The sequence below is a fragment of the Diabrotica undecimpunctata genome, chromosome 4, assembly GCF_040954645.1.
Source record: "Diabrotica undecimpunctata isolate CICGRU chromosome 4, icDiaUnde3, whole genome shotgun sequence".
Lineage (NCBI taxonomy): Eukaryota > Metazoa > Arthropoda > Insecta > Coleoptera > Chrysomelidae > Diabrotica > Diabrotica undecimpunctata.
The window spans coordinates 96,065,069-96,137,157 of record NC_092806.1 but is presented as its reverse complement, the minus strand read 5'-3'; the positions used below and the strand labels follow the sequence as shown (position 1 = coordinate 96,137,157).

Sequence of the window (72,089 nt, the reverse complement as noted above, 5' to 3'; positions counted from 1 at the left end):
ATGCCATTAACTTTTTAATTTCTGTTTGTCTGGTATATTCAGGACACTTTTTATTAACTGAGTTATGCTCAGGACTCTTACAATATATACACATCTTTAGGCATTTTGCCTCTAGATGTGACTCTAATTCACCCTCTTCCACCTGTTTTCCACAATTATGACATTTTGGTTTAGTTCTGCAAAGAGTCCTGATATGACCATATATCAAACATTTATAACATTGTGTGACTCTCGACACATATGGAATAATGTTGAATTTATGATAACTAATTTTTATTTCTCTTGGTAATATCTTACCATCAAAAGTTATAAGTATTGTGCCTGTAGGAGCATATTCAACCGAGTTATCATCTTTAATAATTTTCCTGTTTAGTCTTTTGATGTCTATAACATCGAAGGGTGACATTATTGATTTTTTGATTTGATCTTCGGTTAGTGACGGGTTAACATCTCTGATGATGCCCTTACATGTTATTTGATTATATGGAATATATATTTTATATTTATCTTTAAGATTGATAGGGTTATTAATAAAATTGTTAGCCGCTTCGCTGTTTGCGAAAGAAACACCAATTTTATTTATACCTTTGACTTTAACCTCCAAGATATCTTTTAAATTTAAATTGAAGAGGTCATTTGCTATTTGCAAGTGATTATACTTGCCTATTTTGGATTTTTTCTCGATTCCTTCTACTACAACTAAGTATGGCCCTACAGCATTATTCTTGTATCTGTTGTCGCTTTGATTGCATTTATTTTTTTTTTCTCATTATCAGACTTATCATTTATTATCGTATTATTTTCATTATTCGAAATATCCATATTATCGTTTTCATTATTATTATGGATCGCTTGGAGATCAGGTGGTTTTTTCTTGCCGCCATGCGGTGACATATCAATAGCTGATCAAAATTTTACTAATATAGAAAAAAATATGTAATGGAAAAGACTTACCAATGCTCTAGAAGTTATTTTATATATAAAGAGTTATATACAAAAGTAGATTAATTATATCTATCTCTTAAGACTCTTGTCTGAAATTTCGTTAACCCAGCCAGTAAAAATTGTAGTATATTACGTTGTATATCGAAACTGTTGTTTTTACGCTGTAATTGTGAATTGTTATATTTTTAATTTTGCGATATACTCTCGTAAGTATAAAGATAAACAATATTTAAATTTACCTTTGACGGTAATAAGTTTTTTTTTAGGTTAATTGGCTCATTCTGAACAAAAATATTGTTAGTAGCTTTTTTCTTAAATGCATAGTGTTCGAGTTATAAACAATTTAAGGTCTTATTTCAAGTACAAACAAACAATCTAATATTGTTAATAAATATAATATTTTTTTATCGGTACCCCATTCTGCATGTTTAAAGTAGCCTCAGTTTGTTTAAATTCAACTTTAAAAAATGCGCGTATTTTAAAGGTACCATGACAACATCGACAGTTTTAAATATTGATATGACCTGACAGGAGTACATACCTGGTAACGTCAAATAAATAAAATATGACTTAAATGTTTCAAAAGCTTTATTCAAATATTTGAAAATCTTAATCTTTTAAATGAATGTGAAAAGTACAGTTGGTATTGTTTTAAATATTTATACTTCCGTTTTTTTTATATACCAAAGGAAATGCAGTTCAAATCAATACTACCGACATTCTCAAAAGTCAATGGGGTAGTACTTTCATTAATGGCATTCCTAATAATGATTGAAACATTCTTCTCATTCTTAATACTCTCTTTAACGTAACATGGTGAACCTCATCCTACGTTTTGTTGGATTTGATCTATTGTTATGCTACTGTTCGCCATAATTATAGCATACGTACGTCGAAACACATGTCCAGTCTATTTCTCATGATCGTTCAATTTTAGATAACATCCAGTTTGCAAGGGAAATGATCCAAATGTCTTTACAGCAACTACTTAATTAGTGGATCTCTACTCATCATACTGTAAGCAAACTCGATCTGTACTTACATTTTTGGGACGCAAGAATAAATACTTCTTCACCAAACGCATATAATTAAGTGCATGGCTCTTTGGCTATGGCTCCACGAGCGACAGATTGTCGCTAGCAGTAGCAGTTACGGCGGCAGTAAAGTAGTAAAATCATGGCTCCACGAGCGATAGTTTACAGCGGGCATATCGCCGCGTTTTGGTCTTGTAGTGGCTCCATGAGCGTTAATATCACGCAGCTACAATCAGTGGCATCTTGTCCGTTTATATAGTGTCCGTGTATATAGCAGATAAAATAAATAAATAAATAAGTAAAATAAATTCAGACCAATAATACAATAATATAGTATCGATAATCTATCATTTCAACAAAAAGTTGCTTTAATATTGGCATTGAGCCGTCGACGTAGAATTAAAAAAAAAAGGAAATGGTGGATTCACCCTGTTCTAGTGCCTAGACAGACAGAGGGAAAATTGTTTCTTTTACACAACAAATTAAAAGAATATCCTGACAAGTTTTTTAAATATAAAAGGATGTCAGTTTCTTCTTTTAATTTTTTATTAAGTGAAATAGAAGATATACGAAAACAGGATACATCAATGCGTGATAGCCTAAGCCCAGAAGAAAAATTAGCAATAACCTTACAGTAAGATTTCAAATTACATATTTTATAATCCTATACATGTATCTACCTAAAAATAAAAAAGAAATAAAATAATTAAATATTTAACTTTCATTAGAATAAAAAGGGGCCGCCACCATTTCTTACCTCTGCGTATTCTGTAATTCGCTACTGAATTATTAAGTAGATCGACGGCTCCCATATGTCAAATATATTAATTTATCATATTGGGTTGATGTAATGAATCTTCGTTACATTATTATTCGTTACGTTATCGAATATCGTTATTTTATTACGAATCATGCCAAGCTATCGAAAACGAAACATTAGTACTGAAGGATAATAAAATTTTACTATAAACAATAATTATTAAAATTTTATTTATATGATATAATTAGACAACCACTTATATAGAAATTAATCACCAGTTCGAAAAAGGAAATCAAAAAATAGATTTTCGGGAAATCAATAAAAACTGTTTATTCCCTCTATTAAACTTTTTCTTGTTTAATAATGGCATCTATTATAAAGTACAGTTTGATACGGTTAATTGGGATTAAAAAAAAACCATCAATTGATTTTTGTTATCTAGAATACCGATAAAGAAACTTGGATTAGATTTATTTCTTTCTTAGAACTTATAATTTTTTGTTACGATTTGAGACAAAAAATTGTATGAAAAAACTGTAAAGTAATTTATAAAAACGAAGAAACAACTTAACAAACACAGAGAAATAAAAAAACAGGAACAAAAATATGAGATTAAATGACCATTACTGCTACAAGCGACAAATTACTGCTAGTGGAGCCACAAACGCGCTGCAAATTACTGCTAAAAAATAGGCCCGGATCTATTCGAACGCGACACGACCTTGACGACGCGTCTCGGTCTCGAAACGAAGTGACAATCTACAGCGCGTGGAGCGTGGAGCCACTCAGTATCATTGCTGTTGTTTTCATTTATCAAGCTACATTTTACTGCTACTGCTAGCGATAATCTGTCGCTCGTGGAGCCATAGCCTTAGCAACTATAAAACGTCGAGCCGTCACAGTCTTAGATAGTCGAATAGTAATGTCCTTCTTGGTTGGTATCATTTAAGCGTAAATCGTACAATTCACATCTTCTGCAAGAGCCAAAGATGCAAAGACTGCAAATCGATAACACCTTCAAAAATAAATACGTTATTTCCAGAGCACCTGTGAAAAACTTCCGCAAATCGTCTTCCTTGAATACATACGCTTTATTGGCAACGTCGTTCTTGCTAATTGCCATCATGAATGCATGCACTTTCACAAATGATTTTAAATCAACCCCTTTGTTTTTCCTAACATACTTTTGAATATATAGCCCACCTAGTCCACAGCCACTGTTCCGACATTTTCTGAAGGTAAGCAAGCACAATTCGTTCATTTGTATTTGTCATCTTTTGCTCTTCCATCCATTTAATGAACTTGTAGTATTATTTTAGGGAATGGGAACTGGAATGGGATTGATTAGAAAATTTAGCCGGTTTCATTGCATTTAAGTTAAAAAAAAAGAAATACTTAAATATATTCCGGACGCTAATAATAAATCGTTTACTTGGGTAAACCACGTTTCTGAGGGTGGTTTACTCAAACCAACACTGGAATTTGTAATAATGACAACAAATCAAAAATAACTGAAAATTATTTTAAAAAAAACCTAATAGAAGCTGCAAAATATGTAAATGTTAGCGAAGATGTAAAATTACTTTTTTTATACGTAAAATGTGTTTTAAAATACTAATTCTAAATAAAAATATTAAAGATAACCTATTACAATATTAGCAAGAAAAAAATCACAAAGATTGTAAAATAAATGTCCAAATGATATTCATAAAGTCTGAAGTATGACCTGCTTTTACTTATGTTTCAAATTCTTTACATTTAACCGGCCTTTTATATTTATTTTTTGTTTTGTAGCAATATCTCATTTGTTTGTAATACACACAATCAAATCAAAGATTCATATATTTCTCAATTTTACAAATTACTTAATTGTTTTCAAACCACGTTTTTACAGAAAGTAGCTAGTTATGACTTCTTAGTGCACGATATGGCATCGAGGTATACTTACCGTTAACAGTTTAAGTTTCGAACTTGTCCATTACAGTAATGGAACAACGTTGACACGTTGTACATATGATGTGTCGTTAAAATAAGATAATATAGATAATAAGATAAGATAAGTCCCCTGGCTTTGTCTCGCTATGACATCATGCGCAAAATCGATTAAAATTAGAACAACAAGTGAGCATAACTTGTTTGTTATAGTGTCATGTACATAGTACATATGTAAGGTCCATTCGCTTAGCTTGAGCATATTTTGACAAATTCATAGTCGGAAACCTACAGCACAAAAGTTCCTACTTCTCAGTATTAATAGCTCAAATATAGTACTATTGTAGACTTCTTCCTTTGAAAAAAGAAGAATTATTCTAAATATTGGAAGTGTATACTAAACTCATTCAGTCAGGAAAGGTGATACCATGTCACCAAAACTGTTCATTACCGTTCTTGAGTATGCATTTAAAAGACTAACATGGCAACAGAAAGGAATATCCATCGATGGAGAAAGATTAAACCGTCTACGTTTTGCGGACGATATCGTGCTTCTGTCAGATAATCTGGAAGAGATCAAAGACATGCTCCAAGAACTGAATGACATACTACAAGAAACTGGGCTGGAGATAAATTTCGAGAAAACCAAAATGATGACAAATCTCTCAATGTATTTTCTCTCTCTTTTTCTCTCGAGAATAAAAATGTTTCTTTTGTAAATGTATTTAATATTTATTAATATTATTATTATTTTTCCATTCTGTTCAGATTTGTCCTGAGCCTCGTTAGGCATCAATTAAAACTTGTAAATATCTCAAGAAAGTTCAAATGTGTACTTATATACACAACAAACAACATTTAAATTTTGTATCTGTCAATGTCAGACAAATTGGCAGTTGTATCCTGAAACAATGTTTTTATTTTATTAATATAATTATCAAGGTAAATTAAGCATATGCGTAAGTAAGTTATGTATATTGTCACTTTTAAATACTTATGAATATTGCATTTTAATTTGTATTGTATTATTATATTGAATTATATTGCAGTGTATTTATTTGTACCGTTTTATTTTATCAGTGTAAAAATTTTTTTGCATTCAACTTCTTTCATACATAATGTAAATAAACATATACATTTTCATCAAAATATTGATTTAATCCTTTATTTACTATACTCCTATTACAGGTCAAATGTTTTTTATATACAGCAAATGATGCACCCATATATCCATTTACCTAATTCTGTTTCTGTTTCTGCACTCTTTTACCCATAGCATTACATATGTAATGATTGTGCAGATTGACTCCCATATAAATTTGTAACGACGAACGCGTGTATAGAAGTATACCTTCTACCGGCACTGGACCGCCACACCCGTTTTTTTTAAATAAAATACGCTGCTCATGACGTATAGACATATTTTTTAAATCAAATTAATGCTGATTTTTTAAAATATGACGATATAAGGTTGCCCGAGAAAAAAAGTTGAAAATTATGGGGTTGCCAGGTGTTAGAAACGCGAGGTATCAAATATAAAGTAAAAGAGAGCTAGCGCATAACGCCACTGGTTTGACATGACTAGTGTTAGTTCTGTGAGATTTTCAAGCATGGGTCGATATATAGTGGTATTAATATACATACAATATTTTTCATATAAAAATGCGTGCACGGCATTCAAGATTTACAAATACACTTGGTTTTCAGATTACTGCAACACACTAAAATACATAAGAGAATTTTAAACTTTCCTCTTTTAGAGCATTAATAGTTAAAAAGTTCCGCCATTATTTTTTGTTTAAAATAATCCATCTTATATGAAAGCTTATCAGCTTTCTACAGACTATTTAGTTGTTTTGGCATAGCACAATTACAACACACAACAATAATTAGTTTTTAAAGCTATTAGTCTAAATTTAATATGTATTTATAAATACAATTTATTAAAATATAATATATTATGATCAAGTTGTGTAAGAAATCAAAAAATAAACAAAATTCTTACTCTAAAAAAGTGGCAACACTTTAAACTATTTTACCACACGCTGAACTGTCACAAAATTTGAAGTATTCCCATGTCAGTTGCGTACAATTGTCTAATATATTTAATTAAAATTATTATTTTATGAAATATTAGACTTAAAGAGTTATTTCATACAATTTATATTATTAATAATAACAGATGTTTTTGGTTATTTAATCAATATAATTCTAAAATTCCCAATATAATGATGAGTACATTTTTGTACTTTGTTTTGTACAATGTTGACGCCCATAAAAGATCGAGTAGTTCCGTATGGGAAAATTTGAGTTCTAAAGTTGACGTTCTGGAAATTTTAAATATAAGTGACGTCACTTTATCTAAAAGTGTGTACGCATTTTTATATGAAAAATACTATATTATCACTTGTCAAACCAGTGTTGTGCCCTAACTCTATTTTAATTTATCTTTGATACTTCGCGTTTTTAACAGGTGGCAACCCCAATTTACAATTAAAAAAAAAGCTTTAATTTAATTTAAAAAATGTGCATATTCTTCATGATTAGCGTATTTTATTTAAAAAATAAATGAACGAAATAAAAATTTTTGTTCTAAAATGAATTACCATTAATTGAATTAACAATATTTTCGGCCACTTTTTGACTGGCAACCTGTTATCCATTTTCTCCTATTCTTAAATGTATGTAAAAATGTGAGTTTGATTAACTATATTATGAACATAGTGATCTTGCAGTGGTATCTTAGACTATATGGGAATGGTTTAATGGTTTAATATGAGTTCAACTCTTATAACTCATTATGAACCGCCTAAATGATTTTCAAACGCCGATAGGAGAAGGAACTTCAAGAAGAAACTTTACGCAATATTTAAAAGTAAAGTTTCTGCACTGATATATTTAATTGTAATATACAGTCAATAAAATGTAACACTACGCATTACTGTAGTAATGCATTGGCTAGTAATCAGTATAGTAGTGTCTGGGGACTTGGGAGACTGAAACCTCGGAAGCTCTGAAAAAGACAATCGAAAAACACAGATCGATAAACATAAAATAGAAAACCCCCGGAAGTATATATTTATATAGATAAATATATAGTATATATTTATATACAAAAAAATAACACTTCTAATTACAGCAAAATTTATAAATATCTAAAAAATTACCATTTATTACATACGAAAGACAAAAAATGTAAATATCTTGTGTCTTGAACTACGTACATTGTAATTATCGTACATATTTTTACAAATAGTTTTGATTAAATAATGGGTTGGAATTTAGAGAATGAAGACAAAAGAATATGTTCACATAAAACTAAGGTATTGTAAGTTTATGTGAAAAATTAATAACCCTTTATTTTTAATTATTCATCGTAAATTTAAATTTCGAGAAACCTTGTAATGCGTAATATTTTTCATAAACAATAACAAATTACTTAATACACATTTACATAAATAAATGAAATATTAATTTATGTGAAAGGTACAAATTCATTTGCAATGTAAATCAACGCAAACGTTACTAAAAAATCGTATTATGTATCTGATAAAGATAGGCAGAAGTAAGTATTGGTCTTACAAAATGTCATGAAAACCACACACAGTCATTTGGTGACGTAAATCTACCAACGAATCTATGAAGTCCGACATTACTGAAAACATTTAATTGTCTACAATGCGTTTTCATAGCAAAACAGAGTCAAGCTAGTTTTTTAAACAGACTTATATGTTTTTATACATACTTATGACAAATGAAAAAATAAAAAAGAAAAATGTTTTTGAAGTATGTAAAAAATTTAATTCCTAGCGGTGTCCTAGAAGTGTTTTCGGCTTGCAAAGACATCTTCAGAGTTATAGTCGAGTTTATCAAGCACCACTTCTAAAAAGCGACCCCATTGGGAAAAAATTAAAAAATGTTACTTTAAAAGTTTAAAAACTAAGAAAGTACTTAAAAAAATCTATAGGTAGAACATTAGACTCCACAGAAAAACAAATTAAAAAATTTGTTTATGGTACGGGTGTACGAACCTGACCATTTGGATGGAGTTAAATCAGCCGAAAGCTGTCAGCTAGGAATTGAATTTTTTTACACTTCGAAAATACTTTTCTTTTCCAGTCTTTCAAATCAGTTTTTGCATTAGTAAAGTAGTTTATGTATTTATTGTTGTTCTTCTAACAGTCGATTTTAATATTTTGATGTATTAGATACTATTTTATTGGGACTAAGCATTTTTTCGGGCATGCGTATTTACACGGTTCATGAAGTTTTGAAACATTCATAATTGACTAATTTATGTTATCTAAGTAATGCTCAAGAGTACTAGTTACTACGGAACTTGTAATAAATTAATTATTTTAGAACAAATGTGCCAAATAAAAATATTTATTATAAACAATAGTCAGCATTTCTGCGAAAGAGTGATCACTTAGTCAGTAAACCGAGCATATGTGTGGATTATGTAAAAAAATGCATATAATATATGTAATATGTGTGCAGAAGAAAAGTACTAACATAAAAACATGAAATTATCTACTTGTCGTGGATAAAATAACGTATGCAATTCTGGATCTTGTCTTGTTTCTACGTACTTAAACCATCAAGTCAGATATTTGATTTGTTTTTATGTAGTTATAGAGGTTAGAGGAAAGAAGAGTAAGGGAACAAAATTCCTTAAATGGAAATCCTATCTGGATGAAATAATCGATCGCTGATTTGAAGTGATACTGTAAGAATGGGCTAGGTTCATTGGTTAATCCACAAAATTATATTGTACGTTTCCCAAAGTCCATTCGCTAGAATTTTGCACAAGTTTGACATTATGCACGAATTATTTTTTATATGACGTCTCTTTCGTACTCACAGAAACCGAGAAAATAACACGATGAACTCAAGCCATCTGTCTATATACTACAGCATACATCGAATAAAGCCATTTGACGATAGTCGGTGATTGATTCAGCTACTGACAATTATTGTAAATTTTGTTTTGAAGTGTATTTATAAATTATTTTCGTGATATATCTATATATATATATATATATATATATATATATATATATATATATATATATATATATATATTATGCAACAGGCTCAAACTAAATATTGTCCGAAAATCAAAAAAGATGAAAAATTAAGTCAACCTACGAAAACCCTTATAGAATTAAGGCGACAAATGAAAGGAGATAACACTACAAGCAAAGAAGCGATAAATCAAGTACGATCACAAAGGCAATAAAAAAAGACATAAGAAACTACAATGTAGAAAAAACAAAACAGGCAATAGAGCAAAATAAGAAGATGAAAGTTTTGAAGAGGAGCGTACAAAAGGGGAAAATAGAAATTAACAAACTGAGAAACAGCACTGGAGAAGAAACAACGAACAGAGATGAAATATTAAGAATAGTCGAAGAGTTCTACACAGAGTTATATAGATCAAGAAAAAAAGATAACAATACGGAACCTCCAATTACACTAAAAACTGGGGTATTAAACCAAGGATCAGATTTAATGCCCGATATAACAAAATCAGAAATCAAAGAAGCCCTGAAGAAAATGAAAAATCATCGAACCCCGGGTGAAGATGGAATAGTATCAGAAGCACTAAAAATTGGAGGGGATGTATTGCTTGAAAAAATTAAACAACTTTTCAGTATCTGCCTTCACAGCGCCAATATTCCAACAGACTGGAACAACGCTACTATGATTCTATTACACAAAGCAGGAGCCAAAGCAAATTTAGAGCATTACAGACCGATTAGCCTCCTCAGCCATATATATATATATATATATATATATATATATATATATATATATATATATATATATATATATATATATATATATATATATATATATATATATATATATATATATATATATATATATATATATATATATATATATATATATATATATATATATATATATATATATATATATATATATATATATATATATATATGTTCGGATAAGTTTCCGCGGTCAGATGAATGAAAATTACTGAGTTCTCGGGAAGAACCGCGTTGAGAATTTAAAACTATTTTAAATTCTCAACGCGGTTCTTCCCAAGAACTCAGTAATTTTCATATATATATATATATATATATATATATATATATATATATATATATATAAAGTCATTTACGCGAATACTAGTTAAGAGAATGGAAAGAAAATTAGAGACTTATCAATCAAGGGAACAGGCAGGATTCCGAAAAAGTTACGGAACAAATGGCCATCTACAAAGTATAAAAACCCTAATAGAGAAAGCAGTGATATACAATAAACCTCTAGTTCTAATATTTATTGATTTTCACAAAGCCTTTGATACAGTTGAGCTAAGCAAAATATTACAGGCGCTTAAAGAATGCAGGCTAGATTATAGATATACTAAATTATTATACAAAATATACCTGCAGGCAACAACCACTGTCAGATTACATACTAACAGTAATCGCATAAAAATAGAACGGGGGGTTAGACAAGGAGACCCAATGTCACCTAAACTTTTTAATACGGTGCTAGAACATGCTTTTAAGAATTTGGATTGGATGACAAAGGGAATAAAAATAGATGGAGAATATCTAAACAACTTACGTTTCGCCGATGATATACTTATAATAGCTGAAGATCTAGGTATGGCAAGAGAGATGGTACAGGAACTCGTTGTGGCTACAGAAAGTGTAGATTTAAATATAAATATCTCGAAAACAAAAATCATGACCAATTTGGTACCCAACCAGAACATCAGTATTAGTGGGAAAGAAATAGAACTCGTAGATAGATATAAATACCTGGGATATGAAATTATATGATTAGCAGGGGTAACCAGACTCATGAACTGAAGAGAAGAATTGACCTTGGGTGGGCAGCATTTGTAAAACTGAGAGAAACTTTTAAAAGTGAGCTGCCCAGATGCCTAAAGAGAAAGGTATTTGATCAGTGCGTCCTCCCAGTCTTGACGTACGGAGCTGAAACACTTACCTTAACAAAAGCAGCAGCTACCAAACTGAGAGTCACGCAGAGAAGAATAGAGCGGTCCATGTTAGGAATAACTTTGCGAGACAGAATAACCAACGAAGACATCAGGAGAAGAACCGGAGTGACTGACATCATCGAGAAGATAGCCAGACTAAAATGGAGATGGGCAGGACACATACCCAGAATGACAGATGGGCGATGGACAAAGAGGTTATTGGAATGGAGGCCAAGGGAAGATAAGAGAAGCGTCGGTCGACCACCTACAAGATGGACTGACGATTTAAGAAGACTCAATAAAAACTGGATGAGAGCGGCGCAAGATAGACGGGGTTGGAAATATGAGGAAGAGGCCTATGTTCAGCAGTTGACTCTTTAGGCTGGATGATGATGATGATATATATATATATATATATATATATATATATATATATATATATATGTATATATATATATATATACATATACATATACATATACATATACATATACATATACATATACATATACATATACATATACATATACATATACATATACATATACATATACATATACATATACATATACATATACATATACATATACATATACATATACATATACATATACATATACATATACATATACATATACATATACATATACATATACATATACATATACATATACATATACATATACATATACATATACATATACATATACATATACATATACATATACATATACATATACATATACATATACATATACATATACATATACATATACATATACATATACATATACATATACATATACATATACATATACATATACATATACATATACATATACATATACATATACATATACATATACATATACATATACATATACATATACATATACATATACATATACATATACATATACATATACATATACATATACATATACATATACATATATAAATGGCCAAATATATGGCCTAAGAGACCAAATTGGTTAAATATCCCGTGCTGGAATATCAATGAAGTGTGATAAACTATTTCGGCCTATCCCAGCCTCATCACATACTTGGGCTGATCCAAATTCAAACTCGGAAATTCCAACGAATATCTCCTAAATCTTCACCACCACAGTGGTTAGCGTACAGAAGCGCCATCTGCTTTGGCGGCCATGAACGAAAACGATATAATAATATCTTTTCCTGTCCTCAGGACTACGCGAAATGTGTAAAAGATTAAATCTTCTGGCAAAAGCTGCTATCGCTCTGTTGAATTAAATGGCCAAATATGTGACCTTACAGGACAAATTCGTTAAAATTCCTGTGCTAGAATCGGTATTAATAAAGTGTTAGAAATCATTTTGGCCTATCCCAGTCTCATCAGACATTTGGGCTGATACAAATTCAAATTCAATTAATTCAACAAAGTTTTTAAATTTGTTTTTTTTTTGAAGAGTTTGAATTTGTCATCAGCCCAAGTGTCTGATGAGGCTGGGATAGGCCGAAATGATTTATAACACCTTATTGATACCTATTCTAGCATGGGAAGTTTACCGATATTGTCCTCCTAGGATATATATTTGGCCATTTAATTCAACAAAGCGATAGCAGCTTTTGCTAGAAGATTTAATCTTTTACACATTTCGCATAGCCCAGAGGACAGGAAAGGATATTATTATATCGTTTTCGTTTATACCCGCTAAAGATTTAGGAGACAGTCGTTGGCCTTTCCGAGTTTGAATTTGTACCAGCCCAAGTGTCTGATGAGGCTGGAATAGGCCGAAATGATTCATAACACTGGAAAAAATATATAAATATGTTTTTTATGGGTTGGAGTCAATAAATTATATATAATAGTTTTATTGACTCCAACCCATAAAAAACATATATATATATATATATATATATATATATATATATATATATATATATAAACAAACAACACAGTTTATTAGGGCTGTAGTCAGTAGGTTTGGCCAGGATGTTATAGAAACACTCTTTTAACTTTTGGTCGAGCTTTCGGAATTCTTGTATCTTCTTCAAGACACTGTAATTAGAAGAATGTGTAAATATTTACAACATATCACAAACTGTCATTGCAACTTACTAGTCGTTGAGATTATTTGTGTAAAGCTGACACTCAACATTAAAAACACACATATAAAATATAACATGTAAAATATAGGGTTACCCTATATATAAATATATATATATATATATATATATATATATATATATATATATATATATATATATATATATATATATATATATATATATATATATATATATATATATAGGGTAACGGGAACAGTGATTGGCCACTTAAGGAATTGTCAATTGAATTAAATTGTAAGTTGGTATCTTTTAAAGTGAAATATTTTGTAAGGGTTTTTAATAGTAATGAAACATCAGATTCTATAAAAACTCAGGTTATTTTAATCAGAAATAATAATGTATATTAAAAAAATTAACACAAATTTGAAAACTTACAGAACTATACAGTTATTAGACATACAAACGTAGTTATTGGCATATAGAATTACAGTCTTTGGCCATTCATAAAATTCCTAATTTTTTTTTGTTTGTACAGGTAAGACACACAAAACTATTTAAGTTTTCATTTTCTTGTTGTTTCTTTGCCAGGACGAATATGGTAGTCTCTAACACAAAATAGAGATTTTATTCCAACTTTTCATTTAGATATATTATGGGAACAATAATAACACAATCCTGCATACAAAAGGTTATTTACAGGTGGGTTGGTGTCGTCTAATTGTTTCACCGTTATATCTGTGAGAATTTGTATTTTTTCATGTTCTGGATATCCCTTAGTTTCAAAAAATAACTTTTTTTTAGCCGACTCACCAGCACATTTTTCTTTGCTGGTTTCCAAATTTGTATATTTGCTTTGGAATGTATTTTTAAATTTGTTGAATTTATATTGTTGCAGACATCAAAAAATATTTTATCAATTGTGGACAGAATAACGTTTTCCTGTACAAAGTCAGGAAATTGGCTCCGTAACATTTCATGTTTTTCTTTGAGGACAATAACATCTGGTATATGTACTCTAACTCCATTTTTTAAAGTAGTGCTTTTAATTGTATGATCAATAAAAGTGTCTGCTTTTAAAATATTTGTATCTGCAATATCAACTGTATTTACTGTAACATTTTCTTTATTCTTCAGTCTGAGATTTTGTTTGACATTTTTTGACGGAATTGACTCTTGTGGCAATTTTTTTTATTACTTTCATCTTGGTTTCCTTGGTTTTTTATTGTTTGCTTTTGCGTCAATTTGCTTTTGTTTTCTTTCTTATTTTATTTTTTCTTGTTCTGCTTTTTCTTCAATTTTACGCCTCTTTGATTTTGACGATCTGAAGAAGTGATCACGAATGGCAACCTTTCTGTTTGCCTTTTGCCCTTTCTTTCTAGGGTTTTTGGCCAAAAAAAGAATTTATCGATTGAGTTGTCAATTTCTTCAGATAATGAGTTGTCTTGATTACCTAAAGGCAGACTATTGGATGTCAATTTAATAACTTCTGTCATTGTATCTTCTGTAACATCTTTTATATTATATGTAATATCAACGTTCTCTGAAAGTTGAACTCGAAAATCCGAAAGTAGATTTTCTTCTGTAATAAGAGGAATATCTTGTAAGTTGCATATGGTTTCATTGCCACCTACAGGGTTAAGTGTAATATCTAAAGATATATGGGTTTCTGTGATGATAGAGGTAGAACTGAAGATCTTCTTCTGTATATTGTATGTCATATGTTTTATTTTTCCGGATATGTGGCATTTTTGATTCTAAAAATAAAAATCATTTAATAGTAATAATGTTAGCTACAATAAGGACGTTTCAAATTTGATTCAATATACCCACATTAACACTAATTTTATAACAACTAAAAGAATTGTAATTTTATAAATACGAATCCGGACAAAAACTATATTCTTATTACACATTACAGTTATTGGCCAGCCTGTAGTTTAGTAATTGGAAGTCGGCCAACCACTGGTTAGTGCCTTAAAAAATAAGAAGAAATATTTGAAATATCTTATCTTGGACCAAATTAGGCTGGAAAATCTTAAATTTTAATAAATATTTTAATTCAAAGTAGGTACAGCAATTGGCCAGTGGGCCAATCATTATAACACTAACCTATTTAAGATACAGTGCTTGGCCACTCAAATTTACCGCCAAAAATTCATAACTTTACTATTAAAACCACTGATAATGGAAGATGTACCCCACTAAATCGCCATAAAACATTAACATACCCAGATACATAATACTATTAGCCAAGATAACTCACCTCGTGAATAGCCTTCCTTAACAAATTCTTTAAAAAACTCTTAAAACTGGATGCACCTTTTAAGCTTCAAACAACGCACGCCGTAACAACCAGATAATATTAACTGAGAGAGATGATAGCTAGACCAGATATACAGCAATGTTGCCAAATTTAAATGCAAATAAATTTATTTACTTATAGTTTTTGAAAATCTTAATATTTCGGATTTTTACAAGAGATAAAGGAAGAGAACAGAAAATAAAAAACAACGTGAAACAATTACAAGACAGAATAAGACAACTGGAGAAGACAAGTAAAAAGAAAAGTTTGATTATATCGGGTATACAAATAAATACAAATGATGATAAGAAACTAATTGAAAACATTGGATGGAAACATTCACATCACAAGAACTGCCGGCGAAAATAAAACTGAGGAACGCAACAAAAATAGGAGAAAAGTATTTGTTTATATTGTGACGACAAGAGAAATTTTACTGCGTAGTAAAATAATTAATATTACGTTTTAACTTCTGCAATTTTAAGGTTCAATTTCCCGTGAAAAACGTCGTTGCAAAGAATTCCGATTGGCCAATCCCTTTTACTGATCGGAGGGGTGCGAAGGCCAGAGAGTGAAGCAAGGTCAAGTCAAGTTGGATTTGAGATCTTCAGGGGATAAACCACGGGTGTGTAATCTTCAAAAAGTCGGCAAATTTTTTATTGTTTAGAGATGAATTTAAATTTAAATACATATGTGGCAGTTTTTTTTAGTTGATCACCGTTATGTTGTATTGTGTCCTATTTGAGAGATTTGAAAAACCGTCACAACAATTTAAGGTCCACATGATTTCAAGCAAGAACGTGAGAAGCCGAGCTTAGAAAATCACAGTTTCTTTTCATCTAAAATAATCCGAAGCCATAATCCAGTGCCTCAATTCCAAAGAATGGTCACTTCAGACCAATCTGCAGCTTGAGTGAGACCTATTTGTGTTTGTTTGCAGTGTTTTGGATCCAGTTCCAGCTCCAAAAATTTTTAAAGGAGATATATCAGCCAGTGATATCAGGTACATTTTGTTAAAATTTTTCAAAGTAAAAATAGACATTTTTCATTAATAATTGTTTTCAAGTTGGAAAATTGTAATCAATAAAATTATAAGTTTTGCGGATTGGTTAATTGTCATATTATCCTTTTCTTAAATGCAAATAATTTTACAATTTAATTAATATTTGAAAAAGTTAAAAGTTTTAATATTTAATTTCGACATATGACAGTTAGCATTATCTTCTTTAGACATTTGATACATAACCCTAAATTTTAAATTATTTTGTTTGTATTTTGAAGGTTGAGCTCAATGTAAGCTCTTGAAAAATTTAGATATTTTCAATTTAACAATAATTTAAATTCCTATAGTGTCCCTAACATCTAGAGTTTGTTGTAAACCGATAGCACCATCATTGTAAGTTGTTTTAAATTCCAAATAAACCAAGTCTAGTGTTATTTCCTTAAAGATTTTAACTCGTTTATATTGTTTAGGAAAGAAAAGCTTATCTTTCCATCCAGCAGGCAGATTCTTGTAAACGGCGTACAAATTTAAATAGTTTAGCGCCTTCTTGTGTTGTGTTGTTCAGGAAATCCATGTAAGTACGTTTTGATTTTCTTCCTTTGTAGTTAGCCCTTTCCAGTCTGTTATTCACTTACTTACGACCCAGCACACCAACCAAAACAAGAATAGCCCTCCGTAAACGTTCGATTTGTTTGAATACCTTATCTCCAGCCCAGTAATATCTGTCCCCCGTTTTCAACCCGCTATAAGTGATACCCAATGTGGTAGGCAAATATAACCGCTACAACGTATGGAGACGGCGCTGGATGTGGCAGCATGAGGAATGTCGGTGGCAGGGTGTTGAGGAGGCGGGCCCTTGTTATACAATCAGCTACAGCCCAACAACACGAAGAACCACAAATAGCCAAACGACAATATGAGCTCCACTCGCTGAAGGTGCTACGCTGGAACATCAGCCGGTAGATGCTGAAAACTGTAGAAACTTTCTCAAATGATATTAGTATTCACTTTAGACTAGACAAGTGCCGTATACTAAATATAGTCAGAGGAAAGGAGGTTTTAATATGCAAGATGGTCAAAACGTCAAGGCAATGGATGAAAATGATATGTACAAATATCTGGGAGTACAGTAAGCGCGAAAAATTGATCATAAAACACCATCCACTAAGTGCAGTAGAGATAACAACAGTACCTAGATATTAAGGAAGAAGAGAACTTATGAACATAGAGCAACTCGATAAACAGATTGCTAATTTAAGAACTTATTTTTAGGTACAGGCTCAGACATCTACTTTACATCGCGCAATTTGCGCAGTAGACGATACAACGCCGCTTAAACTAAGAAAACAAGAAATGCGCATAAATGCGTGTTTAAGAAATTTATTTTACTTGAAATATTTTACTTACTCTCTGTCGTTCTTTCCTAAAAGTAATTGTTCTTGATTTAGTTCTTTTTTAGATAATATATTCATAAAATGGAAAAGGTAAAATTGAATAAAATATATAAAATACAATAAATATACTTTTAATCATAACAATAAATACATACATTTATAACTAATATATTTATTAATTGACTAATTATATTTTACAGTCTTTTATAAGTGGATTTAATGAGATCAGCTCCCTTCTCAGCAACCATAAAACATATGGCGTTAATGTGCCCTGAGGTAGAAAGAGGTATTACACTTGCATCAGCAACTCGTAAACGTCTAATTCCATGTACTCTTAAATTATTATCAACTACGTCTCCCGCTTTTGGATTTGGACCCATTTTACAAGTACCTACAGAATGGTTATTGTTGGCAACGACGTATTTACTTGCACATCGCCAGTATTCTCTACTCAGAAATGTATAGTTTTTACATTGCGGTACTGGTTTCAATTGCAAAGTAGCATTTATTTTTTTAAATGGTTCCTGTTGGGTTACATTAAATACTAATTGTATTCCTAAATATATACTCTCTATATCATGCCCTTCGGGATCGGATAAAATGTTTGGATTTATAGCGGGATATTCTAGAGGATTATCACTATTTAGTCGGATAGTACCCACCGATTTGGTATGCAAGGGTGCAACGGAAATTTGAAAAGAGCTGTCCGCGTTAACACCACTCATTGCAGCAGATACCTCTGGTCGCCACCTCATAAAAGTGAACTTTGCATCAAGTGTTAGATTCGTATCTGATAGACCTAGTTCTACATCTGGATAATCTTTAACAGGTTCTAGCTTGGTTTGATAAAATCCTAGGACTGAAGATGGGACAGCAGAAGATAGATAACCGGTACCGTTTTCTAAATACTCTGCAATAGCTTCTCGAATTGTACTTATAGGTTCTGATAGATTGCTGGAAAATGTTAGGCCATAAGCTTGTATGTGATCCAAATAGTTGCTGCCAACTTCCAAATCTTTAACTACCGGTATTTCTAGAAAAAGATTATATATATTTAATTAAGAAAATTAAATTAAAAAGTTTATAACTTAGTAAATAAAAAAAATTAATTATAAAGGGAATTATAAAGCTAAACAAAAAATGCACTGAAACAATAACACAATGGTCAATAAAGTATTTCTTCTTCGTTATTGATTATAAAATATATTAAAATACAATGTAAAACGTGTTTAGATAGAATATTTTAAAAATTCCACGTAAATAAAAACTAAAACTTTGTTTCCACGTAAAAGTTTGTTTAGTGTTTACTGTTTACTGATTTTATTTAAAAAACTCTTGTCGTACTCGTTCAAATGTGTCGAGGGAAATTGCTCTACATTTTTTAACAATTTGTTGTTTCAAAATGTCAATGCTGTCGGGTACTGCAGCGACACACACACACACACGCAGTGATCAACCCTGCCCCTAGGAACATGTGTATACCAATGTAAGAATGGGATCCACATGTCCGAAGATCAAACCGGTCACACCTCGCTAGTCGAAGTGGTACCTATCTGACCCCCAGGCTTTTCCACCACCCCTCCTCATCGTGTGACTTACGTGAGGAGGCTTATGATCTGAAATTTACTTAAGATGCCCTGGGTAATAGGACATCCTCGGTTTTTAGTGAATGTGGTTATGCCACCTAACTGTAGGGGTAGCCACATCTAGGCTTTTCTCCCTATTTACTTTACTGACTCAATTGATTTTACTCTAGCTTTACATCGGGACTTGAGTCCCTAAAAAAAGAAAAAAGAGCGTGTGTTCCGACCATAGAGCCATCAGCCTGAGCTGATGACTCTATGTCCGGAAAAGAGTGTGTGCTCGGTCACTCAGCCGCCGATTTGGCAAAATAAATTTTGTTCTCCTCGCCGGCTGAGCACCCGAGAGGGGTCCGGCCACCAAGCCCATGCATGCCGCACATGACCTCAGTGCTCGGATGTCGCGAGTAGATCTTTCATTTCGATCTGCCTTAAGGGCCTAGTCCGCGGAGCGGTATATAGAAGGCCTGGCGGGCCCCTTCTATATTTTCTATATAAGGTAAATTTACGTTAAACGGTTTAATGAAAAGTATGAATGTGAATTTACGTTATTTAATCAGAAAACACTTTTTTTGTTTTGTTTTTTTTTGTTTTTTTTTTGTTTTTTTTTTTTTTTGTGGACTTCCTTGTGGCGTCGGGACTATAAAATGCCTGGGCAACAATTCTTTCCTTTTTTCCTTAATCCTATTTGTGTGCGTGTATTGGGGTGTGCATTCCCAAGTGTATATTGCTCTCACACACCCCGGTGTATGTTGGACTTATAATTACCTAAAAACCTAAAAACCTAAAAAAGAAAACCGTACCCTCTCGCCAGAGTTTTTTTTGGTGTGTTTTCTGATTGACTGCATTTCTTTGTTCGTTCTTCTTGCAACCATCTCATTCTTTATTTATTCGTTCGGGTTCTCCCTATATCGAGCTATCTGTTGTTTTGGTCTTCTGTGTACCGTCCTTGTGTTTTCATTGTAGTTAGTCAGCTCTCTTAACATTCTGCTGGGGTGGTTTCTTAGTCCGTTAAAAATTTCATATGCTCTCTCGTCTAGCGTGCGTAGGATTCTTGTTTGTCCTGAGTCTCTATATACATATCTCAAGGGTACGTACCTTGGTATCTTAAGGGCATCTCTGACTATTTGATTTTGAGTAGTCTGTATCTTTTTCCTGTTTGTTTTACAGGTGTGTCCCCACGCAGCGGATGCATATGTTAGGACTGGCAGGATAATACTATTCGCAACCCTGATTTTGGTTTTAAATCGTAGTTTACTTTTCCTTCCAATAAGTGTTGAGAGCTGACTTTTCAACGCTTTGGCTTTGCGTATTTGCTGATTGATGTGCTCAGTGAACGTTAGCTTCTTATCTAGATGTACCCCTAGGTATTTAGCCTGGTTGGTCTAGTCTACTGGGGTGTTTTCGATTGTAATTTCGCGATTTGGTACACTTCTTCTGTGACTAAACATTACAGCCTGTGTTTTATCTGGATTTAGGGCTATTTTCCATTTTATGCACCATCTTTGGAATCTGTTTAGTGCTCTTTGCAGATGATTAGCTGCATGATCCGGGTTTCTCCAGCTAACAGCTATTGCTGTGTCGTCAGCGTAAAGACTCAACAGAGAGCCTGGCTCTTTTGGCGTGTCGGCCATATAGATGGTGTACAGGTACGGCGACAGCACCGCTCCCTGAGGCACACCCGCCTCCAGGGTCCCGACTTCGGATAGGGTTGCCCCTACTCGAACTCTGAACCTTCTGTTGGCAAGATATGACGCAAGGAGGCATGTCATCGCCTCACTGTAACCAAATTCATTCATTTTATAGATGAGTCCATGGTGCCAGACTCTGTCGAAGGCTTTGCTGACGTCCAGAAAAGCTGTAGCTGTGTACATTTTTTCATTAAATCCTTTGGTTATGAATTCTGTAAGTCGTAGTACCTGTAATTCACAGGAGTGTTCGCTTCTGAACCCGAATTGAGCCTCTGGTATGGTTCCTAGCATTTGTGATTCTTCATTAAGTCTTTTTAGTATAACTCTTTCCGCTATCTTGCTTATAGATGATAATAAGCTGATAGGTCTGTAATTTTGCGGAAATGTGCCGTTTTTACCAGGTTTTGCAATCATTATTACGTGTGCCTCTTTCCACCTATCTGGGAAATATCGTAGTTTTAGCATGTTGTTTATTATGTTAGTGATATAAACAATAGCTTTTGTTGGTAGATTTTTCAGCCCCCTATTTGTGATGTTGTCGGGTCCTGGGGCTTTTTTGGCATTTGTCATTTTTATAAGTTCCTTTATTTCTTCGGGAGATGTATGTGTAATACCTATTCTGCCCTTTTTCCTTCTAAGTCTTCTCGCTGTTCTTTCTACCTCTTCTTCAAAGTCTATGTCATCGTCGGGGTCTTCGTTGTTTCTACACGCCCTTTCTAGTTCGTCCTTCATGACTTCGGCTTTGTCGATTTCCGTATGGACAATCCCGTTTACTCCGTGTAGGGGAGGTATGGGTTTCTTGTCCTTTCGAAGGATTTTAGATAACTTCCAGAAGGCGGATTTGTTAGGATTTAGCTCATCGATATAGGAGTCCCAGCTTTCATTTCTATGATTTTGAAGTTGTTTTTTCACTTCCCTGTCTAGCTCATTTGCAATCCTTTTGTCTTCTACCATTCTTGTGCGGTAGGCTCTTCTTCTTTTCCGGTTTTTCTCTTTGATTAGGTTTTGAAGTTCTATACTTATATCCCTGAATCTTCCTTTTTGTCTTGTGATTGTTTCGGTTTTGGAGCTGGCATCGATAGCATTGTTTATTGCTTGTTCTAGTTTTATTACACTGTCTTCTAGTTCTGTAATATTATTAATTGTTGGGATGTTACCGATGTTCTCGCTCACAATTCTTCTAAAGTTTGGCCAACTTGTTTTCTTTCTGTTGTGGGGCTGCAAATAGTTCAATTCTGTTGCGCCCAGGGTCAGGACGATTAGGTTATGTGTCGAATCGCCTTCATTTAGAGAGTGTATCTCGTATTGTTGACCCACGTTGTGTAGGATTGCAATGTCGAGATACGTAGGGAGTTCTCCGTGGAAACATGTCGGTTCTGTTGGTCCGATGACATATGTGTTCGGTCTGTTCTCGAGATGGTTGCAGAGATATCTTCCGTTTCGGTTGGTCGTCCTGTCAAACCAATTGGGAGATCTAGCATTTAGGTCTCCAATAATTATAGTTGGCTCTTCTGAGTTCAGTATTAGGCTCAAATCTTCGTTGAAAATCGGATCATGTGGTCTAACGTAAGCTGACACTATTTTTAGTTTTTCGTTGTTGGCCTTAAGTCGAATAATTGTGGCTTCCATTGTCACCAGTCCGTCTGGTGTTGGGATGTGCTCGTGTTCGAGTCCCCTTTTGACTAATATAGCTGTTCCTCCTGATAATGCTCTATGATCCGTTCTATAGATATCGTAGCCTGGAAATTTTGTTTTTTTCCTTTCCACTAGTTTGGTTTCTTGAAGGGCTACGATATCGAGCTCTAATCTGTTTATTATTTCATCCAGAAGGTTGATCTTTTTGAATATTCCGCCGGAATTCCATGACCCAATGCGTAGATCTTCGTTTTGGTTTGCTAACATTTTCGGACGGCTTCTCCAAATGCAGTCATCATTTTTGTTGCTTCGTCCATCATGGACATCATTTCCATCATTTTGTTATTATACTCTGTATGGAAGTTTGCGATGAGGGTAGCTGCGTCCTGTACCGACACTTCTTGTGGTTGTGCTGGAGATTCTGAGGTGGTTTCAGCGGATTTTTTCGCTGCCTGTGCGTAGCTGACTCCTTTGTTGATTGGAGCGCTGTTTATGGGTCTTCCTACCGGTCTTGTTGGGACAGGTGTTTTCTTTTTGGGGGCCTTAGAGCATCCTCTATAATTTGCTGTGTGCGCTTCACCACAGTTTGCACATTTGGGGTCGGTTTCCCGGCTTTTCTCACAGTCGTTACTGATGTGGTTTTCTCCGCATTTTACACATCTGGATCCGCAATGGCAAGCCTTTGAGCTGTGATAGAACCCTTGACAGTTATAACACTGTAGGGTGTCTTTTGTGATTTTGAATTCATCCTCCACATAGATGCGCATGTAGCATATATCAGATATTTTTTTAATTTTTGCAACGTCTTCCTCTTTGAGGGTGACGATGAAATGTGGCAGTACTTTTTTATCAGCTTTTTTGGAGATCATATTGATCACCCTTGTTGCTTCTATTCCTTTATTGTATAGTTCGTCTTTAATTGCTACTGTGCTAGTAGTAGCAGATAGCCCTTTTATAATGACTCTTTTTAGTTTATCGCTATCTATGGGATATGCGATGAATTCTACTTTTGGACTGTGTTCTTCTAGGATGTGTACCATTCCTAGGTAATCTTTTCTGGTTTTTGTGTTAATAACAATCGATCTGCCTGATCGTGCAAACTTATTGACTGATATTATGCCTTGGTTGGCTGCTCTCTGCAGGATTTTTTGGTGTTCTCCTACAGTTTTTAGGATTATCGCCGGTGGTTTCGGCTCTTTTACTATAGGCTCCTCGCTTGTTTGCGGTGAGTCTTTTGGTACGTCGTTTTCTTTTTCAACTTGGCTATTTTTGCTCAAGTTATTTTGGGCAGTTTTCTTTTTCTGGCTTCTTTCATGAGCCTCTTTCGCAGCCTTGTTAAATTCGATTTCTTTGCGCTGATTTATTATCTGCGTCTGCTTTTCGGCGACGCTTATTTTTGTTTTCACACCACTGTCTGATTTCTCAGTAGTGGTGCCTGTCTTTTTTCCTTTTTTGTTTTGGACTTGTGTCCAACCTGCAGGTTCTTTGGTTGTTATGATTCTTTCCGGCTCTTTAGGCTTGCCTTTGCTACCGGATGGCTTTACGGGGGGAGGTGAACCGATTCCTAGTTCCACTAGCTTTACAACGTCATTATCGAGGGAGGCTTTCCACGGGTCGATTTCCATTATTGACTCTTCTTTCTCCTTGGCTGCTGTTAATGCCATTATATGTTGTACAAGTTTTTGTATCTCCTTGTCCTTTTCTTTGTTTTCGTTTCTCAGCTCAGTCATCTGAGCGAGAAGGTCTTGGATTTGTTTATTTGCCTTTTCCTCGCGGATACGGCTTTCTTCTTTAAGGGATTTGATCTGTTCCGTCAGTACATTGACCGACCTTAAAAGCTCATTGGCCTTTTCCCTTTCCGCCATTTCTCTGGCCTTTTTCTTTACTTCTTCGTCTTCCGAAGAGTCTTCTTTGGGCCTTAGCCTTTTCATTTTCTTGCCGATTTCGGGCTCGGCTTCATTTTTGGAGACGTTGTCCACGGCGGGTTGTGTCTCTACTACAGTTGGGGGTGGGGCTTCGCGCGATTCTGCAGCTGGGCTCGGCTCTTCGTCGATGGCGTCCATCGTATTGATATCGTCATCGGTGTCGATTTCGCTTTTTTCTTCCTCCGACTCGGGCAGATAGGAGTCATCGTCAGATATTACGATTTCTATGTCGTCGATCGCGGGATTAGTCGATTTAATAAATTTATTATATAGCTCGATCGAGCTGTCAACAGAGGGGTTTGATGATTCGGCTAAATCATTCTCTTCTTCTTCTTGTGTTGTCACCTGCGTGACAACACTTTCTGGGGGGGGAATATCACTCATATTGCCGTAAGGCAGTGAACAAATAGTTCATAAGATATAAGAAAATTCTACTTAGACGACTCTGTTTTTTTTCCACCGACTGACCGCTGTCAGTACGGCTTACTGGGTGCCGTCCCAGGTACCTCGCGGTAGTTCACTCCCTGTATTCACAGTGAGGGATCCTCTTCCTGTTTCTCACACCTCAGGAGCAGGGGCCGTTTCTGTCCGACCTTGTCAAATGTCAAGGCCTTACAGTGTCATCCCTGACGACACACTGAGGTGATCCCGAATTCTTCGCAAACGCGAAGCTATTATAGCCTCCGCGAGGAGCCTATAAAAACAGCTCCTCTACGGTTTAACTAGTAACAACCTCACATCCGCTTTTCGCTAATATGTAGGACAAGTGCCTATGCCACACTCGGTGTCTTACCCACCGGGAGCTGAAAAGCTCCGTTGACAATAGGTCAGTCGCCCCCACCTAAGCACGCTTCTCTCTCACGTCCGTACTGTTCGGCTGCTCGAGTCGAACTATACTGCAGCGATAAGCACCATCTTGCTATTTACAAGTTCTCGAATTCATCTATATTATCTTTCAGAATTTCAATAACTAACGGCCCAATTGCGTTTGGTAATATCTGCAGATACACTTCACCGGTTAAGTTAGCATTGAGAAAAACAAGATCAACTATTTTGATTCCCAAAATACCTGCCGAACATTTACTTTTCTAGAAATTGAGTTTGTTTTTTACGAAAGACGTGAGTATTTGTATCACTCCACTACCTCACATTGTGTGTGTAAATATTTTTATTAAGGGAAATAGCTTCCGTCACTAAACCAAATTGTTTTAAAGTAGTGTGGCTGTTGGTTTATTTCAAGCACTACAAACTTTTGATAGTTTAAAGTACACATTATTGACAAGGCTGCATTGCTCAGACTTGAAAGAGATGTGGGCGTGGTTCTTTAAATATTTCCTTTGATACACAAAATAAAGTAGATTCGGAGAGAAAGAAAAGAAAATAATATAAGATAGTAGCTGCTAGAGCTAAACCAGAAATATTAAGTGAACAGAACAAAGAAACAAATAATAATCCTATTGTCGAAAGGGCGGCATCAATTTATTTTCTTTATAGCTTCTAAAAATTGGAAAAAAGACAAGACCAGAAGAAAATAAAATTTTACCGAAATAATAATAAAGTTTTAGTTTCAATCAAATGAAAACAAACAACTAAATTCTATGAATACTTTCATTCTGCAGTAATATTTTCTGATCTACTTTTATCAAGATATGATGTAATAAGTTAAGTAACTTAATAATATATAGTATAGTTAAGTTCATCTTTATGATCCAGCATCTTACAATAATCTTTGCGTATTTTCATAAAATAATAAGAATTTAATAAGAAAAGATTAAATTATTAAAATGAATATATTTTGGCTTTGAAAACCTTCTCTTATGGATGCTGGGGTTTTTTAACAAAATAAAAAGGAAACGAGAGAATTATCTGGATGATACATTATTACATCGGTCAGGAAAAACAAGAATACCTCTGTGGTCTTTGCGTCCAAAATTCTAACAATAGGTGACATGAAGTATAAAATAAATGTATAGATCTATACGTGTATACATTCAATAATGATAAATACAAAAATCCATAATTTCTAAACATTAAAAAATTCCAAAATTCTTAAAATTACCAAAATTCAAACTAAAGGAATATTAGCGAAAATTGAAAAAGGTTTTATACAAAGGTTTAAATGTTGGTTGTTGCAAGTTAGGGCGTAAGGTACCTTTTTCGAGCTGGGAAATTGTACGTTACCTTAAAAAAATGTAATCCCTTATCATTGACCCAGTGTCTTAATAATTATAAGGTTTGTTACTCTAATTATATAATCTAAGAATCATCTGACCTCATTATGTGGCCAGTTCCAATTACTTTATAGCAATTTTTCACTGATAATAATCTGATAGAATTAGGAACGTTCTGAAAAGTTATAAATCCATTTTAGATAATTTTAAAATTTTATTAAAAATTTTATACCATTTTACAAACGAAGTTTTTGGCCTCCATGACAGGATGCGCACATGGATTGAGCGCATTTTATTAAACAATATTACCTCAAAATATAATTTTTTATGGAAATAGAGAATTAGTTATTTCAGTTATGATTATTTCTTGTATTCACTCAATATTTATTAAAATATTTATTTCAAATAGATAAATTATGAAACATATTGCTTATTTTTGTCTGATTTTTTTTTTATTTTGTACTTGGCTTTAGTTGCCATGCATTATTTGACAAGTCTTATTTATTTCGAAAAGAGAGAATTTGTTAGTTAAAAATAAATATTGTTTATTAAGTATTTAGGTTGGGTTAGACTAATTTTATTTAATTTTATTTAATTTCACTTAATTTATTTAATTTTATTTAATTATGTTTAATTCTATTTAATTCTATTTAATTCTATTTACCTTTATTTAATTTTACTTAATAGGGTCTGCGTAGCGCAAGCGGTAGGATGTTTGCCTCGCAAGCTGGTGGTCCGGAGTTCGAATCCCACCGCCGGCAAGAACATCTAGACATTTTAAAAATGTCTATAGGCCCCAGGTCGACTCAGCCTGAATAAAAATGAGTACCTTGGGTAAAACCAGGGGTAATAATAGACGGTTGAAGCGTAGCACTGGCCATGTTACCTTCCTTGTATACCGTAGGCCCTAGATATAGCAGACTACCCTGCTATACTCCCAAAGCCGCGACAGCGGTATAAAACGGGAGACTATTATTATATAATTTTACTTAATTATGTTTAATGTTATTTAATTTTATTTAGTTTCATTTACCTTTATTTATTATTTAATTTTACTTCATTTTACTTAATTTGATTTAATTTTATTTTGTTTTAATTCAATTTACTTAATTTTATTTTTATTTGTTAAAACATTACGTTTGTTAAACGGCATTTTATTTTTTTGTTAAGTGTGTATGTAAATCAATCAATCATCAATTTATATAACAAATTAATATTAAGTGTAATAAATTAAGATTATAAAATACTAGTTCTTACTTTTGGCAAGCCTCGTAGAAAAATAAAAGTCTGGTAGCGCTATCGAAAAAAATTAAATGTAAGCATGTACGTGCTTTAGACCATTGTGTCGGTGTCATGATTGCATGTGGTCGTCAAGCAGACGCATTTTCAGAACTATAAGAAAACAAGGAACCGTTGAGTGGCTCTCACGGTCACGTGACCTAACACCCTGTGAATTTGAAAATCTTCGCGGACAACTTGAGCCGGAACTGCCTCTCTGTTGCAAAACGTTGCAGTAAATGCATTGATCAAGATATGCATTAATTTGAACTCTTACAGTAATCCTTTTTCGAATCCCTTTTGTAATTTCTTTGAATAAATTCATTTTGACGCTGAATTTTTTCTCTTAATGCAAATTTGTTGCCTGACTTATGCCGACCTCTGTATAAGTTAAAAAAGTAGAAGCACATTTTAAATTATAAGCCGTATTAGAAATATTAAGCATTGTTAAGCACATAGCAAATTACGCATTTATATATTTAAGATATTCATCATTTTTCAAAAAAAATTACAGACGAAGACATGATTTTGAATACTGATTATAATTTTAATTTATCCCTGTAGTAACATATCTTAAAAACTTCTAACGACAGCGAGTATCGTTTTTTTTAATACACCGACAGGTTGGTTTTTAAATTTTAAAACACATTTCATAATAACAATGTATCCATAATTATAAATAAATCATGTATGTTTTTATCAAAATAAGAATTTAGTTGTCTCCCAAATAGTATTAGAGTTCCTTACACATAAAGTTAATACTTTTCGAGTTAATTGTGGTTCAATATTGACAGTAAGCCTCATTATTGTTAAAATCACTAACAAAGGTTGTCAGTCATAATAAACATGCACATATAAACTGTCTCACTTTTATTACTGTTAATCGTGTTATTTGTATTGTTGTTTGTTTAGTTTAAATACATGGTAAATTACTCTTTTTAATTTAATTTATTTCAATATACTTAATTTTTGCTACTATAAAATGCTCATGTTTGATTATTATTAGACTGATATAAATTTTAATTGATTACTTAATTATATCGAGTTCAGTAAAAATATTATCAAACCATTCAAATATTTTTAACTAGATTTCCTAAAACACCTAAATAGCATACATTAATAATTTTATTAAAGAATTTTCTAACTTACATTTCATTTAATACATAAATTTTAAAAATCGTTCTATAAAACACAAAGAATTTGAAAAGAATTCTTATAAAGCATAAACAAAGGTTGTAAAACCTTTTATTACAATTAAGTACTATTTAACAATACAGCAGGTCAGGGTCATAAGCAGTATTTTAGACTTATTTAGGTCAAAGTAATATACTCGTATCGTTTATATTGTTTGTCTTGACAAATAATGTAAAGTTTAATGTATGTAGCATACATTATAGCTAGAGTTTTGCAAATTTCGTCTTTTGTACTGGCAACAAAAAAATTAATTCAAAATATGTAGATTAGTTCTGCGAAAGCCAAATTTAAAAAAAATGGTGTATTTTACAAATTACCTACTCAAAAATTCTTGGTACTTTAACCTTTACTGGGCAGTAAAAAATAAACGCATTTTATGTCTTTTTATTTGTGGCAAATTTTTAAGAGGATAAACGTATTTTAATATCTGAACGAGAAAGTAATAAACCCATTATACTACCAAGATGATATTAGCAGGATGAACTGTTAGCCCATCATGTAGTTTATTTTTAGAAACAACATTTGAAGGGTAGTTTGTTGCTCGTGGTAAGTCACCTCAGGATACAGAGGGTAAAGTCGTTATAGATAAAATCGACTATACACATGTCAAACGTTCTATCAAATATTGCAAAGCTTTAATATCCCTCAAAAATACATCCGACTTGTAAAAGCAACAATGGACTCTTCGACATCAACTATCATGTATGAAAATACAACATATTTTTTGCAATAGACCTTTGAGCGTTAATGTAAAAATGTGCATGCTTAGATGTTACATATTTAGTATTCTCCTGTAGAGGCAGTCATTCTGACTAAAGCGACGATGAGCAAATTGAAAGTTTTTGAGATGTCACTTTACAGAAAAATCAAAAGAATTTATTAGAGTCGCAAATGAAGGTACTGCGAAGACTTTCAAAAGAACAGAACTAAGTACTGAAATAAAGATACGAAAATTCCAATACTTTGCCAACGTTATGAGAGGAAGAAAATACCGGCTTCTGCAGAATATAATATAGGAAAAGATTTTAGGAAAGCCTAGCATTGTGTGGAGACGATTGTGTGTCATGGCTTCGCAATGTCAGAGAGTGGTTTAATTGCTCGTCTAACAGCAGCTTAATTGCAGTTTAAATAATCATGATGATCTCCCAACCTTCGAAAGACGAGGGAATGTAGAATGTAGAAAATGGGGCGGCCAATAGAGCCTGATACACTGCGACCTTTGCAGATCTATTGTGTTTCCCCCTTATTTTAAAGCACTTCATCTAGCTTGGTCCTCTTAATGAGACTCAACAGCCTTGATAGTGGCCTTTTCATGTAGCCTAGTGCTTCCGGTTTTTCCTCTCCGAGTTCTAGAAACCGCATTCGTGCGAGACCTTCGCAATGGCACAGAACGTGTAGAGCGGTTTCCTCTTCTTCCAGACAGAAACGACAGGTGCCCTCTTCTGTCAGGCCTATGAGACTCAAGTGTCTATTGAGTCTACAGTGCCCAGTGAGCAGACCCACTATCATTCTGACAGTCCTGCGTCTGTGCGAAAGTAAGTCTGCTGTAAATTTAGCCGAATGTCCTTTGATGAACTGTTTGGCCTGCCTCTGGTATCTGCTATCTTTTATGGTACCGATTCCTCCCTCAAGAGACTTCTCGAGTGAGCCTCTATAGCCTTCCCAATCCGTCTCTCTTGGGTTCCTGAACCATTCGAGTCGAAGTAATTAAATCAAATCGAATGTGCCTATGGTCGGAACATGAAGGTTCCTCTGACACATGCCAATTCTTTATAGTATCGTACGTTTTTTCACTGCAAAGTGTTACATCTAAGACTTCTTTGCGCGTGGCCGTAACGAAGGTAGGTTTATTTCCTATATTGGCTATTTCTAAACCCATGCTTAAGATGAACTGTAGTAAAGACTCACCTCGACTGTTGATGTTCGTACTCCCCCATGCCAGATGGTGGGCATTGGCATCACATCCCAGTATTAGATGAAGGTTCTCCCTTCGGCTGTAGGTTATAACGTCCTCTACTATGCCTGGGCGAAAGACCTTCTCTTCAGCGAAGTAGGCAGAACAGACCAACCATCTTTTACTACCTTCCTCGGTGGAAGCGGTTAAAATACCTGTAACAAAGTCTCTGGAGCAAAGATCCGGAATCAGTGTACAGTTTACTTCGTTACCATATACAATGCATGCTCGAGGTGTCTCTCCTTTCGCATCGTATAGTAACTTACCTTGTTGCGGCTTCAAGTATGCAATCTTCCCTCCGTGGAGCCATGGTTCCTGCAGTAGGGCCAAGTCCAGGCCTTCCATGTCAAACCTTCTGCACAAAACCGCCGACGCAGCTTTAGCATGATGAAGGTTGACCTGCAGGACCTTTACTCTGCCTTCCTCTAAACTGAAGGCTAACTTTCGGGTTTTCTCGTGTCCTCTACCCCTTCCATGGGAGCGGCCACCCGCTCAGTGGCTTCTAGCCTTCTGGGCGGGTTTGTAGCACTCCCCTGCAAGTCGGTACGGACTTCTTTCGGGATTATTCCTTCTTTAGCTCCTTCCCTCGACTTATCATCCTTAGGGCGAGCCATGTGTTTGGTCGAAGTGTTAACCTTCTTTGGCGCTACTTTAGAGCTTTGCCCCTCTGAAGGTTTTACTTCTTTTCTTTTTTGCTTAGCCTTGACTGCCGAGGTTGCGGCAGTTACGCCTTGCAACCCCGATGGTCCGGCCTCTGCAACCTTCTTAATGTACCCATCATTCTTGACACGGAATTTAATTCTTCCGATGCCAAAGTAAGGACACATTTGAAGTTTGTTGAGTTCCTCAAAGGACTCTTTGTCCATTGAGAGGACCCATACCTGCCCTTTTTCTGCAGGTGTTTTGCCCAAAACGGTCCATATAAGAGTGTTGAGCTTTTGGTTGCTGACCCTTAATCGAGTCAGCACACTTTCCGCCTCCAACCTCTTTCCGTCCTCGTCTGGGATGTAGACAGTGCAAAAACACGGCCTCTCGACTTCACTCTCGTCCTTAGCCTGGAGGCTTGCACCTTCCCAAGGCTTCAGAGTGGGAGTAGTGTCCCTGAGCCATTGTGCGCTTGCACTATCCGCGCACGTCATAACCAGGTAACCGGGCTTGAACGTGCTCTTTAGCAGCCTGATTTGCGGCCCTTCTTCTGGCGTTCTCTCCAGAGCCTCCAAGATGGATGTTTGCACTGCCTTAAGCTTTGTGGGTTCCATCCTGACTCCAGGGAAGCCATCACATACTACAGCCACCTTTGCCGAGCAAAGGGCTTGTGTAAAAGTCATTTCTGACTTCCTCGGCCTCTTTTTGGCTTCCGCTTACTGCGTACTGTGGTCCGACCTTTGTCGCTCCTTTGTAGACTTTTGCGTAGCCATTTCCAGCTTTTGCTCCGCCTTCTCTTTAGACTTAGGGGGATTTTCCTTTTGTCGTCCAAGCACCTTGGTGAGGTTGGCCTTGATCACCGAGTGCTTGGCTTCAATGTAATCCTGGCCTTTTCCCACCAGATCCCTTACTTTCTTCTTGGAGGCCCCGGCCAGCCTGGCCTTAATAACCTTCTCGTCTGTCATTAGATCCACCTCCTCTAGGGAGGTGACTCTGACCGCCTTCCTTTTGGTCGGCTTCGCTATCTGTATAGTAGTGCCTTCAGGGCTTTCTACGCTTGGTCGCCTGGTTCCTTACAGGAATCGCTCTCGACCAACTACGCATGGCCTTCGCCGCGATGTCTTCCAGCTTGAATTGCGGATTTTTTAAAAGCTGGTTTTCTCCATCTGGACTCGTCTGTCTGGGTTATCATTCCATAGCCAAAATGTCCCCGTTTTTTGGCGCCGGGAATTCGCCATTCATCCTTCCGTGAGGATAAGGACTAGTCGGTGATGCATGCTGAGATGCAGTTGGGCTGGTCTTCTCTTCTACTGGTATTTATTGGTGTCACCTATTTGGCGTCAGTGACCCCACCAGTGCCTCTCCGACAATTTCCGAGCTACGAGCTTCCTGTTGGGGTGTGAGGGGGCGGGAAGTTGGATAGGGTGAGTCGGCTACTCCTAGATAGTCTGTCGAGGAAGGCTCGAAAAGTGTGTGTGTGTGTGTGTCAGGATCGAGGGCGGGGTCCCCGCACCGGCAGACGCGTCTAATGCGTAGGACCCCACCGCCGCCGGGTTTTGGAGTTTGGCGACTGAGATTAGAGAAATTTGGAGTAGCCGTAGGGAAGTTGGAAGGGTAAACTAAAAGCTGAAGGCGAAGGCGCCGCAACTGTTCGCCTCAATTGCCACGCCTTTCTTGCGTCCAGCGGCGGTGTCCGGCGGCCACCCGGTGCACAGGCGCTGGAAGACGAGGGATACTTTTTTATATTCAGATTTTTCGCATATATCATATATAGCAGAAATAAAAACAGTCCAGCAGTATACAAAGCACGTCTAAAATTTTCACTTTACATAACAGACACCTTAGTTTTGTATTTCAAAAAGTTAATAATTTATTTACTAAATAATTTAATTGGGAATAAGCCACAATTTAAGTTTAAAATAAGTTTATTTACGTTTCAATTTTCACGACGGAAATCATTCTCAAAATACAAAACATTAATAAATTAAACAATTTTTGATTTTTTTACTCGGTGAAAAAATTTTTCTAATAATTTAATTTTATCTAACTCATTCATATTAACAATTCAAACATATATTACACATTTTAAAGTAGAAGACTGTAAAATTATATTGACAATATTGCCAATATTGCTGAGTGTGTATTCCTGGGACGACTTTATTGTAAGATAGTTCATTAGATTACATGAAATCAACTTCCAACTTAAGAAGATCCATAAAAAAAACATAGCAAGTGATTCGTCTTTAAAGAGGCAACCACATGCCATGATAACAGTAAAATTCTCCTGTTAGTGATTCCATAGTAAATCATGAGAAAAAACACGAAAGAAAAGGTAATAATACTATCCTGGCATGGTAAATATTTGGTCTTACATTTAGTTTACTCTCAATAAACACCAAACTCTGTTTTTATATGTATTTTATTTACTGACTTACTAACTAATAGTGGTATTTTCTTTTTATTAACTTTCTCTTTTAATATGGGTTACCAGATAATACTGCATTCTGCTGAGGTATTTGAGATACAATTGGTCTCATGTAGCTTAATTAGAGCCATTTCTTTGATTTTTTTCTTTTTACCATCTGTTTCTTTTAGGACTACATTTAAATCGTTTGATTGCATGATCAAACCTTGTGAATGATCGCATACCATTTTTGTTAGAACAAGTAGTTTTGGCTATATCGTAGAAGGATATAATGAATTCTATTTTAATATTGATGTTGAGATTTGATTTGTAATTTAGATATCGTTCTTAGAGATTAAAACGTCCAGAAAAGGTAGTGGGTTGTTATATTCTCTTTTCATGAGATAAACTAGAGGCCATTGCTAGACCAAAATGTTGTTTATATACTTTATGATTTAGTTAATAATAGGTATTGTGAATATATAATGTTAATAACTCCATTATAGCTGATACATTTAGTATTGTTCTAGTTGCCAATGTATCATTATTTTCTAATTTTGTTTTAAATATTGTTAAGTCTTATCTAATGGCACATTTGTAAATAAACTATTTATGTCAAAACTTATCAAAACATTATTTACAAGAAAACAGCTTCAGAACAATATTAAGTTTAATTGTTTAGAAAATATATAGTGGTAGGAGGGCACACTTTGAATTCACACTGCATATTGACAAACGCTGTTCTTTTTTCTACTTAATATCCCATAAATACTAGGTTATAGTTGATGCGAAAGTAAAAAAAATTATGTACTCTTCGTAAGACGTTTTTATATGAAATACGAAATTAGTATATTTAGAAGTTATCAGAGCACATAGACTTAATACTAATCACTTAAAACAAAAAGAAAAATCAAACGATCTCTACCTGGCGAAACCGAATTTAAATTTTTCCCACTGTGCTTCCTAAAACTTGCAAAGCAAACAGCTTGATAAATTACTCGGCAAGGGAATCTAAAATTGCATTCCACATGCCGTTCATGATGGTTAAAATTCAGAGCGAATTCAGTTTCTGGTACTCAAACCGAAGGAAAGTAATAAAACATAATGACGGTATTAGATTTTTGTTCTGATACAGGGCAGCGACAGCCTCTTATACGTATTTCGACCTCTTTAGGTCTCCTCAGAATGGTATAGCCACTACTCTGAATCAAAACAAAAATCTTTCCCTTCCTAGACAATAGTTATCAAAATAATTATATACAAACGTTACTATGCCATCTAAAAACAAAAAGAGAAACGATTCTAACATCATTAAAACATCAAACGATTTCTACCTGGCGGCACCGAATTTAAATTTTTCTAATAACAAAAATCTAATACCGTCATTATGTTTTATTACTTTACTTCGGTTGGAGTACCAGAAACTGAATTCACTACGAATTTTAACCATGATGAACGGCAATAATATAATAATGTGAAATGCAATTTTAGATTCCCTTGCTGAGTAATTTATCAAGCTGTTTGCTTCGCAAGTTTTAGGAGGCGCAGTGGGAAAAATGTGAATTCGGTTTCGCCAGGCAGAAATCGTTTGATTTCTCCTTTTGTTTTTAGATTGCGTAGTAACGTCCGTATCTAGTTATTTTAATAACTATTGTCTAGGACAAGAAAAATTTTTGTTTTGGTTCAGAGTAGTGGCTATACCGCTCTGAGGAGACCTAAAAAGGTCGAAATACGTATAAGAGGCTGTTACTACCCTGTATGAAAACAAAAATCTAATACCGTCATTATGTAATATTTACTTAGTTTTTAAATCTATCGCATTTGACATTTTTAAAATCAGAAAGATATCAGGTACTTACTATGTGCCTGTAAATGTTGTCTTGGTCCAATTCCTGATAGCATAAGAATCTGAGGACTGTTGATTGCTCCAGCACTTACTATAACCTCTCTTTTTGCTCTGGCTTTGTATAGTACTCCATTGCGCAGATATAGTACTCCTGTAGCTGTTTTATTATTAATAATAATCTTAGTGACATAGCTTTGCGTTAACACCCTCAAATTGTGTCTGTATCGAAATGGTTTAATAAACGCAGTGCCTCCATCTTGACGTCTTCCTTTGTAAGTATTTATCTGAAAACTGCTGACGCCAATTTGTCCTCTACCATTTACATCTCGGTTTCTATAGCCCATTTCTTCATTGGCTTTTAAAAATATCTAAAATAAAATGTCGTAAATAGTAAGATTGTAGTTAAAAAAGTTTAAACAAGTTATTATGCGAAATAAACAAATATTTAAAAATGAAACTCAAGCATATAATTCGGTCAGCAAAATAATTAAAACTAAATCATGGCCTTTATAATTTGTAGAAATTACGATAACATCAAATGTAAAAAGATGGCCCATTTTGGACACGTAGTAAGGGGAGACAGATATAATATTCTTCAAGTTATTATGATGGGTAAAATCGAAGGACGCAGAGGAATTGGTAGAAAGCAGGCCTCTTGGTTGAAGAATATCAGGGAGTGGACAGGAATGAGGAAAGCTGAGCAACTCTTTAGAATAGCTCAAGACAGAGACAGTTTCGCCATGTTAATCGCCAAAGTCAAGGGGACTTTATAGGGCACGTTAAGAAGAAGAAATTACGAATGGGAGTCATATAATACCCTTTATGTTGTTTATGTAATACCATTCTACATTAAACTCCGCATTTTGACCACAGCTCAAGCTCAAAGCTTGTCACAATTATTGTCAGTTTTGATATTTTAAGCTTATTTCTTTTACAAATTCTCAGACTCACTAATTCAAAACGTTAGAAAACTGACGCAAAGCAGTCTCTGTATCTCTCTCCAATTCGCCAGGTTTATCGACCACGTGATCAATGAGAAGATCAAGTGGTCGATAAACCCGGCCTATTTCACAGAGATGCAGAAACTTCTTTGCGTCAGTTTTATCTGTGGCATTGGGGGAAGGCGACTGTATTGCAGCAGTCAGTTTCTGTATTATATGTCTATGCATACGATACCATAAGAGGTTAAATTTTGTAACAACATTAGATCGTGCAGTTGAGTTGCTACCCTATTATACAATATGCTGTGATAACTGGTGGTAGTAAAAGCAGAGTATGTAAAGTGCAAATGGGACTCCCTCAAGGATCGGTGCTTGTCCCTATTTTCTTTAATCTGTATATATCTTAAATTGGTGCAAAGATAGCAAACAAATATGCGTATGATAATGATGAACATATTAAAAATTGCAAGCAATATACTGATAGAAAATTTGGAAGTCAGGTAGGTAAATACTAGGTAAATACTTCAGTGACTGTTGTTTACTGCCGTTTAAAAATAATACGCAGAAAATACTGATGCTAAAACAAATACTAGTAATAATATCATTCGCAAATTATACAAAACATTCTGAGGAGCAAATACCACTGCGCTCAGAACATAAGCCTTTAGTCTGGTCTATTTGGCAGCCAAATACTGGCCTACATTATGGTTTTATGGAACATCAGCATTATGATAACCCACCGATCGACTCAAACTGAATTAAACCGTAAGAATCACCATTGGATGTATAAAAAATACTCCTACTACCTGGCTCTTATAAAAAGCCAGGGAGAGCCTCTTAAGGTAATAAAGAAAAATAAATACGAACCCCCCAACTAACGATACCTATACATCATGTTGCAATAAGCAAATATACTGTACAAATTAAAAAAAAGTATACATTCAAACCTTGCTGTGTGCTGATCTAGGCATCGGTTGTTCTACTGATAATAATCCTGTAGAATTAAAATTATGATAGTCAATATCAACGGGAGAATTAGGATCGGTCCAGCGAAATCTTTCTGTTTTTAAAAAATAAGGTAAAACATCTTTGTAACACCATCCCTTATTGCCCATAGAGCACCATTTGTCATAATCCTCTCTATTTCCTCTTGTGTAAACAAGAGCATTTAGTAATGATGAACCCCCAACACCTCTTCCGCGAATATGAGGACATCTATTTTCTTTAAATCCTAAAAAGAGATACTATTTACAGTAAAATTATAAATACATAACACAGGTTTGCAAACAAATCTTTTTAAAAAGCTATTTTGATAGTTTTAACTGATTTGTATGATTTTTAATGCGCTGAATTCAAGCATGCGTTTTTTTTTACAAATTGTATACCTATTTTTCCAATGGTATTACCCTAAAGAGACAAAAGTGATGTATATCAAAATTTACAGTTGTTGTAATTAATATTTTAATTAATTTTGAATTCAAAGGAGCTTTTAATTTACCTAAAATCATTTTATTTCTTCTTCTTAACGTGCCCCATCTCTAAGGACATTGACGATCATCATGGCCCATTTCCGTGCCATTCCATACCTTTCATGGCCCATTTTTACATATTAAAAAGTAAAGGGGAGAGCACACATCCTTGTCTTACTCCACGATTTATAGGTATTTCTTTCGATTTTTGTTGGTCTATTGGTATTATGGCTTTCTGATATCGGTATAGATTGGCAATGATTCTCACGTCTTCGTGATCTAATTCTGCGTTCTGCAGTATTTTTGCCATTCTTCGGTGTTGTACTTTGTCGAAAGCTTTTTCTGAGTCGACTAGACATATGAATACGTCGCAATTGACATCTCGACATCGTTAAATTAGTGTTTGTACAGTAAATAATGTTTCTCTGGTGCCAAAGTCTTTTCTGAATCCCAATTGGTTTTCAGCTATTCTGCCATCTTGCTATTTATAGATACGTTCATGTATCACTCGTAAGAACACTTTTAGAATATGGTTCATCAAGCTAATTGTCCTGCGCTCTTCACACTTCACTGCGTTTGATTTTTTGGGTATTGGAATGAATATTGATATTAACCATTCTTTCGGAATCTCTCCCGTATAATAAAATGTCATTAAATAATTCTATTAGTGTGCCCATATGATTTTTTGTTAATATTCTTAAGATTTCTGTAGGTATTTCATCTGGTACTATGATCTTCTCATTTTTTATACGTTTTAGCGCTTTCTCAATTTCGTCTTTGGTGATTGGTGGCCCATTTCTTCCTCTTGGTTTAATGACCTCAATTTTCTCGTCGTCTTCAAATAGCTCTTCTATGGATTCTTTCCATCTGTTTATTTTATCTGTACATTCCGTTATTATCTTGTTATTTTTGTCCATGATATTTCCGATACCCTTCTTCGTGTATATGCCAGCTGTCTCTTTGATTTTCTGGTGTATGTTAAAACTGTCATGTTGTTTATCTAACCTTTTTATTTCTTCACACTTTTCTGATAGCCACAGTTTCTTAGCTTTTTTGATTTTCTGTTTGTTTATTTTATTAATTTTTTTGTACTGTTGTTCGTTTTTATTCTTGTGTGTCCATCTTTCGGTCATCAGTTCTTTTATCTCTTGTGTGATCCGTTGTTTATTTTTAGATAATGTGTCTTCTTGAAGTTTTTGTTTTGTAATATTTCTCAAGATCTCGTCTACTTTCCTTCAGTTATCTGTTGTTGTCAATTGCTTTTGCCTTTCTACGTCATCTTTGATTTGTTGGTATATATCGGTTTTAGTTTTCTCAGATTGATTCTCGGTGTTTTGGCATTTGTTTTTAACTTTTTTAACTTGTGTTTGCTAGAACTAGCTTGTGGTCACTTGTTCTGCTACTGGGTACGCTTTAGCCGATATTATGGCATTTCGGAATTTTTGATTTATTATTATTTAATCTATTTGGTTTCTTATTATAATTTCACAATCATCTCTAAGTGCTTTCCATGTATATATTCTTCGATTTGGAAGTTTATACCACGTGTTTTTGATAATGAGTTCGTTATCTTTGCAAAACTGAACTAGTCTTTCACCTTTTTCATTACGTGTACCCAGTCCTTGTTTTCCTACTACTTCTCAACCTCTTCCTTTCCGTACCTTCGAGTTGAAGTCACCTAAAGTCAAATTCATTCAAAAAATCATTTCTTTATTGTGAGGCTACTTTAAGTACATTTTCACTTTAATAATATCTGAAATGTCCCTTTGTAGCATTTATCAGTTATCTACTCATTAGTCATTAGTTATCGACTATCAGTCATTTTTGTGCTTTATTTTCCTTGATATCGTATTTCCATCTCCTTGAACAAATTCTCAGGAATATAGGTCAGATAGGAGTGGAGAAAATAGAGGCTCACGAGACAACGTAAGTCTTAAAAAGACTTTAGCATGCTTTTGAGAATATGTGTCTTTGTAATCAGAATCTCTACTGTTTCTTAAATATTTTTCCACAATATTCTTAAATACGAACTATCATTCTTTCTGGAGTTGGCACGGTGTTGGCAAACTCTTGATTCGCTGGAGGTCTTTTGATATCTAGTCCAACAAATACACCTGCGTTTAATTTCGTCTAGAGACCTGGAATCTTTTAACCGAGGCTGTCACGTGAAATATTCTTTGTCATGTGTAAGAGATTTGACAAAGTATTTCAAAAGATTCACCTTTATATGAAGGGGAGAAAGGAGATTTTTTCTTGTGGTATCAAGTTTTTCTGCAGAACATTATTTTGTCTAACTTTAAGCATTCTGGCTTTCAAATTGCCGTTGGCCATTGATTTTTCCGGTCACAAGTGTCTCATAAACATAAAATAAAAAAATTGGTTATAACCAGTTTTCCGCCCAAGAAACATTTTGAAAAACTTAGGGTTCTGGGGCGAAAAACTGGATACAACAAATTGTCTTGTTTTATGTTTAACCGTCACATATTTGCCTATCGTGATGTTTATGTTCGACTTTTGGAAGTTTAAGTTAGACACATAGACACCACCGTTATGGAGTAAAAGTTCTTTTAAGCTGCGTTTCGATGAGTCGATAAACAGACGCCATTGATTAGATTTAGAATGGATTTTAAAACCTTTAATGTCACTACATAAGCTAGATTTCCTTTTTGGGTGAATTAAGGTACAAAATTGCTTTCAATATATCTGAAGCTACTACTTCTAGAAGACGCATTTCCTGGCTTCAAAATTTACGAAAGTGGTATAACACGACTACCACTTAACTGTTCCGCGCTGCAATAAACAAAGTAAAGATAGCCGTGATGATCGCCAACATCCGGAACGGATAGGCACTTTAAGAAGAAGAATATCTGAACCAAGAAATTCTTGATAGCAATATTGATTTGGAACTTAGCAGATCTTTGGAAATATTCAGATATATCACAAAATTATTTATATTTTCCTAGAAGAACAATTTTGGTTTAGTGTTATCCTCAATGTCAGAGCTTGAAACCTGATCGTTCTCAGGTTGTTTTCCATCTTCATCTGAGTCTGGTATCACTACTAATATAGCAGGGGGCTTTGGACGTATTCTTTTTGCTTATTGAGGAAGACAACGAATGGCTGAGGTAAGAATTGGATACGAAATAAAATGATTTGATTTTTGAACTCTTTGATATCACAAGAGCAGAAGTAGTAGACGTCACTGTTTCCTTGGCTCTTGTTATACTATATGTACCTTAAAGTGACAACTTTCGTTTTACCCTTGAATCAGTCTCGAAGCTCCTATTCACATCTTTTGCAAACTTTACGAGGAGCTCAAACTTTGTCTTGATCCCCAAGTTTTAGTCCAAAGTATGCTAAATACATTTTCTTTACAAAGTTTGTTATGTAGTTGTTATGATATAAGTTACGAAATTATTATGTAAATAAGATTAAAATACTATCAACTTGGTAAGTCACATTATACAAACTAGAATAAATTGTATAAAAGAAAGCAAGTTGACATTATTTCATTAAGGTTAGTAACAAAACTAAATAGACAAAGTACATATAGTATACCTTGTATCATCTACCGAGGCACACTTGGCATTCTTCGATGCAAGTTCGCGCATCGTATGTAAGATATAGGAAGGTTAAAAATACCTCCTCATCTGTGATGCAATTTGCAGTGTACATTTTGTTTGGCTTCTGAAACAGAAACTAAATATTTTGAAGCTTCAGCTTTAAGGAACCAGCACACATAATATTGGATAGTGATACGAGTGATAAATTTATTGCTTTTTGTAAAAAATTGGAAATCTGGAGCAAGAATTTAAAGCAGAAAAACCTAGAAATGTTTAAAAATGTGGGTAAATGTATGAAAATGGTTAAATTATGAGTTTTCTGCACTGAAAACCAGAGCGTTCCGTACACTATTACTGTTTTCAACATCCTATCTTTGCAAAACAGTAGTTTCCGCGAAGGCTGCTTTGTAGACCAAATATAGATGGCAGCTAAATATAGAAAAAGAACTAAAAACGCCTATTTCTAATAATATACCCTTTTTTGATAAACATTGCTTGGCAAAACAGTTTCAAGGAAGTCACTAATATATATTAAACTTGTTTATAATTTAGTATTCATGCTCTTTATAAGGTTACGTATAATATCAGTGCTGGTGTGTATTTTATTTTTTATTTTGTCACAAAATTTGTATTTTTTTTTATTTTAGTAAATTAGTCAATGATGTTGGTGTTTTTTTCGCAAATGCTCAAGCCCTTTTCCCTCTCATTAAAAATAGTGCACTCACAGGTTGAGAATCACTATTGATTCGGTTAAACAGAAAATACCAAATCTGAATGGAGAAATTGGAGTAATAATGAAAGATAAACTTGATGACGTTACAGAAAAATGATGGTTTCACTTTAAGGCATTCAATAAATAATATAATCAATATTGTAAACTTTGATGAAAATATTAATATGGATCCGTCTCTAAAATAAAAAAGTTTAAATATGCTCCAATTACGTATTGTAACCTTGAGAGATGTTTTTGTTTTTATAAACAAATGTTAACAGATAGGTAGGAGACATAATATTACTTTAAAAAATATAGGAATGAATATATTATGATTATGTATTGTAGTAACAAAAATATGTAAATTTGTTTTATTATATTCTTATTCATCTTGTGGTTAAAATGAAATATTTTAAGATATATACTTTGCTGTTTTATTTGTCACAAAACCTAAAGTTTAGAAAATGTATCAAGAAATAAGAATGCAATTTGTTTTAAAATCAAACCACACTTATTCAACCTAAACTTTAAAATTATGTTAGTAAAATAGTAAAATAATAAAAGTACATATTATCTTAATAATTATAAATTCATATTTGCGTATTATTTCTGCATATTCCATTCATATTTTAGACATTTTTTAATGCATATTTTCCAGTTTTTAATTACCAGTATAATAGAGGGTACCACGAGTCAATAATGATAGGAATTTCCGACTTTTCCTAGGAATATTTTTCTAACCGAAACCGAGTAATGTTAGCGCCAGAATTATTCCGAGAAAATACTAGCCATTATTGTATTTTTGTATTTTCCTATACGTTGTGTTATACATTCAGATTAGTGACACTTTTGCAAGAATAAATTGATTTTTACATGTGAGAAAAGAAGATCGATATACTTTTTTTACATAACGTATACCTCGACAACTATGGCCATTGGTACAGGAAGTGTGTTTTAGAAACTATATAGTTTTTGTGATGTCCAGCGCTTTATACAGGTTAGTGAATTCTGTGCAGTCGGTGAGGATGTGTTTCACACTCAGGTGAACATTGCAATGGTAGCAAGTTGAACGAGTTTTTGAGGACATCAAGAAACCATGGCCAGCTTGGTGTGGTTGATTCGGAGTCTTCAAATAAACGATGAGCCTCTTCTAGTTAGGAAGTCCAGAGAGAAATGGCCAATAAACTGTTAGAGTTTATCAAGTCATGTTTGGCTCTTTTGCCATAAGTTTTGCCAAGTATTCTTTATTGACACTTTGAAAACGAGTTTGAGATCGTTAGCTAGTTGAATTGTGGTAACTTCAATGCTATGGTTGGTAGCTTCTTAGTCAAAATGATCGGCTGTTTCATTATCAGTAATTCCAGTATGAGAAGGCAGCTATATGAGAGATACTGCTACATCGTGAGCATAGAAATTTTGGTCTATGTCATAAATGTTTTGAACAAATGTGTGGTTAGTGAACATTGTAGTGAATGAATAAATAGATCTGAACAGACACCAGAAAAAGGGAATCTGAACAAATGGCAATAGGTCTGTTTTGATGATTTCAAATGTTTTGAATAAATGGGTGGTTAGTGAAAATTGTAGTGATTAAATGGATAGATAAAAGGGAATCTGAACAAATGGCAATATGTCTGTTTTGATGGGAGATTAATTTAAAAGCCAACAGAATACTACACAATTTAACTGTGTAAACGCTGCATTACTAAACATTAGTAAATGTTAAGGGTAACCAAGATGATCTTACAAGTTCGTGTTTAGTGGTGCCTGTACAGCCAGCACCAGTGGTAGCTTTAGCAGCATCGGTATAGGGAATTAAATAATATGATTTTTTTTGTATAATTTCTAAAAATGCTTTCTTTATATGCATGTAGGAAAATTCATGTTTGTTAAATATGGTGAGTAAGGTGTCTATTGAAGGAAGGTGTTTATTCCAGGGGAAAAATAAAGGTGGAGAAAGTGAACTAGTCAGACAGAATTCAATATTTTTTAATAGTGAAGTAATTAATTGAGGTATAGATTTTATGACGCGGTGCTGAATATTTTTGTTGAAAGAAGACGCATTGTGGTAATAAGGGAATGAACGTGATTAGAAGGATTTGCGGATGGTGAAGCAGTATGTAAAAGTAAACGAGATTGTTGTCTTAAGGCGAGAGGACGTTCATTGGATTCACGGTACATGCACTCGATAGGACTAGAGCTAAAAGCATCTAGACATAGACGGAGCGCGGACTATTGTGAACAGAGCTTATTAAATCTGTCAGATCCACAGGCTGAGGAAAAGATAAAGCTATCGTAGTCGAGCTTAGATCCGATGAGGGCTCTGACATTTTGGAAAGGGCCATTGAAGATGACAGCAAAATAGGTCAGCGGACCATTTTCGCAAAATGAGTTTGCATAGTCTTGATATAAATCGAGTTTGATATTTCCGGTATTAAGATAGATGTCAAAGCTGCAACTAGTTCTACGATTTTTGTGTTTAAAAGTCAAAATTCCTTTATTTGCATTCGTCTTAATCGTGATCTCAATATACTAAATATATACATTAATACTAAATTCTGCTCGTTTCAAACTTGACGCTTTTGAGTTTGTTTATTTTGGTTTTAGGATAATTTTGATAAGAAAATTTGTTATTAAAGTGCAATAAGGATTAAGGACAATTAATTCCACAATATTATTCCCCAAGGAAACAATAGATCGAATTATATTGCTAAAACTTCAAGTACAATATTCACATGATATATTAGTTGGGTATAAACATATTTCTTTGCATGTTTACCATACTTAAATATAATAAATTTAATTAAATACAATTAATAATATAATAATTTTTCCTCGCCAAAACTTTGAATATAAATTAAATGCGTCATGTGAGCTGTCTAGCTATTAGTTGAAAATGAAATCATGAGGACCGAAATCTACTTTGTCTGTTTTAATACATACAATTAAAAAAAAATACTTAACAAAATTAAGCAAATAAACGAATAAGTAGGAAATCATTTAACTCCCGATGAAAAACTACGCACACGACTTTTTGGATGTCAACAAACAAATCTATCTATCTATCTATAGCACAAAATCTATTCATGTGTTGAATACAGGCCTCTCCTATTTGTCTCCATTTGTCTCTGTCTTCTGTTTGTCTTTTCCACATTGGACCTGCGCTTTGCTCAATGTTATCTTTCCATCTCATTTGCGGTAGACCTCTTGACCTTTTTGCAGTATATGGTCTCCAGCGGCCAATTTCTTTATTCCATCTTCCATCCTGATATCTTTCGGTATGCCCAGCCCATTTTCATTTTAATTTTAATGCATGTTCGACAGCGTCTGTTGTTTCGGTTTTGCATCTTATCCACTCGTTCCTCTTTTTATCTCTCAACGATATTCCCAACATTTGTCTTTCCAGAGCTCTTTGAGATTTCTTTATTCTATCTAAGTGCTCTTGGTACACGTCCACGTCTTGTCACCATATGTCAAACAGGTAGGACGCATGTACTAAATACCTTCGCTCTTAATTTTAAAGGAATTTTTGAGATTTTGATAGTATATGAAAATTTTCCGAATGCCTGTTGGGACCCCATTCTTATTCTTCCGGTTATTTCTTTAGTCTGGTTACTTTGTCTGTTCTGATAGCTTGTCCTAAGTAAATATATTCTTGGACGTGTTCTATGTTTGTTCCACCTATGGTAATTACTGATCTGTCTTCTGTATTAGTCATTATTTTAGTTTTCTTTAGATTCATTTTTAGTCCTTTCTCAAGAGATGTTTTTTCTAGATCTGAAATCATTATTCGTAGTTGTTTCATAGTTGTTGCTATCAGGAGTACATCATCGGCGAATCTTAGATGATTTAAATATTTCCCGTTTATACAAATCCCTTTATTGTCCCAGTCTATAGATTTAAAAATGTCTTCCAACGCCAGAGTAAAAAGTTTGGCTGACATTGTATCCCTTTATCTGACACCTCTACAAATTCTAATTAATGGAATTTGCAAATCTCTGTCTAGCTGAATTCTCATAGTGGCTTTTTGATATATATTGTGGATTAACATTCTGTACCGTGAATCTATTTGGCAATTAACTAGCGCTTCTTCTACTGCACATAGTTCTAGGCTGTCAAACGCTTTTTCATAGTCAACAAACGCTAGGTTTATTGGAAAATTGTATTCATTGGTCTTCTCTATCAATATTTTAAGGGTGTGAGGTTGGTCGGTTGTGCTTTACCCCTTTCTGAATCCTGCCTGTTCAACTGGTTGGTATGCATCAAATTTGTTGTTTAGTCTAGTTGTGATCACCATAGTAAAAGTTTTATAGATTTGTGACAAGAGATAAACAAACAGTTTATCTCTTGTCACAAATCTATAAATAAGACAAACAAATACTTACTACAAAATAGTTACTGAAAATTAAAAATTACTACGTATTTAAATTCATGCAAATATTAAATCTTTCTCTTGAAAAATCAAAAAATGAATCCACCTAATGCATTAATTATTCATAGATAACATACAGGAACATAACAGTATAGAGCGCCTATACAGTATACGTATACTGTATTGAGTAGCAATCCATAGCTTAATCCTTCATAATATAAGATAAAGAAAACTTAAATTATTGGGATTTAAAAAGGATAGACAATAGAAGAGTGATAATGAATGGATGAATTATTTTTTTTGTCAAATATTATAATTATAAGAATGTATAATTTTAAGTCACCTATTGTGATCCATTGACATAAATAATTATTGTTTCCAAAAAACTGAACGGAGTCTTGACCCATAAACAAAAGAAAGAAACTCAGGATAAATTAGTAAATTGAATCAAATTTTGAAATACAAATCCCATATTTACCTAAACAAGAATTTTTTTGTGGAATACTGTAAAATCCCCAGTTATAATCGCTCATCATTAAAGCTTTGTAACTGATCCCAGTAACGTCGGTAATATTATTTCCATAGTCACCAGCTTCCAGCAGCAAAATTTTCCAGCCAGAAATTTCAGATAGGCGGTTTGCTAATAGAGTTCCAGTAGATCCAGCTCCAACAATAATGAAGTCATATTCTCCACAATCTAAAATAATATTAATTCTTAATTATTTTTATTATCTTTTTAGATCCACCATTATTATCGATCTCTATTCCATTTGTAAACAGGAAACAAGGCAGACTGGGTTAAGTAGACTAATTATCTAGGATTATCATTATTACCTCGTAGCATAAAAATGTATTTAGTTAATTTATGAATTGTTTATTTAACTAACTAATTTGTTTAATCATTTAAAATTGCACTTTTCTCTTATTATTATAAGTTATAAGTAAAAAGGTTATGAAATAATAAGCAACATATCTATTGATGTATTATAGTTATAAGTAATATCTTTTAACAATAGATCTTACTAAAATTAACTTTTTATTTGAAAACCAAATCTATGTGTTATTTTTTAATAAATGTGTTAATTATTATTTTTACAATTACTTGTTCTCAAAAACTTTACAAATATGTTTTGTTTATGAACACAAATTATGGAATTAATCAACATATAGAACTAACATATTATAGAAAGTTTATAACAATTAATTTGTTTATAATATATTTATAATGTTTTTCAGTCAAGAAAAGTAATTGTAAAAATGTAAAGCATAATTAAAGAGGAATTAAAACTTATAAATTTCATTTTCAAAGAAAAAGGTTTTTCTTTTGTAAAATTTATTTTTAAACGATATTATGTAACACTATAATACATAAATATTTGAGCTATTTATCTTTTCGTGAATTTTATTACTAGTAATATTAAGAGAAAAGTAAAATTCTACAAAATAAATATTTATTTTAAATTTTTTAAATAAATTATTCAGTTAAATAATTCACAAATTAACTAATTAAATTTTTGTAATCCATGCAACGACGTACCTCAAAAACTCAACATCAATTTTTCGTTGATTAGAACCACAGACATTGCGACTTATTCAGGTTTTGAAATAGGAAAATCGAGAAATAAAAAAATTGCTAACCCGGATTCTAAGGGTCGTAAAACATTGAATTTTGAGTTATTTTGAATTTTTTTTATTTTTATAATCACAGTACTTTTGTAAACCTATTTTAAATTTTTTAACATAAATTTTTTAATTAGTCAATATTTTAATATAATAAGTGATGGATTCGACTGTTATTTGATGAAAATTTATTTCAACTAACAATAAAACACTGAAAACTTTTGTCTTCAACAATTATTTAAAATTTATTTTAAATTATTATTACTACAGCGGTTTCGGTCAGAGTGCCTTTCTAAAGTGATATATTTTTGGTATGTGTGTACACTTTATAGTCTTTAACTGAAGAAGTTGAGGAGGGGAGAACTGTTTGTCGCAAGTTGGTCATTTAGAATTATGTTTGTATTTTTTAGTTTGTTTATTTCCATAGATTCTAATAAAAATAGCTTAAGGCCTTTATTTTGAATGTAAAGAATTTAAAATTCGTCAATAAAAGAATGATTATAATCTAGAAGGTAAAGTGCTTACGAAGAGTCAGTTTTCCTATTATTGGAATCCCTTTTATATTCTGTTATACCTTTAGTAAAAGTTCTATCAGTTTGACCGATGTAAGTTTTTGTGCAGTCGCCACATTTAAGTTTTTATACACCGCTGTGTAATTGCTTTTTATTTTGGCTCTTGTTGTTATTAATATATTTTCTGATTGCATAATACAGACTTAATTATATATGGCCAACTTGAGACAAACATTTCTCCCCTTTTCAACTTATTCAGTTAAAGACTATAAAGTGTAAACAAATACCAAAAATAAATTACTTGAGAAAGGCACTATGGCCGAAACAGCTGTAGCTGTGGTGATAATAATTTAAAATAAATTTTGTGGAAGTTTTGAAAACAAAAGTTTTCAACGTTTTATTGTTAGATAATAAAATATGCCTTTCTGTTCAAGTTGGTGCTTTCAAAATTAATTGTTTTTGTGATCTCTGTAGGGTTGTTAATAATTTCGTTAAGAGTAGGTTTCATGTCTAGCGCTTTATACAGGTCGGTGAATTCTGTGCAGTCGGTGAGGATATGTTTCACACTCAGGTGAACATTGCAATGGTAGCAAGTTGAACGAGTTTCTGACGACATCAAGAAACCATGGGTCAGGTTGGTGTGATTGATTCGGAGTCTTCAAATAATCGATGCTTCTCCTATATAGTTTAGAAGTCCAGAGAGTTTATCAAGTCATGTTTGGCTCTTTTTCCATAAGTTTTACCAAGTATTCTTTGTTGACTTTTTGAAAACGAGTTGGAGATCGTTAGCTAGTTGAATTGTGGTGACTCCAGTGCTATGGTTGGTAGCTTCTTAGGCAAAATGATCGGTTGTTTCATTATCAGTAAATCACTTAAAAAGGCACTATGGCCGAAACAGCTGTAGCTGTAGTAATAATAATTTAAAATAAATTGTGTGGAAGTGTTGAAAAGAAAAGTTTTCAGTGTTTTATTGTTAGATAATAGAATATGCCTTTCTGTTCAATTTGGTGCTTAGACTAATAGATTAAGCATAATAACGTTGTAGATAAAAGCTTATCTACAACAATTTATCTACAATTATTTTGCAATAATTAAGCAACAAATTAACAAAAATAACTTTACAAACTTTCCTTTTAAAGGACTTCCTATGCTTTTTCAGTAAAATTTTCTCACTTTTCTATATAATTGGTCGGTCATCACCTTTAGTATTTGAACTTAAATAATGATTTTACATTGTTTCCATATTATTTGTAGATAAAAAATGACGTATAATCTTTTGCATAGTTTGTTTATGATTGATGAACAAGGCTTTTTATTTGCTAATTTTTCTGATCTATTAGTGAAATAAATTAATGAAACTGAAAAAAATTCGAAAATGTTAATGAACTGATAAAAAAGGTGACACAACAACCATGGGAAATGTATGGAGAAAAAATGAAACAGGCTGGCAAAGGGCAAAGGTAGGTAGCTGTTCTACTAAACACTAAAATTCTTTAGACGAGAAAAATAATACAAATGCATTGTTTTTAATAAAATAAAAAACTCAAATAGGTCATAATATTAATTGAGAATAACTAAACAAACCATCATATCAATTCCAAACATTGATGATAATAAAAATCTAGAATACCAAGAAAAACAAGAATACAAAATAATGAAGAAAAATATCAGATGATGTATAAAAAAGCTACTTGAATGTTAACATTTATTTTAAATAAGGCTTCTACTAAATAAAAAACTTACCATGAACAGGGGGATAAAAATTCTGATATACAATGTACAATATCAATACTTAGCAACCATTCCAAAAATATAAGTACTATATTACGAAAAATTAATAGAAAAAATTTTAAATCAAGTTAAATAAAAATAAAACAAATAATCAAAAACTGCATTTAAAAATGGATCAGATTTACTTAAACAGCTTATCAAAAAATATTTATTGCCATAGAAGGTAATTGGACAGTATCCAGACAGACACTATTTAAAATATAAATATGTTTAAGACAGTCTAAACATATAAATATGTTTAAAACAATAATAATGTAAATAAAATTCTATCAACAACAACAATGCAAAATATAATAGAAATATTTAAGAAGCATAAAAGGTGTAATCCAACGAGACCGTACCCGCAAGAAGATAAATTAGAAAATATAGAAGCACAGCAACTAAAAAAATTGGAACACGAATAAGGTTGACACACAATATGCAACTAAACAAAGTTTGACAAGCTAGTTATAACAAAAAGAGATCCAGATGACAGTACAGGAAACAGATGGCAAGAACGAACAATCATGTATGTTGTTTGTTACTGGCTAGTAAAGTAAAACTTTAAATTAAAACTTAACTAACTAAACAAAAAAAAAAACAAAAACATAAGAAAAACTGTAAAAGAGCACTATTCTTCATTTATTTTATATGTTGATTTTTTAATTTTGACCGATGGCTTCACTCTTGGATGTTAGTTCTTTCAAGGGTTAAACCACACTAATCTTTTCGATTATATATATATATATATATATATATATATATATATATATATATATATATATATATATATATATATATATATATATATATATATATATATATAATGAACCAGAAGTATTTGCTGACAACGTAAGGAAGTAAACGTTAAATATTGGATTTGCAGCAATAAAAATGAAACGTGTACTCTTTTAAATCTTTATTCCAAGTTTTCGGACATTGGTTATGTCCTTCATCAGGGAGCTACAAATGTGATAAATAAATTGTTGGTGTTGGTATAATTAATTAAAAAATTTTCACTACTTACAAACTTAATGAGGTTGTATCAACGAAGAAGTATTATAATGTTGATAAAATTTATCACAGTCTCTCATCTTTTTTTAATATACAAAACCTATTTTTATGTTTAAAAATTTAAAAAATTATTACTGTACATCCAAAAACACTTAATTATTCTAAATACATAAATGACATTATTTTGACAAAATTCTCTTTAATGTCAATTGATAAATTATTGTTTGTGTTATTGCATTTATCTAGTAGTAACAAATAGGAGAACATTTCATTTAGATGACCAATATCCATTCTATGATTCATTGCATTGTTATTTTGGCAAATGTAGGCCATTTCAAGAAAAAGTCTTTTGGTGATGTTACTTTCCTGTTCTACTACTTTGATGTTATTATAATCTATTTGATGCCCATTTTTAAATGCATGTTCACCCAATGCACTTTTTTCAGGATGCAGTCTATTATCTGACTTGTGGGATGTAATGCGGTCTTTAAGGCATCTTGATGTTTGACCATAGTATACTTGTTTACATGATCCGCACGGTATACAGTAAACAACGTCAGTTAAAGACAAGAGTGCGGATTGGTCTTTAAGTTTAGAAAAAACTTTGTTAACTGTTAGTACCGTTTTATGTGCAATTTTGATATTATTAATTGATGAAAAAATTCTACTTAGTTTCTGTCCAATGTCCTTAATGTATGGAAGAGATACATATCTAATTGTAGTTTGTTTTGGTAAAGGATCTACAGGTCCAATTCTATCTTGTGATACAAAATCAGCGATACCGCTTTCGATACAAAAAATTTAAAAATCCTTTATAACCTATTCATTGAAAACTCATACCCAAGTATACTACTAAAGAAAATTTTGTTTAACACTCCAAAAAATTTAACTAGTCATTTAAGAAACGAAGAAAATCTGTCTGTATCATCATAAAAATAGGTTTTGTATATAAAAAAAAGATGAGAGACTGTGATAAATTTTATCAAAATTATAATACTTCTTCGTTGATACAACCTCATTAAGTTTGTAAGTAGTGAAAATTTTTTAATTAATTATACCAACACCAACAATTTATTCATCACATTTGTAGCTCCCTGATGAAGGACATAACCAATGTCTGAAAGCTTGGAATAAAGATTTAAAAGAGTACACGTTTCATTTTTATTGCTGCAAACCCAATATTTAACGTTTACTTATATATATATATATATATATATATATATATATATATAATTAAATGGCCAAATATTTGGCCATTTAATTTAATAAAGCGATAGCGGCTTTCGCTAAAAGATTTTATCTTTTACATATATATATATATATATATATATATATATATATATATATATATATATATATATATTCTTATTTTCTAAGTAATGGGCGGGGGGACTTTTTGAAATTGATAATAATAAATATAGATAAACTAATAAACGGATAACTTGCGTTTATGCGACGTAATGCGTGTATGCGTTAAGAATGCGACGTAAAAAACTAGAAATCCCATTATTACAGTAACGTTTGACAGAGCATGTCGCACAGAAAAGAGTGTAGAAGCCAGAAACGGAAAGAGAGAGAGAGAGGGAGGAAAGAGAGGGAGAGAAAAATTAGTGAAGGATACTGTTTTCATTCAGTACTTGATGAAATAGGGATACTTAGAAAAATGTTATATATCACCTTTTTTGAAGAGTAAATGGTAGTTTAAATTATACTATTTTGAAATGAATTTAAATTATACCTTCTGGTGGGCTTAATCGTATAACTTGGTATTTTCCTGCGCTGGTATCAGGTTGGTAGGCTTTTGAGTCCTCTATAGCTTTGTTTAGCTGCGTCTCATAATAATCAATATCTTTTTCTGTGTACGATAATGCCGAGTGTGTTAAAAACAACAAACAAAAAATACTAGATAAGCACAACATTATTAATGTAATAATTTTAGTTCCCAATGTAAAATGGTTTATATACTGTGTATGTTACACGTATAATTGGTTAATTACACATTATAAAAAATGAATTATGTATTTAGACAGATAAGGAAAATTATTTGGTTACAGTTTTGGGAATTTCGTTGTTGTTTTTCCCCAAGGCATAGTCTTATTGAGTGGTTATTACGATCAATTACTATTATTATTAATATATACAGTGTAATGATTTTTTTTTATTTATTCACGGAACAATGCACCGAATCCTTTGATTAACCAGCATTTTTAATCTAATTTTTTACTTTACTCTCCTAGGTATTTCCAATAGTTCACCTCAGAATCTTATAGTAATTGTTGCTTACCTTACTCTTGTGGCTTGGTTCACTGCCCGAATTTAAACAAACATTTTATGCCAAGCTGTACAGAAAAAAAAATTACGTTAATTAGAGAATTTTTAAAAGCACCACAGCGTTATTAAGTGCAATGCCTGAAGCCTGGAGTAACTTTTAAGTGTTTGCAACTCAAAACTGTTGGTTATATAATTTTTTATGGCAATTTTTAAAATTGCATGAAATCTTTTAAATTGCAAAAAACCGTGCATATAAGCAAATATTTAATGACTAATAATTGAGCTGTACTACATTAAATATGATCATATTCTATGCAAAATTAATGATCGAAATTCCAAAAATCGGACTGTTTCACCACTTTTAATTATTGAAAAAACTTTTTTCAATAAAAGAATTTTTTTTTCTTCCTGAAGAAAAACTTCCTGAGATCTGATTGGTCAGTTCCTACTCGAGATACGTATAATTAATTATAATTATTCCTAAACTTTTTTTTCTGATTTAATTTTAAACGGATTCTCTTGTTGGTCAATTATATTTTTATTTAGGAATAAAAATAATTGCTCAAAACGTGTTTCAACCATTTGTTTATTCCTTTGAATTAGGGGCGTTTTTTGTGTAATGACCAAATTAAGCTACAACGCTCCCTATCCAGTACACACAGTTTAAGGTTATTGATTCTTAGAGCTGAAGACAAGATAAAGATTTAACAAAAACTGTTGTACTTATGACCAATAAAAGGTGAATTAGTTTATTTTGTTTAAAAAATTACAGCTACTGTGTTTATAACAATTTAAAATTAAAATTAGGGCTATTCAATAGTTAGGGGCCTATGTTCTATGGATACATAATTTTAATTTTTAAAAAGTTGCTATTTATAGTCAAAAACACGAGTAAAGTTGACTGTTTTTTTCGAGTAGCCGAATCGGCTCGGTTTTCCTGGTTCGCCTGTCGTTCCGGACGGTACACTAGTCCTAGCTGTAGAGATCAAAATGTCTTACATTTTGAGCATTAATAAGTGAATTTTTAAAACCAGTATATTGTTATGAAGGGCAATCCCTGGAGTAAATTCCAAGTCCGTGCAACTCCAAATTGTTGTTTGTAATTTTTTGATGTCGCTTTAAGTTACAAAAAAACACACACTTTGCAGATAGTCTTATACAGATAAGTTTGTAGCTAGAGCTATTTTAAAAAACTTCAGCTACTTAAAAAATATGCCGAACTTCAATATACTAGATTGAAGCCACAAATATTAGTATGACAAAAAAATTCCCATATTCGTTAAAAGTTACAGAAAATGATAACATATGAAGACCAATTTATAAAAATAAAATACCATTAATTTTTACTCAACCTCATGAGATTCGTGTTTACGAGGTAATAAAAATATATTACATGGATCCAAACCGTCCAGGATGGATTATCAAAAAAAAAGGTAAAAAGAAATGGACTATATTTAAATATTTTTTACTGAGGGCTCCAAAATTCAAAATAAAACGGGTTAAACAATATATCACTGGAATTCTAATTACAAAAAAATCATAATCATATTCAAAATATTTTCTACAACAAACCACAACATTTATACAACCAAAGTACAATTAAATTTTAGAAATTGCCAACCACTAATTTTAAATGAGAGATAATTTGAATATGAGTCACATAGATTATTCATAAAAATAATAAACAGAATAAGATCAAATAAGTAACTCCAGCATGCAAACACAGAATAGGTATGACTGATAACCCATATTACTCCTGTGGTAAAATGGGAGATCTACAGCACGGTATATTGGAATGTGGACAGTACAAACAAAGTATCAAAATAATGTATGAAAAGCTAATTGAACTAAATTGTCTTTTATCTGTCAATTTAAATAAAATTATTTTCCAAAAAATAAGCAGACATTAAAATATATCTACGAATATAATATAACTTACGAATATATAACTTACGAATATATTAAAAATTGTAAATATATCATAAAAAACTCAAAAAATATATCTATGAACATATAACTCCCTGTAAATTTGTATTATAAATATTCTTAGGTAAGAAAATCAAAAATTGTAAATATTTCATACAAAAACAAATAATAAAAAAGTATGAATATTGCATGCACTAAATACATGTTATAAAATAAATTTAACATAAATATTTACTATTTAATATAAAAAAATATATCATATAATATGTAAAGATTAAATTCCGGTAGGGATCTATGGAGGAATATCACCGAGCCACAAGCCCTTATCTCTTGGCGTACTGCTCCACCATAGGCCGATCAGACACCAGCATATGCTAGTATAAGCCGCAGATTGTTTTAGAATTTTAAACTGCTGCGTTAGTCTTTTTATTTTTCTGTACACCGAGCCGGGGCTTGAACCCACATCCACTGAACCATTCGACAGTGAAGCGAATGAGAATTGTAACCTGAATTCTGTGTTTTAAAGGTTTGTGAGTTTTAAGATGGCCTTAATATGTAATTGTATTATTTTTCTTATTATTAAATCAAAGCCCGGAGCCTCTTTGGGATTGATATTGTCTTTGGATACTTTGATTACTTCTTTAGAGATGATAGGCTGTATTATTAATTGATCAGTATTGTTCACATCGTTTTCAGTACTCTTATTATTATTGTTTTCGGCTTGACAATTATTTTCCATTTCTTGATTTTGGAATTCATTCTCTAAGTAGATTAGTTTTTTGTTTATCGGCACGTGCATGTTAGATTTACTTTTATAATCGGCGGAATCTGTTCCGTTGATCTATTTATGTCTTTTTACATTTCTACAACAAGTAGCCAGTAATTTGGTGAAGTGTCAGATCGTTTATGTATTGATTATTCATTCATATTTGATAATATCTATTTCTATTTTAACTGTTTGATATTGTTCAATACTGCTTGGTGTATATTTATAGTTAGTCTCTATGCCTCTTCATCAATTTGCTCATTAGTATTGACTGGTAGATTTAGGTGAATTCTGTCACATAACTTCTGTCTCAAGCTAACCTAGTGCGTTCTGATATTGGCGGACAATTTTCTCTTAGAATGACATGCTTACTGATTGTTAATAGGATTAAAGAGTGATCAAAACTGGGACCATTAGCTTCTTCCATTATAAATTTGTTACAGAATTAGTGAAAATGTATAATAATATGAAGAATGACTTTAAATAAAGAATTATAATAGACATATTTTCTATGTCACGTTCAGCTCCTTCTCTTTTTTTAAGGGAAAACAGTGGGCCACTGAGATGTATTTATGTAAACCAATTAATTTTTAAGGCACACTTTAAAAAGTCATTCATAATAAATATGGGTACAAAAAAAATTAATTTGGTCACAAAAAAAAACTCACCGCGTGAGTCGCGTTGGTGGCCACAGGGCAGAAAATGTGTCGGTTGAACTTAAAAAAAATAATAATCTGATTGAGAAAAGATATAATTATAAACCTAGATAACTAACATAAGTAATTATTAAATGGCAACAACATCAAGAAAACAAATTAATTATCTAATTTTCAATTTCTTCATGAAAACGTCTAAAACAATTTTCTAACACAATCCCTATTTTCAAGGCACTCCGCATAATAAAACAATGAGTCCTTTCTTTCTTTTTTAGTTTGCCAGCAATATTTACACCATCGTCGTTTTGTAATACCAGTAATACCATTAGCTGATTTAGGGCAATGGGATGGCAAATGAAACGTCAAATTTTTCTTGACTGGAGGGATTTTTGGGTTTGGTCCCAAAAGACTATCAATCACCGACAATCGAAAGTCATACAATGACATTTTTGTATTAGAATTATTATAGAAATAGTATGCGTTGATTAGCATAATTTGAAAAATATGTATGCCTATTTTATTGTACCACCTCATAGTTTTGTGTTCGCAACTATAATAACTTAACATCTGGTCGCCTAAGTCAATACCACCTTTATTTTTGTTATATTCAGTGACTAAACGGGGCTTTTCTTTATCAATTCCTTTCCTAGATATTGTTGGAACCATTTCATGACCAAATTCGGAAGAGATCATTAAAATATCTCGCTGATCTTTTCATTTACACACACATATCCCTTTCTTATTGTAAGCACTCACCAGTTCATTTTGTTTTATAATTTTTGAGAAACAACTTCGTGTGGATCTTCCGCTCTTCCTGTTCTCAATGTTCCTGTAAGATAAGTGTTAACCGAAAGTAGTTTTTTATACAATGGAACACTATTACAAATTATCTATATATAAGGAGTGACCAACATTTATTTTCGGATCCATCAAATTTAGCACTACTTTTTGCGTATGATTACGTCCTCCAACTACAGGGTCACTAGCTCCACTATAAACTAATATGCGTTGAATCATCCCAGTACATTCTGCCAAAGTATACAGTTTGACACCCTATTTGTGTCGTTTGCCCTTGAGAAATTGACGAAAACTAAGTCTTCCTCTCCATAAAATCATAGATTCATCCAGGGCTAATTTTCTTTCTGGATAATAAAGATTCTCCATTTTATTATTAAAAAAATCTAATAATGGAGATATCTTGGCAAGTCTGGAGTGGTTATTGTCATTATTATTGTTAAAATGTAAGGCACGCAAAATTAACATAAAACGATTTTGGCTCATGTATTGTCTAAACACTGGAATACTAAATAAATGATTTTTCTTCCAATAATCATTCATACGATTAATTTTTATGGTTCCCATGTGAAACAACAAACCAAGAAAAATTTTAAATTCTTCTACAGTTATATACTTTCAAGCTGAAATTCTACTTTTCTTAGATTTACTTAGAGAAAGAATATCAACGGCATATAAATTGCTATTTTGAATAATCAGGTCATAGAATAATACACATGCCAATAAATTGAAGTAATAAATAGGATTGCTGCCACCCACATTAATTTTCAATCCTGGTATTGCTGTAAATGTAGCAATAAAGCACCGTAAACAAAACTGCAAAACAAAGCACTGTAGGATGTTGAACCTCTGAAGACCATTCAATAATATTTTGAGACTCATCATCACTATCATCATCTTCAGATTCTTCTTGTAAATTAGGATCGTCTGTCCGATCATCTTAATCACAATATAAATCTTCATCACTTGCGTCACTAGCGTCATGTGAATCTTATAATATGTGTAATAATTCATCATCTGAAATTGGCTGAGAAGTTTCCCACCTACCTCGTTTAGAAGTCGAAGGTTGGCAATATTCATCACTCATTTCTTGAAGTATTTAGCAAAACACGTGCAATGACTAACAGTAAAACCAAAAAACATCTAACACCGAAGGCGTAGAAAATATTACTAATATTACTAAAATATTATCAAAATAAACCGACGGGATTAGATTATGATAATACAACAAATTATTGCAAATGCATTATAATCTAAATACATCTGGTGATTCTTTCAAAGCTTACCGATGGTTTTAATTTTATTACTTTACAACCTTTTATTACAGCTAATTTTGTCGTTTTCGAGCCCGTCTAGCTTGAATATTTAAAAAGTAAGCAATGAAATTGAGAGTTTCATATTTTATCATCCAATTTATCAATGGGACAGAAGATATTTGTTATAATTTTTGAAAAATCCGCCTAGATAACATTCATATATTGTCAAATACTCAGAATAAAATTTAACATCAGAATTCGAAAACCAAACACAAACTCCAGTATATGCCAGTGTTTAATTCGTGAAAAATCCGTTGAGATAACGTCCATATATTGTCATATAGTCAAAGACCGCGCGACTCGCGTTGGTGGCCTCTGAGGCTATATTCACTGAACGCGACAGTCGCGTTGTCGGACTTGAACGTGTTAATATTGAATTCGTATCATTCTGCTGTTCCAAACCCAAATTCATACCAGAAACATAATAATTCAATATCTACATTACGCTGAGTCGCTGAAATTGCAAAATAGCTGTGAATACAAAAACAATCACAACAAATATTAATATACCACACATTAAGATATAAAAATTTTAATTGTTATAAATGTCTATTTGTAATATACCTAATAAAAATATTTGCAATCATAGTTTCAATAATAAAAATAAATTACTGCAAATACTCGCAAGTGTATTGTGAATGTATGCACTTAATACACATAGTAAAATATTATTAGACATAATTATTTTTTGTAAATTTTTTATTGCGATCGTTTTTATATTTTTATATTTTCTGTTAATTTCTGTTTAAAAAAAAAGTGCTGCAAAAGAATCGTAAACTGAAAGTTAAAAAAAAAACAATAATTTTCACTAAATCAAGATACGGAGGCAAAATAAATAGTATTTATTAGAAATAACAAAGGATAAGTAATAGTGAATGAAAAAGAAGTAACATTATGATGGATATAATATTTTAGAGGACTACTAAACGAGAAACATACGCAAAAGAACTGGCGAGTTGACATATGTAAGTAGAGATATAAGAATAGAAACCGAAGAAACTCCAAGAATTAAAGATGTTGAGAAAATATTACTAAGTTGAAAATCCAACAAAAGCATGGTACAACAATGTTTAAGTGTGTAGATCAGAAAATATATATCATCATCACGACAATATCATTATCAATAATATTGTGTATTCTCCGTTCACAAATTGTTAAGAGCACGAAATGTGCCTCAAACTCATAAAACGGTCGTAAATAATAGGCGTTCCGGAGGTGCTTATTCATTAAATAATAATATAATGTTTTAATACTGTTATATATAATATTAATAATATTTTAATACTAATATATTTAGCAAAAAAACAATTAAAACTTTCACGGCTAATGTTGGTTATTATATTATATTATATTAATAAAAATAAGAATTTAACCATTAACAATTTTGTAAATAAGAATACCTTATCTTTTTGGATATTTCAATACTAATCTTCGCGTTTAATCACTTTACTAGAAAACCTGGAATTCATATCCGAATTATACTATTCGCTGCAAGATAATTAGGATGGAATTCCCTAGATTTTTAATAATATAATGGGTATAAAGATGCCGGCTTTGGCCACGTGCCTCGTCTGTTCAGTTTATATTCGAAACTTAACTTGAAAGGGTGAAGATATTACGAACGAAAACAATTTTTTTGTTTAGTATGTTTTTGATCGCATGTAATTTACGGCTCATCGGTGTTTCCTCGTCTACGGCAGTAATTAGCGTCTCGAATATTTCTTTTGCGCATTATATGCAGTGCGTGAGGTTTTACACCGGTACTGTTGCGTACAGTCAGTAAGTCTGTCTATTCACCAAGAGAGAAGACTATTGTCCTGAATGTTCACAATGCTCTGGTTTCTCAGAATCCCACAAACACTGTTCGCAATATAGTCGAAAGTTGTGCCAACATGACTGGCGTAGGAGAGTCAACTATATATAGGTTCCTATCAGAAAGAAAAAAACACGGTATAGCTAACCCAAATACAAACGAACACTTAAAGAGAGGGAAAAAGCCTATTGAAATTGATGAATTTGCTAAAAATGGTATTCGAAGGAAAATTCATAGATTTTTTTTTTTTAAAAGAAATACTAAACCTAAACAAAATTTTACAAGAAGTTAGAGACGACCCGGATTTGCCTCATATCGGACGAACTAAATTGTGGCAAGTTTTAAAAGAATTAAATTTTCGGTGGGAGAAATCAGACCGAAAATCACTTTTGATTGACCGGGAGGAGATAATATGTTGGAGAAGAAATTATCTAAGATCCATACGAAAATTCTGGGCTGAAGGAAGGCCAATCTTCTACCAGGATGAAACGTGGGTAAACTCAGGTCATACTCTAAAAAAATTTGGTCAGATAAAAATATATTAAGCTCCAGGCAAGCCTTTATGGAAGGTTGGTCTACTGGTATCTCCTCACCTTCTGGTAAAGGCAGTAGATTAAGAATTTCTCACATTGGCAGTGAAAAAGGATTTGTTAAGCATGGTTTGTTGGAATTTTAGTCCAAAAGCACAAAAGACTATCACGAGGAGATGACAGCTGAGTATTTTGAGCAGATGATTGAACACATACCACCAAATTAAATTATAGTATTAGATAATGCACCTGATCATTCACGACTAGTAGAAAGATTTCCAACGACTGCGTGGAAGAAACAGGATATTCTTGACTGGCTGCGGAATAAGTATCTGCCTTACGAAGATGGAACGGTAAAAGCAGAACTTTTAAAAATTGCCCGGCAACACAAATCTAAGTTCAAGAAATACGTAGTGGACAAAATGGTGGAAAGGCGAAACATCACAGTCCTTAGACTTCCGCCCTACCACTGCGAAATAAATCCAATTGAACTCATTTGGGCACAAATGAAAAGTTATGTGGCTAGAAAAAATACGTCATATAAAATACAAGCTGTACGTGAATTGTTATACGAGTCTTTACAACATATTACAGAACAAAACTGGAAAGATGCCATAAGACATGTAATAGAAGAAGAACAAAACATGTGGGATCTTGATAACATAATTGATGCGACCGTAGAGACACAACAGCTAATTATTAACCCTTAAGACGACTCGGATTTCGAAGTTGATCTTATTTATTTTGAATTTGAATAGTTTTCTAATCGTAATTATATAAGGTAAGAAATAGTAGTTGTAATCGTATGGTATTAAAGGGGAAAGGCGCAAAATGTCGCCTGTCAAAATGTTCAATGTGTTTTAAATGTCTCCATTTTTTTTTTCAAGTCCTGAGAAAACTAAAAAGCATTTTTGAAAAATTTAAAGGCAGAATGAAATATTTATTAGAATAAATAAAAAGTTTCTGTTGCTTGCAATATTTTCAATTAAAAATTGTACTATATTTTCTCTTTTATTTTCACCACTGTTACATAACATATTAAAATAAACATTGTAGAAGTTTTCAGGGACTTTCTGCCCTCAGTAATAATATAATGTTTCATTCTGCGTTTAAATTTTTCAAAAAATATTTATTAGTTTTATCCGGATTCGAAAATAATGGATACAAGAAACTTTTTATTTTTGAATAAAATAAAGAAGTTTTATTAAAAAATATAATTTACATAAGTACAATTTAAAAAATATATTTATTTAGTTTAAATACATGTTTCAATCATATACTCTACGACACTGGTCGGTCATCTGTAAACATTCAAAATACCTTCGTAACAGGATTATAAGGTATTGTATTCCTTCAGATACAAGGTGGGTTAGTCGAAAACATCGTAAACTGTCAGTTTCAGGTTGGTTTTTACTATTATTTCGTATTACCTATCCTCTCTGTATTTCAGTTCTCTAATTAGGGTTAAACTTGTAGTGAGCTATCGACAAATTGTGAACCGATTATAGGTAGTACCTTCCTTTCAAATATCGATAGAGGATTCATCTGTTTTTGATAGGTTCCATTACTCTAGTTCATATGAGAACGAGGATTATAAGTGTTCTATATAGTCTTATACGAGTTTTTTGAGTCATACGTTTGTTTAATATGTACTTTTATAGACAATGATAACATCTACTTGCAATTATAATGAGCCTTTTTATTTCCCCTGATGTGTAAAGCGGAACTCTTTGACTGCTTCCAAGTTTTGCTCATTGACAATAATTAGATCTGGGTCAACATTTCTAACTCTTTCGTTTGTGTTAGTCAGCACGAACTTGGTTTTACTTTAATTTATATGAAATCTACTTCGTTCTTCTGTTGCTAGTAGCTCAGTTAGAATTTCAGAGGTTCTTGCCGTGGCTCTTGTTACAATGTCCACGTCGTCAGCATATGCTATAATTTGGACTGATCTATTAAATACAATTCTCCTGCTATCTAAATTAGCGTCTCGTCGACTTTTTCTAAGGGTATGTTAAAAATCTGACACTCATCTCTCTGTCTTAACCCCCAATGTATTTCAATTGGGGTTGACGAGTCGTTCTGAGTTTCTACTGCTGATAGCATCTTAGCCATTATCAAATTTATCATGTATATGAGTTTTTTTTAGAATTACTAGTTCATTCTTAGTGTTCTAAATACTTAATCTTATGACACTGTCATATGCCATTTTAAAATCGACAAACCAATGGAACATATCTACATTAAACTCTTACGCTTTTTCGAAAATTTGTCATAATGTGAAGATCAGTTTAAAAGTTAAACTTCCACGCCTGAAACCTACCTGATATTCTCTGAGGAACGCTTCGGTATGTGTGTGTTGTATGCTGTATTTAGGAGAGCTATTTCGCAGTAATTACCAGTACAGATCTGTTTTTAAAAAAATATTTAAAAATTACTAAAAACGATGTTTTCTTCCTACTTTTATTAATAATTGATTTTTCTGTAAGATAAAACTAGTTAAAATGATTTAAACCTTACTGTAAAATGATAATAAATACAAAAAAAGGAAATAAAGCCTTTTCTTATTTAATGTTTTTCAACCACTTATTTGTACTTATCAATTAGGACTTTCATAGTTCACCTAGAAAATCTGTTTAATATAATAAAACAGTCCACAGAATTTTATTAAAGTCAGTTTAATAGATTTCGCATAATAATTTTTAAATCTAAATATTTTTTTGATTGTATTTTTAAAAATTTTGCAAAAAAAAACTAGAACATAAAGAAGTTTTCCAATTTTTTACATATAAAAAAACAGTCAATCTATTTAACGTAACGATATATCTTGGTAAATATTAGTTTAAATTAAATTTAGGAAATATTTAGCAAGACGTTTTTTTTTAACAGAAAAAAAATTACGAGCAGTAGTTTGCGACAAAGCTATAAACAATAATATGATAATCATCGGAGCGCTTTCTTGATAAAAATGTTCATATCATCAAGATATTTAATACATATAATAATAAAAACGTTTGGTTTCGCGCGTGAAAATACCAAAAAAATTGGTTTAAAGAAAATTGAATTTCAAAGTTTAAAATGAGTATACGTAAAAAATGTATTTTCTCGGCTTCCATTGGAGCAATCTTCTTTTTTGTAATCCCATGTAACTCGAATAGAGATACCTAAAAAACTCATTAACAATTCCCAAAGATGCATTAGTTTTGTTCGAAATAAAATAATGACTTAATTTTTTTTCTGTTATAGACTTTTTTAGAAAAACTTAACAAACGTGTACCTTTTAACGCTCTAAATACAAATATTCTCCATCAAAAGCTGTATAATTATTTAAATAAACTTAGTTTTACCATACTATTTGTTTTTTGCATTTTTTTTATAATACGGTAATTAAAATAAACTTCACAAAAATATAATTTTATGCTGTTAGATTTAATTTATAGAATTGAATTAAAAATTATTTATTTTATATAGATAGTATCTTTTTTTTTAACAAATGAATTTTTTTAATTTTTTTTATAATTCATTAATAAAATGAATAATTCTAGAAATTAAATCTAATAAAATAGAACTATATAGTTGTAAAGTTTATTTTCATTAATGCATTATAAAAAAATATTAAAAAAAATTAATTTGTTAAAAAAAAGATACTTTCTACATATAAAATAAATAATAATTTTTAATTATTTTCTATAAATTAAATCTAATAACAGAAAAATATATTGTTGTGAAGTTCATTTTTATTTTTGTAGGTATCGTAAAAAATATTAGAAAAAATTGATTTGTTAACAAATGACCGAAGAAACAAATAATTATACAGCTGTCAAATGAGAATATTGTTATTTTGAGTTTAGAGCGTTAAAAGATACACGTTTGGAAAGTTTGTCAAAAAATAAGTACAACATGGAAAAAAATATATAGTTTTGTTTTGTTATGAATAGATTAATTTATTTATAACAAAAATAAAGCATCTTTGGGATTTGGTAACGCGTTTAAGAAGAAAATTGCTCAATTGGAAGCGAGAAAATACATTTTTGAAGCGAAGCTTCTATACTTGCATTGTATTACTTTTTTTCTCTACAGTAAAATGCTGAGGAGAGTGTTCCAGAACTAGCGCCACAAGACGGCGTCGTCACGGGTAGCGTCATACTATAGCGGTTTTTAACATCGATTCATTACTCTCGATCAATTCGTTTCTAGTCATCATATATTTACTCTAAGAAGGTTTAAATGTAAAACTGCATGAACAATAACTAACGAAATATATACATTAAATGAGAAGTAAAAAATTAAAAGAATATCTGTCACTAAAAGATTCGATTTGTAACGATTGTTAAAATTTAATGAAAGTCATAATGATTAATCATAGATTAATAACAATATTGAATCATCTGTTTAAATTTTAATAATATTTCTCGTTTTAAAATAGTTTCATAAAAGTTTAAATACAATTATTACTTTTTCCGTCGACCGTCTATTTATGATTAATTTTAACACCCTCAAAATCATTGATTAATGACCCTATTAATGAATGATTTTCTATTAATGAACGATTTCATTATAGGCAATACAACATACATTGCTTGTATAAATTAATTTAACCACATTTAACGCTCTGCAACTGGCAGTTACCTGTAGTGTAGGCAACCAAACATACCTATTTATATTCCCACTAAAAAATTATTTAAAATGAAGTAGCCGCTGTAAGTACTGTCTGTCATTGTATGTCATCATTTATCGTTAAGTAAATAAAAATTTAAACTAAGATATTTTTATTTCTGAAAAGTACGGTCGACGGAAAATTTTGTAACGAACTCGTGAATTAAAATGGCGATTAACAATTGAAATATACTAACGCGCGAGCGAAGCGAGTTGGTTTATTAATACACTTGTTGGTTAAATAACTATTAAACACGTTTAGTTTATACAATAATTACATTTACTATCAAATGATATTTATCTATATTTGATTATTAATATTTAATATGAATTTTTGACAGGATTGACATAATCATAAGTAATCAAAGTATGCTTTGTTAATACGTTAACAGGTGGCGTTAGGAGCAAACATAATAGTTTCTGGAATTTTGTTTAAAATATAAAAAAAAAATATATAAAATAAAATTATTTTACTTAATTTTAAACATATTATTTCAATTTTAAAAATACAAAAAACAGTACCTATCTTTTTTAATAACTTGTTATTTTTAAAAACCTTATTTAGTTTCTATAATAATTAAATTTACTATCAAATGATATTTATATATTTATGTTTTCATAATTTCATATAAATACAATATTAAAGTTCAATAAAACGAGTTATTAGTAAAACGTTTTCATATTTTTTACACAGTCACAGCGGAAGAGTCCATTGGTGTAGCTTAGCATTTTTTTGAGTTTTGAAATGTTTCATAATTTTTTGTAGAGGAAACATAAAAAGATCTAAGTAACGAATGCGATAAAGCATGTAAAAAGTTTAAAAAAAGATACTCCAACAAAAACTGCTGCTGAATAGAAATTTAATTGAAAATATGAAAGAAAGACTGTAAAGAAAATAGTAAAAAACAGCAATTTTGTTGATTAATATAAAGCTTGGCGCTAGTCTACAGTACCACTACTGAACCATTTTTTTACGTAGATATACCGATTTTATACTTTGAAATTCAATTTTCTTCAACCTAGTTATTAAGGTATTTTTCACGCGCAATACTGATCGATTTTATTATTATTATATACGTTATTAATACCTTGAAGATATGAAAACTTTTATCGAGGAGTTAGGAAAGGAAAAGGTAACGGTTCAAATCTTATTTTTTATAACTTTGTCGCAAATGCTGACCAACTTTGACTGGTTATATCTCAGGAACCACTGCCCGTAATTTATCTTTCAAAAGAATTAAATTTTAAAGAATTTTAATTTTAAATAATAATCAAAAAAAAAATTAAAAGAAGCGTCTTTTCGAGTATGTTCCAACGTTTTCTAAATTTAATGTAAATTGGAATCACTTCAGAGATGTAGCAAATACCAAAGCTTGTTATTTTAAGAGTCTCTTCGAACGGTTTAAGAAGTTTAATTGACTAACACTGAGAAAATAGTGGTAATTTATTTTAAAATTCGTGATCTGTTATGTACAAAAAGACAGCTCGCTTTTGCTCTGAAAATCGCTCTATTCAATAGTTAGTTCAACTCCATTCAAAGTTAAGTTCCTGACGAATTGATTTCAATGCAAATTTCAGACATCTTTTGCCAGGCAGATGGTTTGTGCTAAGTAGATATTTATTTTCCTTATTTATTCTTAATGTAACTTCTTCGACATTGGGTATCTTTGTGAAAATTGTTCCTAAATATGTCAATTTTTCGACTTTTTAAAAGTTGTACTTCTTCTTACTGCTTCATTTCAGATTCAGGATATTGCCTTTTATAAAATTTTCATCTGCTTATGTCATATATTTTGTCTTTGTTTTGTTTATATCTAAACCTAGTATTTTTGCGACTTCCTCTATTGCTGGTACCGTCTCTTACAGCTTGTTTTTACGTCTACTGACAATATCATCAGCAAAAGCCAAACTCTGATGTTTCCTTTTAAAGAATTTACATTTTTATTTACCTTATACTCCCTCATTATCTTTTCGTACATCCTTTCTTAAACTACACAAAATAAAAGCACTGATGACAGTGTTCCACATTTCTACATTAAATTTTTCTGATATTTTTCTGTTTACTTTGACTCTGTTTTCTATTCTATTAAAAATAATTTTCACTAGTGTCATGATCTACCTTCCCAGGACTGTAATTTACCTCGATGTTAGTGGGTGGGCCGAGTAACTGGTCTTGGTCCCTAATATTGTGGGAGAACCACGACCAGCGAAACCAAGAACAGTTCAAACAGCGTCCGGTATCGCGCCGGAAATCGACTCCGAACGCTGAAAGGCACCGCAATCACTTTCAATTGCGATGTCTTTCACCCTTATCCTTTTGTACCTATTCCTTTTTTTCCTTCCTCCAGACACCCGTGGTCGTCCACCGTTTCCACCGACGATACGTGGTCGAGAACGGAATCTCTCAGCGTACTAGGCGACACCTTGTACTTGTGGGATCTAAATGAGGAAAAATAAAACTAAAAAAGAAAAAATTAGAAAGGTAGAGGAAGAGGGGAGAGAGAGGGAACCCTTGGGTAAGCCCTCTCCGTTTACAGGGCGGAGGGAGCTCTCCCAGAGGGATCGACAGAAAGGAGGGTAGAAGTGACACATACATGTGCTCAGGTAATCGGTGAAAAGAGAGGATCTGAAAACGACGTAGTCAATCTACCGACGACTGAGTCGAACCGATCCGAATCTGAAAGTAGCTGCAGCAGATGGTCCACCAATTGGACAGTAGACGATAGAAAACGAAAGAGGAAATCCCATGCGCGGACTAGGAAAGTCCCCGGAGAGGATCACCCACGTGCGGATCTAGAAAGGGTGGATAGAGATATAGCCAAACTAAAGGTGGCCCTATTTGCGGTGTTGGACCTAACAAAGGTCCACGTTAATACTAAAGTGGAGTAACTACTAAAGTCCGGTGTCAGAGGGTTAACAAATCTGATCTACAAATTAGAAAGGGATATATCCTAGCATAAAGCGGCGTTGACAAAAGAATCCCGTAAGTCGGTCAATCACCATAAGTCAGACCGAAGTCACAATGATCAGATCTGTGACGAAAAACACGGGTGTGCAGATGTCCCCCTTAGAGAATCCTGTGGAAATCGAACGCTGCGTCCAGAACATTAGGACCAGAATGGCAGCAAGCAAAACCCCTGAAGAGATCACGAATCTCCTCAGCGAGGATTGCCGGAGGCCTTTTTTACCAAGATTTCTGTTATGGAGGGTAGCCCGCTCGACTCTAACAACGATGCAGCTGCGCATATTTCAGCTGACTAATCTGATGAGAAGGTGCTGGGGCGCTTCAAAGAGAGATATCCAGACCTCGGGGTTACTCCGGTACTTGGGGTCGAGGAGGCTGGAGTTGGCACAATGTTCAATTCAGTGAGCATTGTTGATGGTGATGGGCGAAGGGTTTGCTCCGAACGTTGCATCCATAAGCTCGTACCTAACAACACGAACGTACCTGAGGCGGTGAGGTTCTTGGCGATAAGTCGTAAACTTTTGTATAGAATAGACAAGTTAGGAAGGAAGAGCGTTGGGCTCTTCCTTCCTAAGGAAGGAAGTTAATGCAGTGGTGTATGGGCCAAAGAAGAGCTGGGCGAGCACGGTCAAGCCCAGAGAGAGCAAGGGAGTGGTAGTGCTAACTAAGCTGAAGGACAAGTCCTTCGATGAACTACTTGGCGAGCTACGCACAGATCTGTGAGGCAGGAGTGACGTCGTCGTTAAACGCCTTAGGCAGACTAGGGACCAAAGCATAGTCCTGGAGCTGGGAGGAGGAAGAGATATGGCGGAGACGGTAAAGGGCATTGTCTTTGCTAGACAGGGCACCGTCACAAAAGCAGTGGCGAAAGGTGGTACAGTCAGGCGGGAGCTTTTTGTAAATGGAGCGGACGGCCTGACCAAAGATAGCGATATTATCAGCGCAATTGACAGTTTTGCGGGACAAAAGGGAGCCTGTCGGGTCAGAGGACCTCTCCGTAAGGCATACGGCGGAGACCTTAACGCCAGAGTTGAGGTCGATGAAGACATTGCAATGCGCCTTATACGGATAGGATCTCTTAGAGTGGGATTTATATCCTGCACAATTAACGAAAAAGTCCGCATCGCCAGATTCTACAAGTACCTGGAGTACAGACACAGTGTAGGTCCGAATGCAAAAACGAAGAACTAACGGGATACATCCGGTGTAGCGTAGAGGGACATACTGTGAACGAATGCCCAGAAGAAGGATACAAATGCATCAATTGCAAAGTCACGGGACATCGTGGCAGCCCGATGGAATGCGAGAGTAAATGCGACTGTGCGCATGTGTATGTGATAATTATTGTCTCGTGTATCCAATGGCTACCAGAATGCAGATACCGGATTTGAAGATACTCCAGATTAACGTGAGCACAGCGAGATTAGCACATAATCTCGCCGTGGATTTCGCTTCGGAAGGAAATTTCGACATAATAGTCGCTGGTCAGAAACCGAGGATGGATTGCAGATGCATCAGGTAGGGTCGGCTTACATTTCTGTAACAGACGCTTACGTGTGTATGAAGTTGTTAGACATGACGGATCGCAAATATAGAGAGAATGAACCTGGTCTGTTGCAATATAGCAATCGGCGCATATAAAAATAAACCCAGGTACCCAACTAAAAACAATGACTAAATATTAGTACTTGAAAT

At 32.8% G+C, this 72,089-nt stretch overlaps 1 protein-coding gene across 1 annotated transcript; it reads right to left on the bottom strand.

Moving 5' to 3' along the window:
- Window positions 1-18,514: 18,514 nt before the first annotated feature.
- LOC140439801 (glucose dehydrogenase [FAD, quinone]-like) lies at window positions 18,515-54,619 on the bottom strand. Its single transcript, XM_072529945.1, has 5 exons — window positions 54,439-54,619; window positions 48,263-48,481; window positions 38,616-38,899; window positions 36,741-37,095; window positions 18,515-19,437 (listed from the first exon to the last, which is right to left on the bottom strand). The coding sequence occupies exons 1-5, from the start codon at window positions 54,617-54,619 to the stop codon at window positions 18,599-18,601; spliced, it is 1,878 nt and encodes a 625-aa protein (XP_072386046.1). The 3' UTR covers window positions 18,515-18,598.
- Window positions 54,620-72,089: the final 17,470 nt, after the last annotated feature.

Bases quoted from the DNA above. Each gene is read 5' to 3' on its own strand.
- LOC140439801 (XM_072529945.1), bottom strand. From the start codon at position 54,619: ATGTTGTGCTTATCTAGTATTTTTTGTTTGTTGTTTTTAACACACTCG. The intron at 38,900-48,262 runs GTAAATATGGGA...ATCTCTTTTTAG, and splicing joins ACAAAAAAATTCTTGTTTAG to GATTTAAAGAAAATAGATGT. The intron at 19,438-36,740 runs GTAAGTACCTGA...ATCTTTTTCTAG, and splicing joins ACAACATTTACAGGCACATA to AAATACCGGTAGTTAAAGAT.